The 72,089-nt window shown below is 37.4% G+C and overlaps 3 protein-coding genes across 4 annotated transcripts; all 3 read left to right on the forward strand.

Annotated features, from left to right (window-relative positions):
* The first annotated feature begins 33,269 nt into the window (after positions 1-33,269).
* LOC110803163 (probable inactive shikimate kinase like 1, chloroplastic) lies at positions 33,270-42,287 on the forward strand. 2 transcript variants are annotated; one of them, XM_022008642.2, is made up of 10 exons: positions 33,270-33,529; positions 33,860-33,906; positions 39,477-39,528; positions 39,635-39,707; positions 39,811-39,898; positions 41,130-41,212; positions 41,332-41,458; positions 41,560-41,638; positions 41,726-41,790; positions 42,066-42,287. In XM_022008642.2, exons 1-10 carry the CDS (start codon positions 33,349-33,351, stop codon positions 42,132-42,134), a joined length of 864 nt encoding a protein of 287 aa, XP_021864334.1. In that variant the 5' UTR covers positions 33,270-33,348; the 3' UTR covers positions 42,135-42,287. The 2 variants fall into 2 exon arrangements, with proteins under 2 accessions (XP_021864334.1, XP_021864333.1); XM_022008641.2 differs by having other exon boundaries at positions 33,271-33,529; positions 39,474-39,528.
* A 150-nt stretch (positions 42,288-42,437) lies between these two features.
* Positions 42,438-45,244, forward strand: LOC110803169 (copper transporter 3-like). The gene is made up of 2 exons (XM_056840482.1): positions 42,438-43,116; positions 43,219-45,244. The coding sequence occupies exons 1-2, from the start codon at positions 42,921-42,923 to the stop codon at positions 43,428-43,430; spliced, it is 408 nt and encodes a 135-aa protein (XP_056696460.1). The 5' UTR covers positions 42,438-42,920; the 3' UTR covers positions 43,431-45,244.
* LOC110803167 (18.1 kDa class I heat shock protein-like) lies at positions 44,629-45,102 on the forward strand. The gene has a single exon (XM_022008647.2). The coding sequence runs from the start codon at positions 44,629-44,631 to the stop codon at positions 45,100-45,102; it is 474 nt and encodes a 157-aa protein (XP_021864339.2).
* Positions 45,245-72,089: the final 26,845 nt, after the last annotated feature.

Here is a 72,089-nt window from a genome sequence, read left to right on the forward strand (position 1 = left end):
CCCCTATGTTCTTTCTCCCCAAACTCAGGAACAGTCAAAAAAATTCGATTTCCTCTGCAACAAAATTGAACAAGGAATCAGGTATATATGTTCTCTGTAATTATCATCATAATTCGAGTCTGCTAGGGAAAATTTGGGTGGTTGTTGTAATTTTGTGGAGTTTAAATGTCGAAAAATTAGGATTTTTTCCTCCAATTTTGTAAATTCAATTGAATTGGATGTTGTTCATTAATTCTTGGCCAAACCAGGAGGGAGTACATGAGTACTTGATCTAGGTTTTGAAACGGTCAATAATCTTATAATCCCAATCAATCCAGTCTTCCTCCTTCGCCCAACTCATAAGAAGCAAAGAGTTTCCCAGAAGAAGCAACAAAATGATCGCAAGAGCTAACAAAAAAAGCTGCAAAACGATCTCAAGAACTCCACTTCTACCATCGGTGGCAACTCTCGGATCGCCGACATTGTCTTTGAGACTGCAAAACGATCCAAAAAGTTGGTTGATGAAGCCTCGAATCATATTTTGATGCTCGCTGATCAGATCAAGTTCATCTCTCTCCTTGATGCTTTGACTGCGCCCATTGATTCGTCCAACGACGGGGGAAAAACATGAATTTAAGTATTTGAAGCAGTGATGACTTATTGTGTTGATTGGGTGTTCAGTTCATCCTTCATGGATGGCGCTAGTAAGCTCAACAGTTTTGCAGATATTTTTTATTTATTTAAGGTTTTGGCAAACTATATACATGCATTTGGGGGGACATGGGATGAGTATAGCAAACTTAAGCACACGTGCACATCACGTGCAAGTCAATGCCGGAAACTACCTTTTTTTCCTTCGCGAAAAAAATTAACATTAAGGTGTGACTTCACACTTTTTTTATTTTTTTTATAAAAAAGGTCATTTCTCGCAAAATTTGGGTGAGCAACTCCAATGGTTAGAAAAGAGACATACTCACAAAAAATAAATAAACATGTGAGCATGTAGCCCATCATTGGTATAACAATGACATAAACAACTGTAAAACCTTGTAGCTATTTTGGGCAGGTAGCTCAAAAAAAATGTAACTCAAATAAATAAATTATGTAAGTTAAATATTATAGGGAACTACAAATTGCTGTAGGCATGTAGCCCACCAATGTGAAAAGTTGTAACTTAGGGGCCGCCTGGATTTAGTGAAATAGTTGAGGGGGTAATAATTAGGCAACAACAGTTAAGGGAGTATTAATCTTGGGGGAAACATATACTGGGCATAAAAATTCCATGGTTTGGAATGAGGGTAATAAATAATGGGCTTTAAAAAATACTGGGTTTGGTATGGGTGAAAAAGTTCCTGTGTACAACAATATTCTTGTATAACATAGTATTCTTGTGTATAACCAGCTGCAAAAATTGAAAAAATATTCCTCTGTATAACATTATGTTAACCAAACAAAATAATAAAAATAAAACTACATCACCAAATAAATTACTCAAATGTCAAAAAGGTCCAAGATGGCATAACTGTTAGGTTATGATACATATGACAATTCATAAATCATGCGGAAAAACCATAAAGCCAGGAAAGCATATTATTTACACATAATCATTTAGCATAGTTTAGATGCATACACTTTGTTGCGTGCCTTCCCTAGCTGCGCCCGAACCGAACAAGAACAAGTCTTTAGGACTCCAAGTGTCGTCCCTCCGTAGATAGTCCACAGAACGTCCGGATCCGCCTTAAGCTTGACCAACTAGGATCGCCCTTAAGGTACTTAGAATTTTAGGCACATATAGGCAATTGTATGACTGAATTTTTGCTCTCAAAAATCACTTTGAATACTTGAATACTCGATATAAATTATGAGCATTGATCACCTATTTATAGGGCATGGGTATCGGATATTAGAATCCTACTAGGAAACGATTTAGTGAATCTGAATTAATCTAAAGTTCAATCACTTAATTTATCTAGTAGACTTAGGAAATCAATCTTATACGAATCCTAACCGATCAAGGTTTCGTACGCAAGCACAAACACACACGCAGGCGCAGCAGCCCACGAGGGGCGTCATGCGCGCGCGCGCGCTGAGCCCAGGCCCAGCAAGTGCTCGCAGCCCATGAGGGGCGCGCGCCTGCTGGCCTTGCTCTCGCGTTTGGGCTTTGCTTGCTTTGGTCGCGCGCGGGCTTTGCTAGGCGTTGGGCCTAGCTTCGTGCTAGGCCTTGCGTCTAGCAAGCTCGTCCGATGTTTATTCGTACGATACGCTTCCGATTAAATTCCCGGTTCCGGAATTCATTTCCGATACGAACAATATTTAATATTTCCGATTCTGGAATCAATTTCCGTTTCGAACAAATATTTAATATTTCCGTTTCCGGAATTATTTTCCGATTCCGATAATATTTCCGATTCTGACAATATTTCCGTTTCCGGCAATATTTCCGATTCCGGCAATATTTCCATTTCCGATAATATTTTCTGATACGTACCATGTTTCCGTTTCCGGCAACATCTACGACTTGGATAATATTTATATTTCCGATACGATCCATATTTCCGTTTCCGGCAATATCATCGTTTCCGGAGTATTCATTTCTTGCCTGTGACGATCTCAGCTCCCACTGAAACCAAGATCCGTCGATTCCGAATATCCATAGATGGAGTATTTAATGCCATTAAATACTTGATCCGTTTACGTACTATTTGTGTGACCCTATGGGTTCAGTCAAGAGTAAGCTGTGGATTAATATAATTAATTCCACTTGAACTGAAGTGGCCTCTAGTCAGGCATTCAGCTCACTTGATCTCACTGAATTATTAACTTGTTAATTAATACTGAACCGCATTTATTAGACTTAACATTGAATGCATACTTGGACCAAGGGCATTATTTCCTTCAGTCTCCCACTTGTCGTTAGGGACAAGTGTGCATTTCCTAATTCCTTTGTCGCTTGATGCTTGCTCTTGAACATAAGGTAAGAGTTGTCATCCTTATTATGTCCAGAGTTGTTTCTCGGTTTCAGAGTTCAACTGATCAAATAAACAGATAATCATAGCCTATGATTCATCCGAGCACGGCCATGCATTTCACAGTTTCTAGCTCTCCGAGTGGCCTTGTACAACTTTTAAGCATCTCATCCCGATTTATGGGAGGACAATCCCAATCTTGCGATCTTGAGATTAGACTTCGTTTGATAGGTGATTACCTGAGCGTTGCCTTTATAGCCTCCTTTTACGGTGCGACGGTTGGTCAACGTCAAAGCAACCAGTTCTCAAATAAGTAATCTCAAATCACTCAGGTATTGAGGATTTAGTGTCTAATAATTTTAATGAAATTTACTTATGACAGATTTTCATCTCTTACAGTAAAGTTTCATAGATCTTGTCCGATACTAGTCTTCCCAAAGTAAGTATCTATGCAAATGATTATGACATTGCCATGTCCACATAGTTCAAGAAACAGAACTACTAGTCATCTTGCATTCTAGTCGTCTAACGTTTTCTATGCGTCCAATTTTATAGAAAACTCCGACCAGGGACCATTCTCAACTTTTGACATTCAAGTTCACTTGATAGACATTTCTTAGTCACAGGACTGGTCCTGACAGTCTATCTTGAATATTTCGTCAAATTGAAGGGACTCATCATTTAATACTAAACCAAGATTAAATGGAATATGAAAATACATTTCATATATGATAAATGTTCAACCCAATGTTTTACAACCATGGGCCTTAAACCCATCTTTTAAAACAATTCATGGAATTCAAAGCTATGCTTGATTTCCAGTGCTACAACGTGAGTGTTGCTTCTCACTTGTTGCATAGGTTTAGTTATCACGCTTTGCCAATCTTAACATCCTTTTCATCGAATGTTCTTCGAGATATGATGATAAGAACTTTTGAGTATGTTTATTTTGTGATCTAGTCTTTCTTGCTACATTAGTGGTTCTACGCATTTTGCAATGAAGAACCATTAAGTCAACAGACATGTGATCTTCCCAAGTTCAATGAAGAACTCATATAAACAACTCTATTTTATTGCTTCTTAGGCAATAATTACTTTTACTTCAACTGTATAGGTTGCTAGTGATGCTTTGTTTGGATCTACTTATCCAAGCAGTTCACAGATATGTGGAAGACTCTCCAACTATATCTTAGAACATAGAAATTATTATTTTAATTTCCCACGCAACAACTCATGGTCTCCAACCCATGTTGCCATTTTCAAAACACGATGCTCTATAGCTCGTCCTTATCAATGGTTAACTCCAAAGGGTCTTGCTTGATCCTTTGCCAGTGTTTATGCGTGTAGCATCAATATTTAGCATATCTTTATTTCCTTGAATCAAGAACTATTCCTATGTACCTTTTCAAGTACCATAAGTATTCTTGATCTCAATCTAGTTGATCTTTACTTAGATCAATAGAGACTGGTATATTTTCGTCATGCCTAAAGCCATACGACACTTTTTTGGCGATCCTCATATTATATCATACATGATAAATTATTTTGCAGAATAATTCCCAATTGAATTCTATTCATGTAACTTTAGCCTATCTAGTTTCAGTAGATACTAAATTCAGCTAAATTCTTTGACATATAATATAGGTTAAGAATCTCATTTAGACTCTTTGATGTTTAACTTAGTAAATGCTTATACATAGTTCAAACATCCTTTACTTAGATTTATTCACATGGGTCGAATATCTCCAATGGAGACTTTCGTGTTTGATTTAGTAAATGCCATTACTTAATCCAAAACAATATCATAAGATCTTTGTAAATAGATCTTAATACCCATTATGTACTAAGTTTCGCCATGGTCCATCATTGATGAATAATTTCAAATCTAAGTCATTAGCATTTGAATGTTATTTCACAATAGAGAGATATGTGTGTGATACACACATGACCAGTTAAGTTTTTATGTACTCCCACTAAACTTCTTATATATCTATAAGAATCATGTACATTTTATGAAACTAAAATACTTATTAGTTTCACTAAAATACAATTCCAATTCCAAATTGCTTGCTTAAATCTATACTTAGATTTCATAAGCTAACATTCATTTCAAGCATTATTTGGATCCACAAATCCTATGACATACCATGTACATAGTTTCTTCCAACATTTGACTGAGGAATACGTTTTGTCATCCAGTTATCATATGTACCAATATGCAATCATTGCTTGAATTATAGACTTGAGCATTACGATTATGCATGAGGTTTCAACACAATCCATGCCATGAATTTTCTTGTAACCTTTAGCAACTAATCTAGCTTTGTGTGTGAACTCAATTCAATGTTTGATGGTTTTTATCCTTTAAAACAAACTTGCAACTAATAGGTGTGAAACTATTCTTGCAAATCAACAAAATTTCAATTTTGTCATCAAAACATTGAGTATGTTTTATGGCCTCTAACCATTTAAAATATTTGAGTCTATATATGGCCTCTAACCATTTTAGGGAATCTGGGTTTCGTCATAGCTTTCTTACAGGTCACAAACTCATAAATAGTTTGACTGCAAGTTGCAGGTTTCTTTACTATCTAATAGAAGAATTGCATAGCTTCAGTGACCTGAACTCCATGTTTCTTCACTATCTAATAGAAGAATCTCATAGTTTCAGTGACTTGAACTCTATGCCTACTTGGGTATAGAACATCAAACAATAGAATATCAATAGCCACTTGAAAGTCCTTTGAATATGCTGTTCTCCTTGAAGCACTTGTAAAGTCTTCTAAGAGATGTGTATTCTTTAAAAGCCACTTGTAAAGTCCTTACAGAATAAGTTCGGATTTTCTGAAGCACTTCGAAAAGCCTCCGGAATGTCCGTTTATGTTTGTTGTTCGCCTCGAAGACTTTCGAGGTCTATTTTCTCCCACTTGTCATTTTGGAAACGAATCTCCAAAAGGACATTATTTCGAGCAAACAAACATTATGTTCTCAAAAATTCATGGTAGAAACAATACCCTTGTGTCTCATTTGAATAAATCACAATGAAACATATATCTATACTTGGGCCTTAGTTTATCGAATGACAAACACTAAGCTCCCACTGAGTTTTGCAACTCTCTAGATATATTTTATGAAAAGTTATTCTGAAATTACTTTTCAATAGCTTTGACGAATTTGGTTTAGTTTGGTGGTAGTTGAGCATTTTGTTTTAGAAATTATAGGAAAAGTCTTTATGATTCATCATTGATCGAATCAAGTACTAATTGACTTCGATCATTCCAACGTAGATATGCCATATCTTATGGAGCTAGATTGTGAAATTACAACACACAATCATTGATGATCATATTTGGTCTCAAGTAATCATCAACATGATCTAACCTAGATCTTTATGATTTCTTGCTAAGTGGATTTTATACTTCTGAATCTTTGAACTAGCCAAACAGATTCAACTTATATCACATTTGAGTAAATAAACCTATATTCACTCAAATCCATGTGAAATAATAAAGTCATAAAATCTTTCTTTAGCTTTGAACTCTATCGTCTAGGTGTTCTAACAATAGTTCATATCTTTTGTTACTTTCAACAAGTAAGACTAGCTTGTCTTGAATTGATCTAGAAATCAATCAACTTTCAAAAGTCCATTAAAATAGAGCTTATGAATGTTAACTTGTTGATATGGTCTAAGCAACAATGCCAAAGATTAGTGGAACTCAAATCAAGGGGTTGATTTGAACCTAGTAAAGTTCTTATTGTTAAAGAGTTGTTTGTTTTAATCAAGCATATTGACTCAACCCGTAATTGACCATTTCATTCAAATAAGCAAACAAACATTGTTTTTGTTTTTCTTGAATGTGAGTCTTTCTGTGTTTGTAAACAGAAATTTAGGTATACTGATTATGGAACAAAATAGCCATTAAGTTCCAGCCTTTGAAAGGACTTAAAACAAACTAGATGACCCTACAGCTAATGTAGCATTTCCATGCTTCATTTCCCACTTGTAGGCCATTAGTGTAGCCTAGCTTCCATTATTTGAGTTATTACCGAAGTAAGAACCTCAAGCGGTATATGATACCAAGGAAGTTAGATTCCTAGGTCAGTTCTCTTTAAACATAAACTTATAGGTAGAACCGGAATCGTAAATTCCTTTCATTTGTTCCTTTGTTTTCCTATTTCTTGTACCCTTTCTTATAGCCTTAAGAATTGAATTCTCTAGTGTTGACTTTTATACTTTGTTAGACATGTTCAATGTCATTTTATCAAAGTTCTTACCATTTATGTTGAATATTCTGTTTCAACTAGATGATCTTACCAGAAGCTTCTAAAGTTCTCTAAGCATCGATCTATTCGAATGTCTAGGAACTAGACTCATTCGAGAATTAAATGGAAAAAGGATTTTAGGTTGCTAACCATTGGTAAAGCTGAGCGTTTAAACTCAATGCTTTATGATTTCAAAACTACATTGTATTTTGAATTCACAAGCACCAATCGGTTTGCCATTCGACTTTGATACTCGAAAACAACCATAAAAGTCGATATAAGAAACGTACATTTTAAATTGCTCACTTTCTCTCATTTCCGTGAATCGTTCTTGGATTCACTACCAATCGAGACTGTTACCTTTCTAAAAGGATTTATTGCAGTGCAAGATATTTAATTATAAACAATAATTAAAACATACATTGAAGCATGCAAAGTCTAAACATTTATCATGAGTAATAACTTGAAAATTAAAGCAATCATGCAATTTCAACAAGTTATTAGCATTTTATTCGAATTTATTGTTCCGGCAGGTGTGAATAAAATGATTCCAAGATCCTAAAATCATTGAAGAATTAAGCACAGTTTGTCGACTTAGTCCTAAAACATCTTAGGTAAGCAAAAGCCTTTTGCTAATAGTCTAGAAACTATTCTTGGTTGATAGGTACGTCTAAGAACTTATTAGGTAAACCTATCGATTTTGCCACGACATAAAAGGACTCCTTACTTATATCGTTGAGTTTCACCAAAACTAACATGTACTCACAATTATTTGTGTACCTTGCCCCTTTAGGACCAATAAGTAACACCTCGCTGAGCGAAAACTATTACTAGATTGATGTAAAGGATATCCAAGCAAGTGTATATTTTGGCATGGCACCTTTTAACTCAATTTTTAAGTTTGGAACTTAAGGCTCTTACTATGTTGGTTAGATTTTAAGTGAACTAAAATCCTTAATCATGCAACATAATCAAGCTTTTGATCTCATGCATTTTAAGACATATTTAAAAGCAATAAATAACTTAAAACATGCATAAGATAAATGTGATCTAGTATGGCCCGACTTCATCTTGAAGCTTTAACTTCAAAGTCCGTCTTGAAAATCTCCGTGGGAGGCACCATTTTCTTCAAATAGAATAAGCTATAATTAAAACTAATTACAACTATTTGATGGTACGCATACCATATTTGAATTGAAAAACAACTTTGGTACTTTAGACCAATTACATTCAAATTAATGGTACGCAGACCATATTTTCTATCCTATTTGGGCCATACTAGTCACTTCATAACCTGCAAAACAGTACATATACAATATATACCATTCACCCATTCATTATCATGAATGACCCACATAGCTAGTTAGTAAAACACATTATGCATCACATAAACATTTGCATCAATTAATCAAGGGCACCAATAATCTACAAATTATTCAGTCCTTATTAATTCTAATCAAGTTGTTTTAACCTTAAGGATTTGTAGACCTAATCAAGAGTTTATGACTAAAAGGGGCTCTCACTTAAACCAATAAATTCATATGCTTTACTAGCTTTAAACATAAAAATGTATTTCTAGTCTAACCGGAAACATACAAATTTAATTAAAATTTAAAGCTCATATAAATTTATAATTGAATCCAAAAAGTTTAATTTAATTTCAGTCGTATTTAAATTAATTCATGATTTTAATTTTAGTAAAAAATAATTAGAATAAATAAAATTTATTATAATTACAATATTCAAAATTAAAATCCAAGAAAATAATTTAAATTATTAATTTTAAAATTAATTAAAATTACGTAAACTGAAAATTTCAAATTAAAATTTCAAAACGATCTAATCGCAACGCAACAATCCCACGCAACGCACGCCCATGGGCCACACGCACACAGCCATCGTTGGCCATGTACGCGCAGCTCATCCGCTGCGTCGCATCGCTGCTGCTCACCATCGCAAGGCATCACGCGAGCTGGTGCTCGCTGCGCGCGCCAGCGCTCGACGCACGAGCATGCTGCCGCAGCCCATCGCTGGGCGCAGCGCTCGTCGCACATCGCAACAAGCAAGCTGCTTGCCATCGCTGGGCGCAGCGCTCGTCGCACGTCGCAACAAGCACGCTGCACGCCATCGCTGGGCGCAGCGCTTGTCGCACGCACAATAGCGCTCGCTGCGCGCGAGCGATCGATGCTGGGGCGTAGCACTCGTGGCACGCGAGCTTGCGCTCGCTGCGCGCGAGGCTCCGCACGATTGCGCGAGGCAGTGCGCGCTGTGGCGCAGCTCGCTTGCTGCCCACACGCGACTGCTCGTGCCTTGCTCTCGCCCTCGCCCATTCGCCCATCGCACACAGCCCACGACACAAGGCAGGGCTGCTGCCTTGTGCTCGTGCACCATGGCCTTGCTCATTGCATTCGTACCGCATGGGCGACGAGCTCCCTTGCTCGTCGTCACATGCCCGCACTATACAACACCCCTTAAGGGTAACACGTAGCGTCCATGATTATTGCATCTTGTAGACGATCGTTGCACCTTTGTAAACGATTGTCGTGCCTTCGTAAATGATGTGTATTAATGTGAACATTGTTGGTTGAGGCGATCTTTATGGTCAATTCAAGTATTAAATTGTATGGGATAATGTATAAGTGGTGTTTCAAACCTAAAGTAGAGTATACTAATTGCAGGTCGCGTTCTAGAATGGCCAACAACAATGATCTAGCTGCTGCGATTCGCCTCTTAGCGGAAAAGCTAACCCAAGAGAGAACTGAGCGCCCCGATTCTGCAGGGGAAATGTTTGAAAGACTTTCTAAGGTTAAGCCACCGTATTTCAAGGGACAAGCAGACCCTACCTTCCTGGAAAACTGGATTAGGGAATTTGAGAAACTATTTGAGGCCGTGAGTTGCCCTGGGAGTATGAGAGTAAGTCAAGCTGTCCTATATCTAAAAGATGAAGCCGATTTGTGGTGGAAAGAAAATGGAAATAGACTAAGTGCTGTTGAGGGATTCAATTGGGATTCATTCATAGTTGCCTTGAGGGGGAAGTTTTATCCTCCTTTTATGAGAAAGCAGAAAGCGCAGGAGTTTATCAACCTTAGGATGGGGAATATGACTATTGCTGAATACTATAGCAAGTTTATAGCTTTGTCGAGGTTTGCACCTGAGGTGGTAGCTACTGAGGAACTAAAGGCTCAAAGGTTTGAGCAAGGGCTGACTGATGAAATTCAACTGGGATTAGGTGGAGAAACTTTTACATCCTTAGACATAGTGTACGGGAGAGCTGCTCATATTTATGGTCTGCAGTCTAGAAGGGAAAAGAAAACTGTGGTAATTGGGGAAAAGAGAAAAGATTTTAATGCTGGGGGTAACCAAGAAAACTTTAAAAGGAATAGAAACGGAAATGGGAATGGAAATGGAAACTTCCATGGAGGAAACAATCAGGGACACCACAACAACTCGAACCCGTCTGAGAGAGTGCATCATTGCAAGATGTGCAGTAACAATCACCCTGGTAAGAACTGCAAAGGAGAATTAGTGACCTGCAACTATTGTCAGAAAAGGGGACATAGGGAGTATGAGTGCTTCACTAAGCACAGAAAGGAACAAAATAGTAATGGAGGTGGAAACCAAGTGAGGTTTAACCAGTCTGGAGGTCAAAATTCAAAGCCTGGAGGGGCACAAAACAATCAAGAGAACTATAATAAGCCTGCAAATGATAACAACAACCCGAATAAGGCTCCAGGAAAGTTGTACATGATGAATCAGAATGAGGATGAACGATCTGCCGATATAGCATCTGGTACTTTTCTATTAACTCCGCGCAAGTTAAGCATTATTTAATTCGTGGTGACTTGTTCTTTTGTTTAGTCATCTGTTGTGAAAAGTCTAAAGTTAGTAGTTTTAATGAAATGGGAATTTTGAAAAGAGAATTCGTCGAAAGAGAATTTTGGTTAGCTATTCCCTGAGGTGAGTTACGAGGGCGTAACTCGTTTTCTTTAAGGGGGTAGAATGCGATAGAAATTCGCGCTTTTTACCTATTTTTATGGTATTTTTATGCATTTTATGCTTATTTTTAGCAACCTTTACAAGTTGATGCAAAGCAAATAGATTCTCCGCATAAGAAAAGGTGTTCATGAGTAACACAAACAGCTTTGAGTTGGCAAAATAGTGCACTTAGGTGGCACAAATACTTCTCTAGTAAGAATAAGTTAAAAGCTTTTGGGGAAAGTGTGGGAAATTTCTTGTCAAGTTTCGGGACGAAACTTCTTTTAAGAGGGGTAGATTGTAATCCCCCGTAATTTTATAAATTTTATTAATAAATTTTAAAATATAGTTAATTGTATTTGAATAGAATTTACGAATTTTGGAAATAAATAATATAATTAACGTATATTTATTTATTACATTTTAATATTTTCAACGATTTACGAAATTGAAAATGATTTTAGAATTTTAAGTTAAAACGAATTCGAATTACGAAATTCCGTTCGATTGAAATTAGGAAAAAATCCTAACCATTTTGGATTCAACAAACTAAATCTTAATCCTAGCCCAAGTAGTAAAGCCCAAGTTAAATAAACTACCAAGTAAGCCCATAACCCTCTCCTTGTTTTTACTTCACGTAAAACTCAAATCCCAAACCCTCCTTATTCCTCCTCCTTCACGTGAAACCAACCTCCTCCCTCTCCTCCTTGCAGCCCCCTCTCCGCCTGCGTCAACCACCATCAACAGCCGCCGCCGCGACCACCCTTCCACCTGCACGCCGCCGCCGGTAACTCTCCTCTCCCCTCTGTTTCTTCTTCGATCTCCCTTTCGTTCTCCTTTCTCTTCTCTCCCTTTGCTTCATTCTTTCCTGCTATTGAATTGCAGCAACCACCGCAACAACCGCCGCGATTTCACCGCCCAGCCACCGCGCCACCACTCTGCAACCTCCGTGCTCGCTGCCGTGCCTGCACCACCGCCGGCCAGCACTCTCCTTTCTCTCCTTTTTGGTTATTTCTTAAACCCTAAGCTATTTAAATATTTTGATTTAAGTTTATTGATTTTAATTTATGTTTCTTGAATTAAATTATTAATCTTTATAGTTAAATTATAATTTTCAGATTTGATATTGATATTGTAAATTAATTAATTTCAGTTTTGGTTGATTAATATGTGAGTTAGGGTTTTAAATTAGTTTAGTGATTTAATTCATGTTTATTGAATTTAAATTATAAGTTATTATGATTAAATTATATTTTCAGATTATATATTATGTTTAAATAATAAATTCAATTTTCAGATTATGCGATTACATTGAAATAATGATTTTTAATTATTAAAGCATGAATTTTTAAGGTTTTAATAGTTTTAAAATCATGGTATGATGTTTATGAGTTATTAAGGTTATTATTTTTATGATTTTAAGCATATTAATTATGGTTTGGCAAAGTTTTAAACTATTTTATATTGCTGGAATTTTGAAAAGGGATGCTTTATTGGAGTTTATGATAATTGATGATCATTAGTGTAGTAATCACTATTCTAGGAAGTTAATTAATTAAGTTTCGATATTGGGGAATGTTCTAAATATGTTTAGGATGTGTTTAGAGTACGTTAATGTTGCTGTAAATTATCAGGAATTGATTTGGGTACGTTTCTTGATTATTTTAGGCGGAGAATTCTTTGTGGGTGACTTTTGAATTCGTTAAAGTGGCCTATCAGTTTGTTTACACCAGGTACGTACATACCTGTGTGCTTGGATGTGTGTTGTATTGAGAATATGATGAATATATTTATGAACTTGCTTATGTTGGAATTTCATGTTCAATGTCGTTGAATTAATGCGTTGAGCATAGAACTTTATTTATAAGAATTGAATCATGTTAGCATGGAATATTGATGCAAGCATGTTGGTTTTGGGGAACTTTATATTATTTAATATTGGTTTAGATCTTTGTTGATCGTTGTTCCTCTTTAGATTTTCACTACTTTATAAGGGCCGAGGACCTTGTTTGGTAGTTGAACCTTATACCTAATAAAGGTTTTTAAATATGGATAAAGGAAGGATTAAAATAGTTGGAATTGGCTCTTGGTTGAACGTTGTGATCACTTGTCTAATTCAAAGATAAAAGAAGTTGTGTTTACTTGTTGAATATAATATTTATGTTTGATGAGTCATGACCAAGTATTAAAAGTTAAGTCATGTAAAGTGAAACTGAGTAGCAATAGCTTTAGACTGTGCACGTCTAAAGTGACGGACAATCAGGAGTTGGGGTCATGGGTCGCCTATGGCTTTTTCTGGGGCCGGATTGATCACCGGTTCTATTTTATTTAAAAGTCCCTCGATATCGCAGGTCATTGGGGTTTACGGAGTCGCGCCCGTACCTCGTCTTCCTTAGTGAAGAAGAAGAAGTTTCTAGTAGACAGCTCAGTCCATTGCCTATTTCAATTAAAATAATACTCTTGTTATAAAAGTCTAGTCCAGTCTAGCTTAGTCTAGTCAAGTGTGGTATTCAAATTAATATGTGTCGTTTGCCCTTACTTATGTTTCATTAGCATCATGTTAGGATTGTTCGTTTAATAGAATTATGTTAGGATTATTATTGTTTTAGTATGTAGTACTCAGCTTTGCTGATTACGTGCTTTTGCTTGTGCATGTTGATCATGGCTATGCCTTATTGATCCTGTGATGACCCAATCTTTGGTGAGCAGTCTCTAAGGATCAATAAGCATTGTCCATCTGCAGGTTTGAAGATGTTGCATCATTGGGATCGGGAATAGAGAGCTTGTATTTAGTTTTGATTTGCTAAGTTGACTTGGGTTTGTTAATTGGGACTTTAAACTTGTCGTACTATTTATATTTCCTTATTTTCGTTGGTTGATTTTTGGGGATTAAACCTGTAATCGATTATTTATAAACCTAAAGTTAGTTTTATGTTTTCCGCTGCAAGATTCTGAATAAGCCGTTACGTTTTCACACGGGCGATAATGCCTTGATAATTCTCTACGTTTTATATTAAAATGTTGTTTTAGAAAAGAGAGAATTGTCGGGGAGTACAAAGTGGTATCTAGAAGCTAAGGTTTTATTTTAATAAATTTCTAGGCGCCTAACCATCTAGTTATTCAAAATAAATTTCTTAAAAATCGAGTTTCTACGGATTATAGTGTTCAAAAATTGGTACTTTTTTTGGGGGGCCGATTTCCTTTTATCCTGTTTGAAAGTATATAATATTTCTTATTTAAGTTCGAAATCAAATTATTATTAAAGTTAAAGTGATACTTTCGACATTTTTATTTTTCTTATTATTTATTATTCAAAAAAAAAAAAACAAAAAAAAATGAGTACATTTTTTTTTAGTTGTTTCAAGAGTTAGAATTCTTTATTAGAAAATATAAATCTTTTTCGAATTAATAACTTTATTTTCTAATTTATTCGCTACGCATTTCCTTAATTTATTTTACTTTATTTATTTATGTTATTATTCTATGTTATAATTTTATTATATTATCGTCATTTTACCTTGTTATTTAAATTATTCCAATGCTTTAGTTTATGAGAGATGGGTAGTATAAGAAGGGCATATAAGATAGAATTATATGTGCATTAGTAGCTAGTCAACGCTAGCATTAGAAATTGATTGTTATGTACGTGCGTGTGCTAATTGTTTAAGTGTTACATTTACATGTGCATAAAGAATTGTTTGATTCCACCAAACTTATTGATCATTGAACCTTGTTTATGTTTTGGCTGGAAAATCGTTAGTGAGACCTTGAATTGTTTATTTCAGGAATAAAATGTTTCTTTCCAAGTATACCAACATAGGATCCTTCGAGAAACTTGATATAGAAACCCCTGATATTTACGTGAAGAAAATTGTGTTTGGATGTGAATATTATGCTAAAGTTCATGGGCAACCTATCTTAATGAGAAAGGATATCATAGCAGCCACTATCATTAATTGCTTACCTAACAAATTTCCATACCTAGAACTCAAGGAAAAGTTTAAAGACATGCATTCTGATAATGGAACTCCAAACTTGACTAAGTATGGGACTTGGGATGGTAGATGGAAATATGATTCAGAAATTCTGACCACCATTATTGAAGCGGCAGAAAGTGGGTTTAGAGACGGTAAAATCGTAGGGAGTCATGTTGGGGATTCAGTTACAGAAGAACCTATGGGAATAAGTGTAAATAATGACCTAGAGGAAAATGATGTAGTTGTGGAGAATGAAAATGTAGGTGTTGAGGCAGAGAATCCTAACCTAGTGGCCCATGAGCCAACCATTGAAATTTCTAGTGATTCAGATGCAGAACTCGAAAGTGAACAGGCGGCAAATGAGCCTAATCAAGATGAAGATATGGATGAAGATGAAGACCCTGAGGAAGAATTTGATGATCTTGAGATCTAAATTTCACTCCGCAAGTTTCAGGAGCAATGGATAGGCAAGAGGCCACAAATATTTTGAAGTCATAAATAGTTAATTAGCTCTTTTATGTTTTAAAGAATAAGTAGCAAAGCTACAACTGTTTAAGGTTTAAGTTTATTGAAGTTTGAAATGTTTTTATTATTTTCAAGGATGTAATAAACCTTTATGGAGTTAGCAATAAAAGTTAAAGTTTTTAAGGAATTGTTCTTTATTCTATTTTGAGGATTCCATAATACTCCAACCTCTAGGTAGTACGTCGTGGATTAATTGTTTGCATACTCAATGTGAATTGTGGATCAATTTAATTGCCACAATAATGTTAAATGATTTGAGTACATAAAGGAAGTGAGGGCCAATCTAGACCCTCATGACCAATATAATTCAAAATGTTATGCCTTATGTGCAGTGTGTGAATGTCTTTCGCGAACTATTGAGGATGATCATTTTTTTATGATTATTGCATCTTGTAGACGATCGTTGCACCTTTGTAAACGATTGTCTGCCTTCGTAAATGATGTGTATTAATGTGAACATTGTTGGTTGAGGCGATCTTTATGGTCAATTCAAGTATTAAATTGTATGGGATAATGTATAAGTGGTGTTTCAAACCTAAAGTAGAGTATACTAATTGCAGGTCGCGTTCTAGAATGGCCAACAACAATGATCTAGCTGCTGCGATTCGCCTCTTAGCGGAAAAGCTAACCCAAGAGAGAACTGAGCGCCCCGATTCTGCAGGGGAAATGTTTGAAAGACTTTCTAAGGTTAAGCCCCCGTATTTCAAGGGACAAGCAGACCCTACCTTCCTGGAAAACTGGATTAGGGAATTTGAGAAACTATTTGAGGCCGTGAGTTGCCCTGGGAGTATGAGAGTAAGTCAAGCTGTCCTATATCTAAAAGATGAAGCCGATTTGTGGTGGAAAGAAAATGGAAATAGACTAAGTGCTGTTGAGGGATTCAATTGGGATTCATTCATAGTTGCCTTGAGGGGGAAGTTTTATCCTCCTTTTATGAGAAAGCAGAAAGCGCAGGAGTTTATCAACCTTAGGATGGGGAATATGACTATTGCTGAATACTATAGCAAGTTTATAGCTTTGTCGAGGTTTGCACCTGAGGTGGTAGCTACTGAGGAACTAAAGGCTCAAAGGTTTGAGCAAGGGCTGACTGATGAAATTCAACTGGGATTAGGTGGAGAAACTTTTACATCCTTAGACATAGTGTACGGGAGAGCTGCTCATATTTATGGTCTGCAGTCTAGAAGGGAAAAGAAAACTGTGGTAATTGGGGAAAAGAGAAAAGATTTTAATGCTGGGGGTAACCAAGAAAACTTTAAAAGGAATAGAAACGGAAATGGGAATGGAAATGGAAACTTCCATGGAGGAAACAATCAGGGACACCACAACAACTCGAACCCGTCTGAGAGAGTGCATCATTGCAAGATGTGCAGTAACAATCACCCTGGTAAGAACTGCAAAGGAGAATTAGTGACCTGCAACTATTGTCAGAAAAGGGGACATAGGGAGTATGAGTGCTTCACTAAGCACAGAAAGGAACAAAATAGTAATGGAGGTGGAAACCAAGTGAGGTTTAACCAGTCTGGAGGTCAAAATTCAAAGCCTGGAGGGGCACAAAACAATCAAGAGAACTATAATAAGCCTGCAAATGATAACAACAACCCGAATAAGGCTCCAGGAAAGTTGTACATGATGAATCAGAATGAGGATGAACGATCTGCCGATATAGCATCTGGTACTTTTCTATTAACTCCGCGCAAGTTAAGCATTATTTAATTCGTGGTGACTTGTTCTTTTGTTTAGTCATCTGTTGTGAAAAGTCTAAAGTTAGTAGTTTTAATGAAATGGGAATTTTGAAAAGAGAATTCGTCGAAAGAGAATTTTGGTTAGCTATTCCCTGAGGTGAGTTACGAGGGCGTAACTCGTTTTCTTTAAGGGGGTAGAATGCGATAGAAATTCGCGCTTTTTACCTATTTTTATGGTATTTTTATGCATTTTATGCTTATTTTTAGCAACCTTTACAAGTTGATGCAAAGCAAATAGATTCTCCGCATAAGAAAAGGTGTTCATGAGTAACACAAACAGCTTTGAGTTGGCAAAATAGTGCACTTAGGTGGCACAAATACTTCTCTAGTAAGAATAAGTTAAAAGCTTTTGGGGAAAGTGTGGGAAATTTCTTGTCAAGTTTCGGGACGAAACTTCTTTTAAGAGGGGTAGATTGTAATCCCCCGTAATTTTATAAATTTTATTAATAAATTTTAAAATATAGTTAATTGTATTTGAATAGAATTTACGAATTTTGGAAATAAATAATATAATTAACGTATATTTATTTATTACATTTTAATATTTTCAACGATTTACGAAATTGAAAATGATTTTAGAATTTTAAGTTAAAACGAATTCGAATTACGAAATTCCGTTCGATTGAAATTAGGAAGCAATCCTAACCATTTTGGATTCAACAAACTAAATCTTAATCCTAGCCCAAGTAGTAAAGCCCAAGTTAAATAAACTACCAAGTAAACCCATAACCCTCTCCTTGTTTTTACTTCACGTAAAACTCAAATCCCAAACCCTCCTTATTCCTCCTCCTTCACGTGAAACCAACCTCCTCCCTCTCCTCCTTGCAGCCCCCTCTCCGCCTGCGTCAACCACCATCAACAGCCGCCGCCGCGACCACCCTTCCACCTGCACGCCGCCGCCGGTAACTCTCCTCTCCCCTCTGTTTCTTCTTCGATCTCCCTTTCGTTCTCCTTTCTCTTCTCTCCCTTTGCTTCATTCTTTCCTGCTATTGAATTGCAGCAACCACCGCAACAACCGCCGCGATTTCACCGCCCAGCCACCGCACCACCACTCTGCAACCTCCGTGCTCGCTGCCGTGCCTGCACCACCGCCGGCCAGCACTCTCCTTTCTCTCCTTTTTGGTTATTTCTTAAACCCTAAGCTATTTAAATATTTTGATTTAAGTTTATTGATTTTAATTTATGTTTCTTGAATTAAATTATTAATCTTTATAGTTAAATTATAATTTTCAGATTTGATATTGATATTGTAAATTAATTAATTTCAGTTTTGGTTGATTAATATGTGAGTTAGGGTTTTAAATTAGTTTAGTGATTTAATTCATGTTTATTGAATTTAAATTATAAGTTATTATGATTAAATTATATTTTCAGATTATATATTATGTTTAAATAATAAATTCAATTTTCAGATTATGCGATTACATTGAAATAATGATTTTTAATTATTAAAGCATGAATTTTTAAGGTTTTAATAGTTTTAAAATCATGGTATGATGTTTATGAGTTATTAAGGTTATTATTTTTATGATTTTAAGCATATTAATTATGGTTTGGCAAAGTTTTAAACTATTTTATATTGCTGGAATTTTGAAAAGGGATGCTTTATTGGAGTTTATGATAATTGATGATCATTAGTGTAGTAATCACTATTCTAGGAAGTTAATTAATTAAGTTTCGATATTGGGGAATGTTCTAAATATGTTTAGGATGTGTTTAGAGTACGTTAATGTTGCTGTAAATTATCAGGAATTGATTTGGGTACGTTTCTTGATTATTTTAGGCGGAGAATTCTTTGTGGGTGACTTTTGAATTCGTTAAAGTGGCCTATCAGTTTGTTTACACCAGGTACGTACATACCTGTGTGCTTGGATGTGTGTTGTATTGAGAATATGATGAATATATTTATGAACTTGCTTATGTTGGAATTTCATGTTCAATGTCGTTGAATTAATGCGTTGAGCATAGAACTTTATTTATAAGAATTGAATCATGTTAGCATGGAATATTGATGCAAGCATGTTGGTTTTGGGGAACTTTATATTATTTAATATTGGTTTAGATCTTTGTTGATCGTTGTTCCTCTTTAGATTTTCACTACTTTATAAGGGCCGAGGACCTTGTTTGGTAGTTGAACCTTATACCTAATAAAGGTTTTTAAATATGGATAAAGGAAGGATTAAAATAGTTGGAATTGGCTCTTGGTTGAACGTTGTGATCACTTGTCTAATTCAAAGATAAAAGAAGTTGTGTTTACTTGTTGAATATAATATTTATGTTTGATGAGTCATGACCAAGTATTAAAAGTTAAGTCATGTAAAGTGAAACTGAGTAGCAATAGCTTTAGACTGTGCACGTCTAAAGTGACGGACAATCAGGAGTTGGGGTCATGGGTCGCCTATGGCTTTTTCTGGGGCCGGATTGATCACCGGTTCTATTTTATTTAAAAGTCCCTCGATATCGCAGGTCATTGGGGTTTACGGAGTCGCGCCCGTACCTCGTCTTCCTTAGTGAAGAAGAAGAAGTTTCTAGTAGACAGCTCAGTCCATTGCCTATTTCAATTAAAATAATACTCTTGTTATAAAAGTCTAGTCCAGTCTAGCTTAGTCTAGTCAAGTGTGGTATTCAAATTAATATGTGTCGTTTGCCCTTACTTATGTTTCATTAGCATCATGTTAGGATTGTTCGTTTAATAGAATTATGTTAGGATTATTATTGTTTTAGTATGTAGTACTCAGCTTTGCTGATTACGTGCTTTTGCTTGTGCATGTTGATCATGGCTATGCCTTATTGATCCTGTGATGACCCAATCTTTGGTGAGCAGTCTCTAAGGATCAATAAGCATTGTCCATCTGCAGGTTTGAAGATGTTGCATCATTGGGATCGGGAATAGAGAGCTTGTATTTAGTTTTGATTTGCTAAGTTGACTTGGGTTTGTTAATTGGGACTTTAAACTTGTCGTACTATTTATATTTCCTTATTTTCGTTGGTTGATTTTTGGGGATTAAACCTGTAATCGATTATTTATAAACCTAAAGTTAGTTTTATGTTTTCCGCTGCAAGATTCTGAATAAGCCGTTACGTTTTCACACGGGCGATAATGCCTTGATAATTCTCTACGTTTTATATTAAAATGTTGTTTTAGAAAAGAGAGAATTGTCGGGGAGTACAAAGTGGTATCTAGAAGCTAAGGTTTTATTTTAATAAATTTCTAGGCGCCTAACCATCTAGTTATTCAAAATAAATTTCTTAAAAATCGAGTTTCTACGGATTATAGTGTTCAAAAATTGGTACTTTTTTTTGGGGGGCCGATTTCCTTTTATCCTGTTTGAAAGTATATAATATTTCTTATTTAAGTTCAAAATCAAATTATTATTAAAGTTAAAGTGATACTTTCGACATTTTTATTTTTCTTATTATTTATTATTCAAAAAAAAAACAAAAAAAAATGAGTACATTTTTTTTTAGTTGTTTCAAGAGTTAGAATTCGTTATTAGAAAATATAAATCTTTTTCGAATTAATAACTTTATTTTCTAATTTATTCGCTACGCATTTCCTTAATTTATTTTACTTTATTTATTTATGTTATTATTCTATGTTATAATTTTATTATATTATCGTCATTTTACCTTGTTATTTAAATTATTCCAATGCTTTAGTTTATGAGAGATGGGTAGTATAAGAAGGGCATATAAGATAGAATTATATGTGCATTAGTAGCTAGTCAACGCTAGCATTAGAAATTGATTGTTATGTACGTGCGTGTGCTAATTGTTTAAGTGTTACATTTACATGTGCATAAAGAATTGTTTGATTCCACCAAACTTATTGATCATTGAACCTTGTTTATGTTTTGGCTGGAAAATCGTTAGTGAGACCTTGAATTGTTTATTTCAGGAATAAAATGTTTCTTTCCAAGTATACCAACATAGGATCCTTCGAGAAACTTGATATAGAAACCCCTGATATTTACGTGAAGAAAATTGTGTTTGGATGTGAATATTATGCTAAAGTTCATGGGCAACCTATCTTAATGAGAAAGGATATCATAGCAGCCACTATCATTAATTGCTTACCTAACAAATTTCCATACCTAGAACTCAAGGAAAAGTTTAAAGACATGCATTCTGATAATGGAACTCCAAACTTGACTAAGTATGGGACTTGGGATGGTAGATGGAAATATGATTCAGAAATTCTGACCACCATTATTGAAGCGGCAGAAAGTGGGTTTAGAGACGGTAAAATCGTAGGGAGTCATGTTGGGGATTCAGTTACAGAAGAACCTATAGGAATAAGTGTAAATAATGACCTAGAGGAAAATGATGTAGTTGTGGAGAATGAAAATGTAGGTGTTGAGGCAGAGAATCCTAACCTAGTGGCCCATGAGCCAACCAATGAAATTCCTAGTGATTCAGATGCAGAACTCGAAAGTGAACAGGCGGCAAATGAGCCTAATCAAGATGAAGATATGGATGAAGATGAAGACCCTGAGGAAGAATTTGATGATCTTGAGATCTAAATTTCACTCCGCAAGTTTCAGGAGCAATGGATAGGCAAGAGGCCACAAATATTTTGAAGTCATAAATAGTTAATTAGCTCTTTTATGTTTTAAAGAATAAGTAGCAAAGCTACAACTGTTTAAGGTTTAAGTTTATTGAAGTTTGAAATGTTTTTATTATTTTCAAGGATGTAATAAACCTTTATGGAGTTAGCAATAAAAGTTAAAGTTTTTAAGGAATTGTTCTTTATTCTATTTTGAGGATTCCATAATACTCCAACCTCTAGGTAGTACGTCGTGGATTAATTGTTTGCATACTCAATGTGAATTGTGGATCAATTTAATTGCCACAATAATGTTAAATGATTTGAGTACATAAAGGAAGTGAGGGCCAATCTAGACCCTCATGACCAATATAATTCAAAATGTTATGCCTTATGTGCAGTGTGTGAATGTCTTTCGCGAACTATTGAGGATGATCATTTTTTTATGATTATTGCATCTTGTAGACGATCGTTGCACCTTTGTAAACGATTGTCGTGCCTTCGTAAATGATGTGTATTAATGTGAACATTGTTGGTTGAGGCGATCTTTATGGTCAATTCAAGTATTAAATTGTATGGGATAATGTATAAGTGGTGTTTCAAACCTAAAGTAGAGTATACTAATTGCAGGTCGCGTTCTAGAATGGCCAACAACAATGATCTAGCTGCTGCGATTCGCCTCTTAGCGGAAAAGCTAACCCAAGAGAGAACTGAGCGCCCCGATTCTGCAGGGGAAATGTTTGAAAGACTTTCTAAGGTTAAGCCCCCGTATTTCAAGGGACAAGCAGACCCTACCTTCCTGGAAAACTGGATTAGGGAATTTGAGAAACTATTTGAGGCCGTGAGTTGCCCTGGGAGTATGAGAGTAAGTCAAGCTGTCCTATATCTAAAAGATGAAGCCGATTTGTGGTGGAAAGAAAATGGAAATAGACTAAGTGCTGTTGAGGGATTCAATTGGGATTCATTCATAGTTGCCTTGAGGGGGAAGTTTTATCCTCCTTTTATGAGAAAGCAGAAAGCGCAGGAGTTTATCAACCTTAGGATGGGGAATATGACTATTGCTGAATACTATAGCAAGTTTATAGCTTTGTCGAGGTTTGCACCTGAGGTGGTAGCTACTGAGGAACTAAAGGCTCAAAGGTTTGAGCAAGGGCTGACTGATGAAATTCAACTGGGATTAGGTGGAGAAACTTTTACATCCTTAGACATAGTGTACGGGAGAGCTGCTCATATTTATGGTCTGCAGTCTAGAAGGGAAAAGAAAACTGTGGTAATTGGGGAAAAGAGAAAAGATTTTAATGCTGGGGGTAACCAAGAAAACTTTAAAAGGAATAGAAACGGAAATGGGAATGGAAATGGAAACTTCCATGGAGGAAACAATCAGGGACACCACAACAACTCGAACCCGTCTGAGAGAGTGCATCATTGCAAGATGTGCAGTAACAATCACCCTGGTAAGAACTGCAAAGGAGAATTAGTGACCTGCAACTATTGTCAGAAAAGGGGACATAGGGAGTATGAGTGCTTCACTAAGCACAGAAAGGAACAAAATAGTAATGGAGGTGGAAACCAAGTGAGGTTTAACCAGTCTGGAGGTCAAAATTCAAAGCCTGGAGGGGCACAAAACAATCAAGAGAACTATAATAAGCCTGCAAATGATAACAACAACCCGAATAAGGCTCCAGGAAAGTTGTACATGATGAATCAGAATGAGGATGAACGATCTGCCGATATAGCATCTGGTACTTTTCTATTAACTCCGCGCAAGTTAAGCATTATTTAATTCGTGGTGACTTGTTCTTTTGTTTAGTCATCTGTTGTGAAAAGTCTAAAGTTAGTAGTTTTAATGAAATGGGAATTTTGAAAAGAGAATTCGTCGAAAGAGAATTTTGGTTAGCTATTCCCTGAGGTGAGTTACGAGGGCGTAACTCGTTTTCTTTAAGGGGGTAGAATGCGATAGAAATTCGCGCTTTTTACCTATTTTTATGGTATTTTTATGCATTTTATGCTTATTTTTAGCAACCTTTACAAGTTGATGCAAAGCAAATAGATTCTCCGCATAAGAAAAGGTGTTCATGAGTAACACAAACAGCTTTGAGTTGGCAAAATAGTGCACTTAGGTGGCACAAATACTTCTCTAGTAAGAATAAGTTAAAAGCTTTTGGGGAAAGTGTGGGAAATTTCTTGTCAAGTTTCGGGACGAAACTTCTTTTAAGAGGGGTAGATTGTAATCCCCCGTAATTTTATAAATTTTATTAATAAATTTTAAAATATAGTTAATTGTATTTGAATAGAATTTACGAATTTTGGAAATAAATAATATAATTAACGTATATTTATTTATTACATTTTAATATTTTCAACGATTTACGAAATTGAAAATGATTTTAGAATTTTAAGTTAAAACGAATTCGAATTACGAAATTCCGTTCGATTGAAATTAGGAAGCAATCCTAACCATTTTGGATTCAACAAACTAAATCTTAATCCTAGCCCAAGTAGTAAAGCCCAAGTTAAATAAACTACCAAGTAAACCCATAACCCTCTCCTTGTTTTTACTTCACGTAAAACTCAAATCCCAAACCCTCCTTATTCCTCCTCCTTCACGTGAAACCAACCTCCTCCCTCTCCTCCTTGCAGCCCCCTCTCCGCCTGCGTCAACCACCATCAACAGCCGCCGCCGCGACCACCCTTCCACCTGCACGCCGCCGCCGGTAACTCTCCTCTCCCCTCTGTTTCTTCTTCGATCTCCCTTTCGTTCTCCTTTCTCTTCTCTCCCTTTGCTTCATTCTTTCCTGCTATTGAATTGCAGCAACCACCGCAACAACCGCCGCGATTTCACCGCCCAGCCACCGCGCCACCACTCTGCAACCTCCGTGCTCGCTGCCGTGCCTGCACCACCGCCGGCCAGCACTCTCTTTTCTCTCCTTTTTGGTTATTTCTTAAACCCTAAGCTATTTAAATATTTTGATTTAAGTTTATTGATTTTAATTTATGTTTCTTGAATTAAATTATTAATCTTTATAGTTAAATTATAATTTTCAGATTTGATATTGATATTGTAAATTAATTAATTTCAGTTTTGGTTGATTAATATGTGAGTTAGGGTTTTAAATTAGTTTAGTGATTTAATTCATGTTTATTGAATTTAAATTATAAGTTATTATGATTAAATTATATTTTCAGATTATATATTATGTTTAAATAATAAATTCAATTTTCAGATTATGCGATTACATTGAAATAATGATTTTTAATTATTAAAGCATGAATTTTTAAGGTTTTAATAGTTTTAAAATCATGGTATGATGTTTATGAGTTATTAAGGTTATTATTTTTATGATTTTAAGCATATTAATTATGGTTTGGCAAAGTTTTAAACTATTTTATATTGCTGGAATTTTGAAAAGGGATGCTTTATTGGAGTTTATGATAATTGATGATCATTAGTGTAGTAATCACTATTCTAGGAAGTTAATTAATTAAGTTTCGATATTGGGGAATGTTCTAAATATGTTTAGGATGTGTTTAGAGTACGTTAATGTTGCTGTAAATTATCAGGAATTGATTTGGGTACGTTTCTTGATTATTTTAGGCGGAGAATTCTTTGTGGGTGACTTTTGAATTCGTTAAAGTGGCCTATCAGTTTGTTTACACCAGGTACGTACATACCTGTGTGCTTGGATGTGTGTTGTATTGAGAATATGATGAATATATTTATGAACTTGCTTATGTTGGAATTTCATGTTCAATGTCGTTGAATTAATGCGTTGAGCATAGAACTTTATTTATAAGAATTGAATCATGTTAGCATGGAATATTGATGCAAGCATGTTGGTTTTGGGGAACTTTATATTATTTAATATTGGTTTAGATCTTTGTTGATCGTTGTTCCTCTTTAGATTTTCACTACTTCATAAGGGCCGAGGACCTTGTTTGGTAGTTGAACCTTATACCTAATAAAGGTTTTTAAATGTGGATAAAGGAAGGATTAAAATAGTTGGAATTGGCTCTTGGTTGAACGTTGTGATCACTTGTCTAATTCAAAGATAAAAGAAGTTGTGTTTACTTGTTGAATATAATATTTATGTTTGATGAGTCATGACCAAGTATTAAAAGTTAAGTCATGTAAAGTGAAACTGAGTAGCAATAGCTTTAGACTGTGCACGTCTAAAGTGACGGACAATCAGGAGTTGGGGTCATGGGTCGCCTATGGCTTTTTCTGGGGCCGGATTGATCACCGGTTCTATTTTATTTAAAAGTCCCTCGATATCGCAGGTCATTGGGGTTTACGGAGTCGCGCCCGTACCTCGTCTTCCTTAGTGAAGAAGAAGAAGTTTCTAGTAGACAGCTCAGTCCATTGCCTATTTCAATTAAAATAATACTCTTGTTATAAAAGTCTAGTCCAGTCTAGCTTAGTCTAGTCAAGTGTGGTATTCAAATTAATATGTGTCGTTTGCCCTTACTTATGTTTCATTAGCATCATGTTAGGATTGTTCGTTTAATAGAATTATGTTAGGATTATTATTGTTTTAGTATGTAGTACTCAGCTTTGCTGATTACGTGCTTTTGCTTGTGCATGTTGATCATGGCTATGCCTTATTGATCCTGTGATGACCCAATCTTTGGTGAGCAGTCTCTAAGGATCAATAAGCATTGTCCATCTGCAGGTTTGAAGATGTTGCATCATTGGGATCGGGAATAGAGAGCTTGTATTTAGTTTTGATTTGCTAAGTTGACTTGGGTTTGTTAATTGGGACTTTAAACTTGTCGTACTATTTATATTTCCTTATTTTCGTTGGTTGATTTTTGGGGATTAAACCTGTAATCGATTATTTATAAACCTAAAGTTAGTTTTATGTTTTCCGCTGCAAGATTCTGAATAAGCCGTTACGTTTTCACACGGGCGATAATGCCTTGATAATTCTCTACGTTTTATATTAAAATGTTGTTTTAGAAAAGAGAGAATTGTCGGGGTGTTACACATATAGGCAATTGTATGACTGAATTTTTGCTCTCAAAAATCACTTTGAATACTTGAATACTCGATATAAATTGTGAGCATTGATCACCTATTTATAGGGCATGGGTATCGGATATTAGAATCCTACTAGGAAACGATTTAGTGAATCTGAATTAATCTAAAATTCAATCACTTAATTTATCTAGTAGACTTAGGAAATCAATCTTATACGAATCCTAACCGATCAAGGTTTCGTACGCAAGCACAAACACACACGCAGGCGCAGCAGCCCACGAGGGGCGCCATGCGTGTGCGCGCGCTGAGCCCAGGCCCAGCAAGTGCTCGCAGCCCACGAGGGGCGCGTGCCTGCTGGCCTTGCTCTCGCGTTTGGGCTTTGCTTGCTTTGGTCGCGCGCGGGCTTTGCTAGGCGTTGGGCCTAGCTTCGTGCTAGGCCTTGCGTCTAGCAAGCTCGTCCGATGTTTATTCGTACGATACGCTTCCGATTAAATTCCCGGTTCCGGAATTCATTTCCGATACGAACAATATTTAATATTTCCGATTCCGGAATCAATTTCCGTTTCGAACAAATATTTAATATTTCCGTTTCCGGAATTATTTTCCGATTCCGATAATATTTCCGATTCTGACAATATTTCCGTTTCCGGCAATATTTCCGATTCCGGCAATATTTCCATTTCCGATAATATTTTCCGATACGTACCATGTTTCCGTTTCCGGCAACATCTACGACTTGGATAAGATTTATATTTTCGATACGATCCATATTTCCGTTTCCGGCAATATCATCGTTTCCGGAGTATTCATTTCTTGCCTGTGACGATCTCAGCTCCCACTGAAACCAAGATCCGTCGATTCCGAATATCCATAGATGGAGTATTTAATGTCATTAAATACTTGATCCGTTTACGTACTATTTGTGTGACCCTACGGGTTCAGTCAAGAGTAAGCTGTGGATTAATATAATTAATTCCACTTGAACTGAAGCGGCCTCTAGTCAGGCATTCAGCTCACTTGATCTCACTGAATTATTAACTTGTTAATTAATACTGAACCGCATTTATTAGACTTAACATTGAATGCATACTTGGACCAAGGGCATTATTTCCTTCAATAACGTCAAAGTCAAATTAATTACAAACCGAAAGTCTAAGATCAAAATTATCTGCCATAAAACCTCTAAGATTTTTCTAAAATCATTGATAGAAAATCATATTTCTCATCATCATCATCCAAGTCCCGGAAAATCACAATCTCATCTTCAGTCATCTTAACACACAAAGAAAGAGCATTGGCCCTTGAAATGCCGGGAACTTTCCCTAACTCTTCACGTAAACCAATCTTAACATTTTTGGGGTCTTCAAGAACACTTACCAACTTGTCAATCTGAGTATTGCTATTCTCCAGCATCTTTCCCATCATTAATTCAAGATTTTTTTGAACATTTTGAATCTCTTTGTTGGTCGTTCGCAATTTCTTCCTAGTTGGTTGCTTAGATGAGCCCTCGTCTATACTCCTTTTACTAGTTCCAGACACTTCAGTAGATACTTCATTAGACACCTCAGTAGACAAATCGACTTCATTTGGCTTTATAGATGTAGCTTCTTGGGGGGTTTCTTGAACACTCTCTTGATCATCTCTATCAAATGGCAATGAAGACTTCAATCCAATTGCTATGTCCTTTGTACAAAGACTTCTTCAAGATTGTCAAACAAAGGAAATGGTTTCCGATACAAGCCTTTTTCTTCTTTGTGACTCTGTAATAAAAACATAGATTAACAACCAACAAACACTGTGAAAGACATATGAAATCATTTTAGTCAGATCATAAATCGAACATAAACAGATGATATTGGATCAACTGAAGTTAGACAAATATGAAGCAATATATAGCAGGAACGAAAGTGAACGGACAAGCGGCAGTATAGTCACCAACAAATGAAGTTGTTAAGAGTACTGAGATGGGGCTGGGAACAATCAGTTTTTGAAATATAAAAGTCGCAGTGAAGACACAAACAGGTTTAAGTTGTCTGGAGTTATCAGTCATATAAGATCTTTCATTAATGCTTTCCAATTGTTTAGTGGAATTTCATAACTTCATCTTAAACACCAATTAGCAAAAATGAATGCCATGAAAATAAAAATCAGTTAACATGGTTCTCTTATATAAAATTTCATTATTCTAAATACATGCCTCATAAGTCAGTTATGTTATTCATAATTCTAAATGCATGCCTCATAAATCAGTTATTTTATTCATAATTCTAAATGCATGCCTCATAAATCAGTTATGTTATTCATAATTCTAAATACATGCCTCATAAACCAGATACTAGATTGTTGTTTAAGTATTCAGTTCTATTGCTAGAGTAGTTTTGACATGATGCATGCCTCATAATTCTAAATACATGTCTCATATATTATATGTGGCCTTGTCAGGAAGAAAGGGCAGATACACCAGGGGCCATATACTCACAAAATTCTTAACAACCATCATAAAGTTATCCAACAACAAAATACCCAACAATATAATCATAAGAAAATACCCAACAAAGATCATAAATATACAGATTCATATAAACCAATACCGAACAAAAATCAGTGTGCAACACCATCCAGCTGAAAGCATAAAAATAATTACCTTAGCCCAATCATCAAACAAACTACGATCACCGGTCACCATCTTCAAATTATCATCCCATCCGAAACCACTACCTTTGTGCTTGATTTCCAGTAATGCATTAAACCGTTTCTTCAAATAACTCAACCTTGAATCAATATTCGTAGCTCTTAATCTTGATTCAGGCATCTTTTCATCAAATAGTTTCTCCAAATGAGTCAAATAACCACTTTTAAACCCACCTTCAGCTTTCCATCTCCCGTTTGTATTCACTTCAACCAGAAATTGGACCAACAAATCATCTTCCTCCCCAATCCATCTCCTTGGAGCATTCTTCTCACTTCCATTCATTTTTAAATTGCTACAAATTCCAAGAGAAAAATAATTAAACTCTTATAATACAGTTACAACCACATAGTAATGTCCATTAGACTCAATAGTACATAGAAATCAAAAGCAGAGAGATATATAAAGATATAAATTCAGAATCTATAATTGTATATCTAGTACTCTCACTTGAAAGAATCTGAAGGTTTTCTCAACCAATTGACACAATAACTATTGCAACCAGACCGGGGAAAATTAATATTGTGTACAAGTGAACAAATAACATGAGGGACATTCCACAAAATAATTATATGAATATTACCATCCACACCAAAGGATTCAGTTAACAAATACCATAAATAAAGCAAGCAAAATACTTGCAGCCTCGTTTTGCAGTGTCATTTTATGCAGAAATAAGACAAGAGAAGGCAACATTCTTAATCTCTAATTTTCTATTTATTTCTTGCTAAAGTTTTATTAATTATCCAACTATAGCTTACTGATACAGAAAATGGAACAAAACAAGAACCAAAAAAACAAAGGTCTACATTAGCAATTAAAAGAGCATAAAACGACACTACTTCAACCTTCAGAAAAGATATCCGAAGTGTTATGACCTTACTGATCTACCTGTTTTTAATATTTGACTGTCATTTAATGTTGTATTTCATGTTTTCTTTGACGGTAGAATTAGTTAATAAAACTGCATTAGTAATTTCTAGTGACAAACAGAGCATACACACATAAAAACAGGCACAATAAACATACAAAATAATAATGAATAGAGAGGAAGTACCATACATTATACCCTATGAAGCTGCCTATGAAGCTGCCAATTAATTGTCAAACATTTGGCGAGCAAGGTTATCTCTCCAAATGGTCCACGTATTAGACGTTTCAAGAATATTGATGTAATCATCATCATCATCATCATCCATGAATTGTCTTCCAAAATCAGTATCCAATAAAGGTTCAAATGGATCAAATGTCATTTATCTACGAATAAGATTATGGAGAAGACAACACGCACTTATAATATCCGCATGCGTTTCGATGCCATAAAAGCTACAATTTCTAAGTATCGCCCACCGCATCTTAAGCAACCCAAAACACCTCTTAATTACGTTTCTAGCACCCGAGTGTTTCATGTTAAAATACTCCTCTGGAGTAGCTGGTTGGTAGCCCTCCCTCCATTCCTTAAGATGATATCTTTGACCCCTATATGGGGCAAGAAAGCCTTCCCCATTCGTATACCCAACATCAACCAAATAATAATTTCCTATAAATATTTTCAAACATTTAATAAAAATCAATTATTTTAAATGGAGCTTAAAGTCAAACTACAAATATAATATCTCACCACGAGGAACTTTAATTTGATGTCCTCTACTAATAGCATCCCGAAGAATTCTACAATCCGCGGCAGAACCTTCCCACCCAGGTAAAAAGCAAGTAAATTTCATATCAATGGAACAAGCGACTAAAACATTTGTTGCTATATCCCCTTTTCTTGTTCGATATCTAGGTTTGTCAATGTCTGGAACCCTCAATTTGATGTATGTTCCATCTAAAGCCCATATGCAGTTCTACAAGCAATCCGAAAAATAAAACCAAAATTAGCTAATGGTATAAAAATATTACCTAAATAGAAACCTAACTAAAAATATTTATCTACCTTAAACCACTTCCATCTCTCATCCGTGCAATCATCTTGAATAGGCTCTGGAGTCTTTATTAAGATTTTGTGCAATCTCAAAACACATCTCAACAATTTACGAAAGTTTCTGGTAATAGTTTCTTTTGACCTTCTTAAACGTCTTACGATCAACCTTTGTTTGAAATCATGACCCAACATATTCAAAAAAATTGCAACTCTCTCTTCCACAAACATGTTTTTTGATTCTTTTAAGCCCCCATGGTCGCGAAGCATCTGACATAATGTGTGAAATGTATGGCTGTCCATTCTAAGTTGGTCAAAACAACTAAGTTCATCTCGAAGAAACTCCTTTACATTCTTTAATCCTTGAACAAGGGTTCTTTTAGCAGAATGCACATTTTTTTATGTGGTATTTTCATTGATTCAAGTATAGACATAACATTTAAAAAAAAGACCGTCATCATCATATCCCTCAACCTAATAAAGTGAATAAGTAAAACAATCGCATTTTGACGTTTTGATAGTGGCATTCGAGCCATGGCTGCATATAAGAAGAATAATATACCAAAAAAAAATCAGTTGCACAATTTCACAAAATACTAGCAAAACAAAATCAGAGTAACACCAAGTCAAGCAATATGAAAAAAGAAATTAGCAATAACTGTCATTTCACATAAAACATGATTGTAACTTCCTGCCGTAGAATCTCTAGAACCTACTGTAACTTCCTCTTCTCAGTTAAGTCTCGTATGATTTTGCACATAGTTCTTAGCTCCCTAATTTTTCTACCACCTTCTTGCATTGTAATATTCCAGTAGTAACCCCTCACCATATGTAAATGCATTTATATTACTCTTATATTACTACACAAATGGAAACACAAGCAAAAAATATGCCAACAAGCGTACAAAAGAGACCACCGATTGGTAAAATCACCTTCATTTCCACTTGATCAACAACACTAAACAAAATTATCATCAATCAATCAAACAAAAGAAACCCCACAAGGATTGAATCAAGTCAATTGCAAACAATTATCAATGCCATATAAATTTATTAAAACTTCCATAAATGAATCGGACTAACAGCAGTAGCAAAATACAAATAATACGCAATCAATATGCTATGAACGTCTGTCTTAAACATCGTAAATTGATTAAAACTTGCAGGAAAGGTGAATTAAATTGCAAAAAATTGATTTGTGAAAAAGAAATTACTTGTAAAGCTACACGAATTGGATCTAGATAGAAATCGTAGATCAAAAAGATCAAATTTGGGCTAAATCTGCAATATAAGATTCATACAAAGTTACCAAATTAATTTTGAGAGATGATTTCGAAGGAAGAGACAAATAGGAAGAAAGAGAGAGAAAACCTTGTTAATTAAACTCCATGGATCTGCAGATCTGCAATGTCGAGAGAGGAGAGTGATGAAATGTTGAGAGAGGAGAAGAGTGAACGGCTGAGCGGAAAACCTAATTTTGAAATGGCTAAATATTATCCTGGAAATAGTTACTCTAGGGGGGGGCTAGGGTAACGATTACACTCTTTTGGGGGGAATAATTTTAGGCCTAAACTATTAACCTCATTCCAAACTTGATTTTTAGCCCATAAAATATACTTTTGGAGTTTTGGAATTATTTCGGCCCATTCCTCCAAATCCACGCGGGCCCTTAAATTAATTGTAGCTAAAATGTACTCATATGGCAAATTTAGCCACAACCAAATATTATCCTCCTTTTAAGAAAAACCAATTGAGCGTAGTTTAAACAAACTCCCTAATCCCTGTACATGGCAATGGAGATAACCATACGCCCAGGAATTCAGTGCATATGCAGATGCAACGCTGCCATCCCCAAATTGTTGTCTCAATTCTCTCTTCCTTCTAAACCCACTTCTCCGAGTTCTTTCCAACAATGGCGGAAGCAACTCTCTACCACTCGCTCACTCGCCCACGAAGCTACTGTCGCAGGTTTCGTATACACTTCAATCTCTATTTCATTGGTTACCGTGTTTGTACTTCGTAATTGGCGCAATCTTTTTAGGTTTTTGAATTTCTAGAGATTTCTTTCAATTGCATGTTCAGTGTTTGTTGAATTACCAGTACGGAGTACTCCGTATTGTTTATCTCCTCTATTTTACTTTTCCGTTTTAGTTAATTAGTATTTGAAGTTGATAAATTGTGCTTATTTTAGCTGATCGATGGTGTTTGCATATTATTAAAGTTGTTCTAAAAGCTGAATTTCCTCTTTCTTGAGATTTTGAAGCAAATAATGTAATGAATATTTAATTTGTTTTTCAGTAAATTTGGCCACTGAACGTAATGCTGATGCATCCCTTGTCTTAAAGGTGCTCTCTCTTTCTCCATAATTGTTCTTAATTATCTATTCGTTTCTGCCGTCTTCCCCCCCCCCCCCCCCCCCCCCCCCCAATAAACAGTATTTTTATAGGATATCCCTTGCGATTTGCTATATTAACAAGATACTCTGCATCTAATCTTGTGCGTGTATACCCGGAACTTTAAAATTGTGCATAAAACCTTCAAAAAGTTAATATGTTGCTAATTCTATCAAATCATTTTGAAGTGGAAAATAATAGTTCAACCATTCAACCAACAGTATTTGTTTCGTACATGTACCCTTAATCTTAAAGTTAAACACTTACAGCTGGTGTTGTTCTTCGTTTTTCTACACGATGTACTTCTATTTTAAAGTTTTAAAGTATATGAATGCACAATATCAGATATATGGAGGTTAATAGGGTTCCTATGAATTTTGCAACAACATTAGGGTATCGAGTGAAAGTTCCTTAGAAGAGAAAAGAGTAAACATCATGCCTTTTATTGGTTAGTGTTGTGGATCGTGATAAGACATCATTCCCAGGACATGAGAGTTTGGATGTGTGTTTGGCTGAGAAAGTTAGTATGCAAAATTGGAAATTCCTGATTAGATGAAACACTGAGGAACTCTTACAAAGCGCATGGCTTTGGTGGCTTCTTTGACTCCGGGTCCTCTGGCCAGGCCTGAATGCCTAGGAGTGCATCTAGAGTGATCTAGGCACTCTCTATGGAAGTTATGTACTTTACCCTTTGGGTTAGGAACTTAAGACTGCACTTTTGGCGGCTAAGCCACTTCTTATTAGGCTACGGTTTCAATAAGTTTGAGCTACTAGTTGACAAATGGATCAATTTAGAAGCGGCAAAGTGACAAATGATGGTCATTTTGGGATGAGGCCACAACTCACCAAATCACCGTACATTTCTGTAGGAAGTACAAGTACAACATAGAAATCATACAACTAGAAGCCTAGATTTGCATCAAACCTACTTCTATGACTCTGTCCTTTCTACCTGATTTATACTCGACTTTTGATTATGAGCATAACACAAACATCCCATCACCCATATTGCACTTAAATCAGGTTCCTTTCCAAATAAACATTCATATGGAGTTTTAAGATCAAACACACTATAAGGTGTATGATTAATAAAATAACATGCCGCCATCACACATTCTCCCCAAAATTTCGTTTGCAAGTGTGCCTGAAAACATAAAGCATGTGCAACACTTAAGATTTGTTTATGTTTACACTCAACCCAACCATTTTTTTGCGGCGTACCCACACAATACGTCTCAAAAATCACGTCATTCTTCACAAAATAATTATTCAAGCACTAAACCCAGTTCCATTATTCCATGAACACTGCGAACTCGTTTTATTTGTTGATCAAATTGTCGTTCTACCAAGGCCACACAATTCATAAAAGAAAATTCATCTTCTAATTTATTAAACAACAAATAAACCCATAATGCTCTTGAATAGTGATCAACAATAGTCAAAAAATAATACGCTCCACAAGATAAACGAGTTCAAAAATTTTGTTAGCTTTATTACTACTAATTGGAAAACTCTTTCGAGGTTGCTTTCCACGATAACATACATCACAACCATCTTTATTAAAGCCACTAGATAACATTAGGAACCTTCCTAAGTACTTTCTTCAATGGATATCCTAAACGCTTGTGCCACAACTCCATTGATCTCCCACCACAAAGAGCTAGATCCCGAGCTTGAGGACCTTGAGGTACACCATGGAAAAGGAAAAGTCCATCTTTGCATTCACGCACTCTATTAAACCGCCTCGTCGCTCGGTACTGTATAACACACCATTTATTACTCTCTTCGTCCATATTAGTTTTTACACTTTCCATTTTCACCAATCCCAGGTTTGTGTTTACACTTTTATTTTGGAAAAGACCCCACAATTATTTTAATACATCTTTCTTTCCACTACTAAAAAGTTAGGGTTCCACACTCTCACATTCAGTTAAAAACTATTCCACTATCTTCAATCACATTTACTTTTCAATTAAATAATACCTTATTATCTCCTTTCAACTCTACTTTTCAATAAAATAATACTCCCTCTGGCCCACATTACTTGTTACACTTTCCTTTTTTGTCCGTCCCAGATTACTTGTTACACTTCTAAATTAGGAATGACCCACAATTATTATACTGTCTCTCTCTTTCTACTAAAAAAAGTTTGGTCCTCACACCATCTCTCATTCAATTAAAAAAATACTCCACTAACTCCTATCATATCTACTTTTTCAATAAAATAACATTTGATAACCAAACAACCACTTATTACCTAAAACTTTGTGCAAAGGTAAGTGTAACGAGTAATGTGGGACGGAGGGCGTATTTGATAACCAAACAACAACTTATCTCCAAAAACTATGTGTCATGAATCATGATAAGTGTCAAAACTAATCTGTGACGGAGGGAGTAGTAATTTGAACGATATAATTTTTCTCATCTAGCAACTTTGTGACACAAAGTAGATTATAATCCAACTTTGGAACAAAAAGCACATTGTTAATTTTTGTGTTCCAACTTCATGTATGGCTAGGGGTGGAAATGGATCGGAGGTGGATCGGGTGAAGCTTCATCCGCCTCCATCCGTCAATTTTTCATCCATCATCCAACCCATCTATCACCCGTTTTACCATAATCCATATCCGACCCATCCATCATCCGCGGATGAATCGGGTGGATCGGGTGATTAACGGATGTAATTAAAAGCATCGTCAACTTTATTTATAATATCAATATAAAGTAATATGTGTTAATATAGTTGACAATGAAATTTAAATTTGATACATCTACATTATAAAATAGCCTAAAATGCTAATAATAAAAAATTATTAGGTAATACATATAAGATTCTATTAATAATTAAGTAATTTTAGTAAAAAAATTAGTAATTTTAACGGATGGATGGATGGAGAGGATGATGGATCGGGTGACGGGTTGGATGAACCTCCACCCTAATCCGACCCGACCCATCACCCGATCCACCCGCCACCCGTTTAACATCCATGTTTTATCGGATTTTCATCCATATATTCGGTTCGGGTGATTCGGATATCCGTCGGACTCGGATGAAATTGCCACCCCTATGTATGGCTTGTGAACCCAAAAAACTTACCAGACATTCGCTAATTTGCCTCACATCGATCATTCAATTTCTAGTGTTCCAGCTGTATCTATAATCCACAAACACTCTATAATCCACAAACACTCACCAGAAAGTCGATCATTATGTTTCGGCAGGTTGATCAGATCAAGAATGTGTTGCCACTGTTCTGGGGTTACATTAGACAATCTAGCTTGCTCCGCGGTGCAAAACTGGTGCCCCTGAGTCTTTTGTTGTTGTCACGCCCTCTCCCTGCCATGACACCACCACGGGCCCCTCTGCCTCCACAACCAGGCCCACGACCACCATGAGGTCGATCGCCCCACCAATCCGTAAAACTGTGAATTTGAAAACACGATCTTCCATCATGTCCTTCACAAGTGCAATGAGCACACAATTATCATTATATTTTGATTATATTTTGATTTACCTCGTGTGTCAGATTGGATCTTAAACGCCAATTGTCTCTCGATCTTCCTTAAGACCACCACACAATCTTTCTTCTTGAGGAGTAATATTCTGGTATGCACAGCCTAAAAAATCTTGGTTCAAAAACTGAGACTGCACCGATGCATACGCACCTCTAATCCAACAAGAAACCATTAAAGATGGTCTTCCTGCAAAAGGAGTCTGGTATTGAGTTGCTAGACTACATCGACAACCACTACAAGTGCACCCATGACACGTACACTTGGCCAACACTACATACATCGACAACTCGTCAAAAATCTTACTCAATCGCCCAAAATACGAAACCACAGACTCCATCTTGCATTGCTTACATTCGGCCAACGATGTCTTCAATTGGTAGATGCGTGTGCTATTAACCACACATAATATCCTCTTCAAAGCCACCCATAATTCACGTGCATCTTCATAGAACAAGAGAGTGGAACGAATTGAAGGCTCAATCATATTCATAAGCCAAGCCATGAGCATTGAATGAATGGTGTACCAATCATCCATCTTTGCATCATTCTTATCAGGTTTTAGTTTTTTGTATGCTGCCATCCAAAAACCCAATTTTTCTCTTTGCTCGTAAGGTAATACGAATTCTTCTAGCCCATTCATCATAGTATTCTCCCTTCAACTGAATAGGTGTGATGAGATTACTCGGGTTACCATTACACCCTAGGTAAAAAACATCGATCTTCTTCGTCTACCATATCTTTAAACCGGAGACGAAAAAATGTGTTTTGTGTTTTACACTCTCCACCGACCTTTCAAATGTAAAAAAAAAAATGTGTTTCCTAGGATTGAACCTAAGCTCTGATACCATGACAAGAAATTCACTCCTCAATTTATGTGTTCTTATTCATGAGAATTACATTACTTATATATACAAAATGATAATAATGTCTCAATTGTCTCCTATAGCAAAGTAAATGACTCTCACAATAACTCCTAAAATACATCTCCTAATTGTGGTAAAATTTATCTCCTAAAATACATATCCTAATTACGGTAAACTATGTCTCCTACTAGAAACACAACCTGGTTTTTCCAATCACTATTCTCCTCTCGGCTTTTTCGAATCCATATTCCACATTGCATTCCCAAAATCATGGTCCAAGTATCCACCGCCTCCATGTAGTTGCCTTACAAAAATTTATCATGCACATATCACACACGGTAACTCATTTTATTATATAAAAAATCAATGAATTAAATCTGTGCATTACATATGTGTAAGTGCAATTTCTTGACAAAAGGTCTTGCGTGCACAAGGTGTACAATAAATTTATTGTACACCAAGATAACTATAACCCATTTTTTTTGTAACTTTAACCTAGTTTTGATTAACTTTTATATTAGTAAAAAAAAGTTGATGGATAAACATTTTAAAGGATTAAATGATTAATTTTATACATTATTAGTGATTTTGAAGAAATAAGTTTTATTAAAATGAAAAAATTTATCACTAAAAAATAGATAACTTTTACATGTGTAAGCATAACTTTTAAGCATTTTGAGTTAACTTTTACTCCAGTGTACAATAATTATTGTACAACCTTTGTAAATAAGAATTTGTGATTTCTTGAACATAATTTTGCAGCGACATAAATATTGCTTTGAACGGCCAATCGTATATTTTTTTGGAAATCTTTTTTGGAAATCATAATATAGTAGATTTTCTATGATTGTGGATCTATTAGGCTTTAGTGGGGGATTTGCATTTGCCAAACAAAGAAAAGGATGGTTGAGTGGTTGACTAACTGCATGCTTCTACATGATGTTTGTAGTTATGTGAAATAATTTCTTGATGTAAGTTGCTCTTTTCTGCTGGGAAGTTGATCCTTTAGTAGTTATGTGCAAAATTACCAATTTCCTCCGTTTTGTGCTCTTAATCATCTTGCAATTTTAAATATAATCGAGTAATATTTTAGCTTGTGATTTCCAGTGCTTATTGTTAACTGTTTCAGTTTTCATTTAGAAGAAGGCAACAGATATATGCGCAGATCTGAAAGGAACGTCAATATTCCTCTTAGGTAGACCTCATTGCATTTGAAAAATTAAGCACTTTAATGTTGTATCCTCAATCAGGATTCTAATATTGGTCTTCATGTCTTGTGTTATAAACACTTGTATGCAAAGGTATGAACAGTACAATGAAAACCAGTGTGGGCAAACTTATTGCAGACGAGTTAAGATATTATTACTTTGATAGGTATGACGATCTCTTTTTCCTCACTAACCTATATGTCATTTGCAAATTGAAGGTAAATTCCCACTTTAATGCTTCCTATCCGGTTTTGTGGTTGCTCTTTCAGTGATAATCTAGTTGAGGAGGCTGCTGGTGAGGATTCTTCTGGCAAATCTTTCAGAGAGAGGGATGAAGATGGTTTTCGTAAATCAGAGGTAGCTATTCTGCAGAAGCCTGTGGATACTTATGCGGTAGTTCAGAGTAGGGTTTTCAATGTGTTGTTATGTGCCTACGTTTGGCTTAAAATTTATTCGACAGTTCTTAGCGGTAGAAGTGTGAACTTTTGGTCCCATGTTAAAAAGCCTTCATATAACGTGAAGAGTCAGCTTTAAATTCGAAAAACTTGAAGAGACCCCTTGCCTAGTATACCAATCCCTCTGAAATAATAAAACAATCTCTTTTGTTGAGCTCATTAATAGTTGTCAAGATACTTCTTCTAAGTACACATCACATGAGATGCTTGATATCTAACAACACCTAGTGCGAAGCATGGAGGAATTTCCTCTATTTTGGTCCAATTAACCCAACTAGACCCCTGAACTATAATATGAACCTTTCTGTTTAATAATGGAAGGGGGGAAATATGAAAGAGGGGAATCTGATACTAGCATTTCATGTAGATGCAAAGCATATAATCACAGCTTGTTTGAAGCTTAAATTCATCTTACACTGGGATAACCCAAGTAAGTCCCCCCAATTCAAACCTGATTGACCTTTGTTGAGAACAGAAAGAACCTTGACTCCTTTCATCTCCAAGTCTTTTTTCTATCATTGTTTGTATTCCTTCAATCATCTTAGGATATACTACGTAATAGTTTAACCAGAAGAAAAAACCCAAGACTCACTTCACTCCTATTGAGCAAAGAAAAGTCAGAACGTGGTAAGAACCTTTTTCAGACAAGACGAGCTACCCTTTCCAGCTAACTTGAGTACTTGAGGAAAAGTAGTTATATTACCAATAATTGTTGTTTTCTCTTCTGGGAAAATTTGAAGGGGAAGAGCCCTCTTAGTGTCCATTTCAAGTTCCTCATTTGATTTGGAACTTTGAACTATAATCTGGTACCATCACATCGTGAAATCCCCCGATAAAGGGTTTGTTAAGAAATGAGCCTTAGCCTTAGGATACAAAGGGAGATGTTGCTGACGTTGCTACGAGAACTTTAAAGCAGAACAGGGGGATACTTGGAAATATCCAATCAGTTTTAGGGCAATGTTTGTGGACGTGAATGTTTTTTAGTCTTTCTCATTGCGCAAGCCTTGTGCCAAGTTGATGTACTGAATGCTTAGTCCATCTGTTCCATCTAGCAGTAGATGTGTTTATCACATTTTCAACCTTATTCGGTTAAAATTCTGAATTTGCTATAATATTGGGCATCTTTTTCGCAGACTGAGGTGTTGAAGCAGTTATCATCATTGGGTCGACTGGTAGTCAACGCTGGAAATGGTGCAGTTCAGGGTGTGACCAATTTGTAAGGATATTTGCTGTGTTCCTCTTTATAAAATTCCTTTGTGTATTCAGTGACACATTCATGACTTTCCCTACTGATACGTTTTTTTTTTAAAATTGTTCTTGTGGCTAAATGTGAAGAGCACTTCTACGACATGGAATTTCAATATGGATAGATGTCCCTTTAGACATTATAGCAAAGGAATTCGTAAGAGATGATGAACAATCTTTGATCTCCAACATATCTACTCCAGAACCCTTCTCTGAGGTCCGAGCCTTCCATCTTTTGATTCTTAGGAGTTAGGCATATGTCAGGTTTCTAAGAACAAATTTGCAGTGCAATATCATTCATACTTAAATGGTTTGTAGGCATTGGATCAGTTAACTCTGCTTTATGAAGAGAACAGAAGTCGATATGCTACAGCAGATGCAACTATCTCACTCCAAAGTATTCCTCTGTTCTTATGTTGTACAGAAAATTTTAGGCTTGTACTTTTTTCTGATTCCCTCTCTAAATGGCTTTTCAACTTAACAGAGGTGGCTACCAAACTTGCTTATGATGAATTTGAACAAGTTACTGCTGATGACATGGCTCTGGAGGTAGAGAACGCTCCCCCACTCCCATTTCTCACTTTTATGTGCTTGTTTATCAATAATTGTATTCTGGTTTCTGTGAGTAGTTTCTCACTTGTTGGATTCACTAAGATTTATTGTCCTTTCCTATAACAGAAGCATATTGCTACCCTATAAACTATTTTTCCTGAGTTAAATATTTTCTGAAAAGCTGACCTATTATTTTCCAGCGATATAAAATAAACTTGAAAGAGTAATGCGTAGTGTTGTTTTTAACCTCTTCAAGATGTGATATGTGACAGGTTCTGACACAGATAGAAAAGCTTACAAGAGTGAAGAAGCTGATGGAAGAAGCTGGAAGACCTTTTTAGTTTTTGTTAGATCCTCCAACTTATAATTGTTAAATGCTGTAATTGTGAGCATGATGTGAACAAAGCATTATATACGCGTACAAGTATGAACTTACTGTTACAAGACTATCATTTCTTATCTTAATAAATATAAAGGAACATAGATTGCTTGCAGACTAGAGAAAGCATAATTTCCTTTTCCTAATTTACTTTTCTAGTTCCAGATTTGTGGCAGCTCATTCCTCCTGAAAAAGCACATCCTACAGTCCCACATCCTGGTGTCAAGCGTAAGATAGTATTCTTCTCTGCTGAAAAGCTACTCGGTGTCTGGTACATTTTAGATTCTGTCTTTCATTTTAAGCTTTCGCCCTTTGCTTCTTTATACGTACTAAGTATGTTAATTGGAAAATGGGAAAGACGTACATAAAAGGAAAATAAGGAAGCTCTCAAAAATATGCTTTTTTTACGTGATAATTTAAGATTAATCATTATTTGTGATTGTGTTTAGGATTTATCATTAATATTTTGTTAGGTAATAGTTATTAGTATTGATCAGTCGGTTTATGATGCTAGGAAAAGATATTTTGCTGAATTAGCAAATTAAGAACCAGTTATTTTCTGTATAACCTTTTTCTTTTTGGGAAACCCTTTTCTTTTAACATGAGTACTACGTATATAAAAACCGTTCATTATAAGTAAAACTATATTCTATAAAAGGAAAACAAAATTGTACATAGAAGCCCTCTGGTGTCATGTATAAAACCCTAACTGTATCAGCATAGGTAGTACTGCTAGAGCTAAAGTATAATGCAGTATCCCTTCATAACCATTAGTCACCATCACAATCTCACTGTACTACCTCCACTATCCCTATCACCATCACCTTCGCCTTCACCTTCACCTTCAACTGCTGCTGGGACCCGCAAAATGGTGTTCCACACAGCATTCTACTGGGGCAAAGCACATCAGATTCTGTTTCCTGGGTGGCCCGGTTCAAGCACTGGTATGTATGTGGTGGCTGTGTTGTTTGTCTTTTCCTTGGCCATTTTGGTGGAATGCCTCTCATATTGCCATTTTATTAAACCCGGCCCAAACCGTGTTGCAGCCTGTTTTTTTAGAACCGGAATGCGAGCCGTCCGAGCTGGGATGGCTTACATGGTCATATTGGCGGTTACGTCTTACAATGGTGGTATTTTCTTAGCTGCCGTTGTTGGACATACTACTGGGTATTTGATTTTTGGAAGTGGCCTTTGTTTAAAGTCTGATAGGCGTTCGTCCTTGGATTTTGGAATTGGGCATTCTAAAATGTACGAGTAATGCATTTTTGCTCTTTTCATTTGTGTTCATTGCAATGTTCCGGGGCTTTTCTCAGCTCTGTCTGTGGATTATTTACTTATTTTGTGAATTAGTGATCATAAAACACCAAAACTGTGAATAATTGGGATTAATCTGGAGGTAAAATTGGCACTGTAACTCTCGAGGGATAATGAAATCACGTTGATACAAATCGCGGTGCTAAATCATCAGAATCATTCATACAGGTTTACCCTCAACCCCGATCTTAATTATAGAAATGCATCACATCGTATGACATAACAGTACACTAATCATAGTAGGATATCTCATATCTGTAATAGCACAGTATCAAATCAGAGTTATCCTTCAAAGCATAATCAGATTACCCCATTCAATGAATATGAATATGAATATGAATATGAATATATGATGGGTACCTGTCCCAGATTGCCCACTTCTTCTTGGATTATATTTTCTCAATAAACAACGTAGAGAATCCGATACTTTTTCTTCAAATGAAATATTTAAATGTATTGGCTGAAATTCTTTATTCCTTATGTTTGTTCCCATGGATTTCTCATGATAGATAAATAAAGTAGAAACACTGTGCTTTGGTCGAACAATTGAAGAAGAAGGGTTTCTTCTAACCCACAGGGAACCCTCGGCCAAACCACTAACACTCGATCATGACTTCATGAGTTTAATAGAAAAGTAGATAAGATGGGAGATAGTGGAGGAAGCTTTTTATTGAATTGTTTCTTTTTGGTGTTAGCACCCGGTTCACCCTTAGGACTAATCCGGATTCGGGGCGAGTTCTTGATTGTGGAAAGAGAGATGTAATAAAATATTAGTGGGCCCATTACATAAAAGGAGGCATTACAATTAAATGGAACGGACATAATAGAAAGTATGACGATTAAATAGAGACAGATGGAATAGACTTAAATAGCCACATTTCATGTACCTTTAGCATAAACCCTAAAAGCAAATTCCTTACAAGGTGCTGGTAGCTTCAACGCCAAGAACCTTGACGATTTATCTCAACTACCTCAGTAGTTACTACCTACAAAACTTGTTCTTAAGAAGTAAAAACATCAATTTTCATTGTTCTCCCTTATATATATATACCTCTGTAAACCTACTTGTCATCAGTAAGCCAACTTACATGCTCAATCCGATTCATTTTCGAGATCGATCTCGAAGGAGAATGCAATCTATGATGCCATATCATCATGGCTTCTTTGGGCGACCTGTTGAAATGTTCGACCCATTCTCCCTCTACTTTCCGAATGATTTTCCCTTCGATTTCCCAGCCTTTCGACCACCACCACCGCCTTTTATGGTCCCACCACGGCCACTTCTACCAGATATGAGGAGACTGATGCCTAGGACCAACATCGAGTATAAGGAGACTGCGGAAGCTCATCACTTCAAGGCCGAGCTTCCGGGTGTCAGAGAAGAGGATGTGACGGTGAACATAGATGAGGGTGGGAAGATGATCCACATACGTGCCAAATCAAAGCATGGCAGGGAGGAAAACAAAGAGAGATATCATCATGTTGAGCATGGTTGTGGGGAGTTTGCGAGTTCGTTCACGCTACCGCCCGATGCAAATCCTGAGCATATGAGGTGCTGTGTTGATAATGGTGTGCTTACCATCGCCATTCCTAAGCACCAGTCCTACTACCAGTAACCTGCCTTTGCTTGTACTATCTTGTTGCATGAAGTATTATGCTTGAATAGTTGAATGCTTATCAACTTGTCAAGTATTTCTGTTAGTACAATGATAGCCCCATTATATGATAAGTTAATAATATTAAGCGCATATCACACCAGGTTTTGCCTCAACATATATACTTTTTCCGTTCTTATTTAGTTGATACATTTCTTTAGTAACGTTTGTCAATGCACATTTTTTTTATCATTAATATCTTTAGTAACGTTTGCAAGAACTAATGCTTCTAGAATAATAATTCTCAAGTAAGATCCATCACGTTCCTCGATTAGAGCCTCTTCAGCACTTGAAAGCAATCACAGTCTATCTCTATAGCACTAGCATGCCATTGCAACGCCAATTTCAGCACACAAGCACGATAGCTTATATTTTGGAATTAACATGAACTATTGTTATAGACGGAGGACCGTGAATTATGTACACCAAGCCTGTTAAAATACTGAGAATAATATTGATGGATGATAATACTCCGTATAACTTAATGGCTTCATCATAACTAGGTTGCATAATTGGTTTATATACGAAAGCATAACATAACTCTATTAGGTTTAGGACTCTATTAGATTCCTAAACTAACACAACTCTAGTTTCCTAAACATACTAGAACCCTAAATATACCATAACTCCAACACTCCCCCACAATCGTAACGGCAGTAACACGAACGGTATGTTTGAAGTGTAAAATCATGACGACAAAAACAATCAATTTGATGTCGAGACAACAAGTACACTCCTGTTCCTTTGTTGTGGTACACTCCGCAATAACTGGTGAAGAGTTTGGCGATGCTTGGACACATTGAGCACCAACACAAACGCAGGTACACTCCTGCTTTGGATTCCGCGCAAAACCAACGAACAGGTACACTCCTTGTCCGATTGAAACTTGTGCACTACGTACATCAACAATTACTCACACTAGCGCAGGTACACTCCTACACACGCGATTGCAAGTACACTCTTGCACGCGCAAAAAAAAACCAACTCTAACAGCAGCAACACCAATCTAGTTTCCTCTCCACTTTATATTTAATGTCAACCAAAACATCAAAAGTTACCCTCAAAGCACAGGTACGTCAATGAGCAAAGCAAACACCATCAACAAAAACTAACCGATCACCCCTTTATTAGGTTCTAAATCACGCTTAATTAATAAAGGAAAAAAAATATTAGAGAGTTAACAAATCCAGCCGGTGGGTTTTAAGCTCATACTCACCGGCCAGAGAATTTTTGCGGAAGCGTAGGATCAATCCAAAATTATGGATAGCTCTGATACCATGTTAAAATACTGAGAATAATATTGATTGACGATAATATAACTGAATAGCTTAATCATACTTTGGTTACATCATCGGTTTATATAGGAAACCATAACATAACTATAATAGGTTTAGGATTCTATTAGATTCCTAAACTAACACAACTCCGGTTTCCTAAACATACTAGAACCCTAGATATACCATAACTCTAACACTCTCCCGCAATCGTAACGGCAGTAACACGAACGCTACGATTGAAGTGTAAAATCATGACGACCGAAACTATCATCTGATGTCGAGACAAACATGTGCACTCCTGTTCCTTTGCTGCGGTACACTCCGCAATAACTGGTGAAGAGTTTGGCGATGCTAGGACACTTTGAGCACCAACACAAACACAGGTACACTCCTGCTTTTGGATTCCGCGCAAAACGAACGAACAGGTACACTCCTTGTCCGATTGAAACTTGCGCACCACATCAACGATCAGGCACACTAGAGCAGGTACACTCCTGCACACACGATTGCAAGTACACTCTTGCACGCGCAAAAAAAAACCAACTCTAACAGTAGCAACACCAATCTAGTTACACCATCAACAAAAACTAACCGATCGCCTCATTAGGTTCTAGATCATGCTTAATAATATAGGAAAAAAAATATTAGAGAGTTAACAAATCTAGCCGGTGGGTTTTTAACTCATACCCACCGCCGTAGACTATTTGCGTAAGCGTAGGATCAATCCAAAATTATGGATAGCTCCGATACCATGATAAAATATAGAGGAATAATAATATTGATGATATTATAACTGAATGGCTTAATCATAACTTGGTTACATCATTGGTTTATATAGGAAAGCATAACATAACTCCATTAGGTTTAGGACTCTATTAGATTCCTAAACTAACACAACTCTAGTTTCCTAAACATACTAGAACCCTAGATATACCATAACTCCAACAAAGCCAGTTCTGCAAAGTCACGTACAATTTGTGTCGAGCGTTACTACTCGTTCGTAGTACTTTCTCCATTTTTTAATGTTATTCCTGTTTCAAATCATGCAATTTTTTTAGAATTTAAGAAAATCTACTAATTATTCCAATATGCAAGAAAAAAAACATAATCAAGTGTAATCTTGTTAATTTGATTCGTACTAATGAATGCTTAAAAAATGTCAAATTTTATAACTTTTACTAATACTCCCTCCGTCCCTTAATACTTTCTCCGTTTTGACCGGCATAGAGTTTTAGGCAATTTAATTGACTTACTCCCTCTGTATTTATTTAAGGGATACACTTGCCTTTTCCGGTCGTATTTATTTAAGAGATACACTTACCATTTTTAGTAACTTATCAACCCCACCATCTAACTAAATAATCTATTTACACCCCACTCCCACCCCCACCCCCTAAAATGACATGGTCCCCACTTATTTTACTTATTAAAATATCTAACTAACCCCACTTATTTTATTACTTTAATTCATTCACTTCTTCTTCTTAATACCCGTGCCCGATCAAATGTATCTTTTAAATAAATACGGAGGGAGTATTAATTTATTAGGTGGTAGTTGATATTCTCTTCTTTCCCCACTCCACCTAACCATCAGTAGTCAACTCTACCTCAGTTTCATCACACCAGACCCTAGTTGTCAACCCTACCCCAGTTGTAACGCACCTGATCAAAAGCATGTCCAACACTACTTACCTGACCAGCGACCCACATCCACATGCACCTCCCTTAACCACCACCACTATGCCATCTCACCTAAGCACACCATCATTTTCTCTCCCCTCTCTTTGACCCCCAATATCACAACCATTGAATGACTCACTTAGGCCTCTTTAGTTCACCTTATTTCAAGAACTTGTTAATTATTCAGATTTAATCAGATCAGATCAGAAAAATAATTTCAGATCAGATCAGATTTATTGTTATTGTTATTGTTATTGTTATTGTTATTGTTATTGTTATTGTTATTGTTTTGTTATTGTTATTATTATTATTATTATTATTATTATTATTATTATTATTATTATTATTATTATTATTACAAATCATGTCCAGATCTGTGCATATCATGTTCAAATCTGAACCAATTCGTACATATCATATCTAGATCAATAACTGATGTATACATATCATCTCTAATTACACGTTCAGAACCGATATGTCCATATCAAAATAGATCCATCTAGATCAGAATGGATATGTCAAGAAGATCATAACTGATATGTACAAATCATGTCAAGATAAAAACCGATTTACACAGATTATGTCAAAAAAAAGGATCTATCAAGATCAAAACATGTATGATCAGATCATGTCCAAGTCTGTGCAAATAATGTATAGGTTAGAACTAATATATATACAGATAATGTCCAGATCAGAATCGGTATGATCATATAATGTCCATATCAGAACCGATATGTCCAAATCATAACCGATATATACAGATCATTTCCAGCTCTGAACTGATATGTCCAGATCATAACTTATATAATCAGATCATGTCCACATCAATACCAATCTGTACAAATTATGTCCAGATCAAAACCGACCTATACATATCACGTCCATATCAAAACCAATTTGTACAGATCATGTCCAGATCAAAATCGGTATGTGCAGATCATGTCAAGATTAGAATCATTATGTCCAGATCAAAACCATCATGTCCAAATTAGAATCATTATGTCCATATCAGATCTGGTATGTGCAGATCATGTACAGATCAAAATCGATCTGACAACTCATGTCCAGATCAGAATCGATCTGTACAGATCATGTCAAGATCAGAATTGACCTATACAGATCATGTCTAGATCTGAACCAATATGTAAAGATCAGAATCCATACGTCCAGATCTGAACCACTATGTCCAAATAATGTCCAAGTCATAACCATTATGTCCATATCATAACCGGTATGTCCAAATTATTTCCATGTCAGAACTGATCTGTCTAGATCATGTCCAAATCAGAACCGATCTATCCAGATCATGTCCAAATCTATCTAATATATGGAATAGCTAAATAATGACTAAAGTCAAATAAATAGTGTGTAATTTATAATAACAATATTTTAAATTTGAATAAAATTTATTTTATCCGTAAATTATTTAATATTTATAATTGTTGTTTTATTTAAATATTAATTATTAAAAATCAAATCAGATCAGATTAGAAAAAATTAAGTTCATATCAGATTAGATCAGAAAAAATCAGTTGGATCAGATCAGATAAGGAGAAATAAGATGAACTAAACGGGACATTACCCATATGCCAAATTTCGTCTAGGGGCGACACTTGGCTTGGGTCGACACTAACTAAGTAATGAATGCGAAAAGAAAATAAAAAGAGACACGACACACAGAGATGTTGACGTGGAAAATCCAGGGATAAGGTAAAAAACCGCGGATAGCTATGAGGCTATCAATCCACTAAGTATCCTAAGTTGTCTATGGAATTGTTTATGCTCTGTAGAAATAATGAAACTAATACAATGATTGCTTTTGAGTACAAAACATATTGATCGCTTGAATACTTGAGAGCTTGGTTCACTTGTCCACTCTGACGTTGATATTCTTGTGCTTTTATACGTAAAGTCTAACGGCACTACTGGTTGGAAGAATCCCTAGGAGATAGGGATCTTCTACTGGTCGTTGTCCCATGATTTTCTCCAGTCTTCAACCACTCCCGTAATCTGGGGCACTAGTTTGGACTTGTTCTGCTTGTATGACGGCGCAGCATGTCTTGGGCCTAGGGTTTAGTTCTTGACCTATCTTTACTTATCCGTCCGTCTGTCGTCGCTGGTTCTCTGTCGCCCTTGCCTTGTCGCTAGCCTTCTGTCGTCCATGCCTTGTCGCCTGACGCTATACTCGACTTGTCCACTCGACGCGACATCACCTGTGACACAACAGTACCTGGTCGACACGACATGATCAAACGTCAAAGCAGTTACGTCGTTAGTCCAAAAAAGTGGGATAACAATTTTCCCCCAGTTGTGATTTTGCGGGGTCTTGCGGAGCAAAAGAAACAATTTAAATTCAAAAAACACAACTGTCTACAATCGCCTCGATCGTGGGGAACCGCTGCGGATTCTAAAAGACAATAAATAGGAATCAAAAGCATTCAATAAATTTTCCATACAGAAAACTGCGAAAACTGCGAAAACTTTCTAGATCTAAACACAAGAGAGAGAAAGGAAGATGTACACAATAGAATGGCAGGTGCCGTTTGATTTGGCTGATCTGATGTACACCTACGACTTGACGCTGAAGGAGTGTTGTCGCTACACTTTGGTCACGAAGAAAGGAAGGAAAAACTTAGGTGTTAGGTTAGCGTAAATGATAGAGGGTGGCAAAGTCGTTTTGTCTATGTTAACAAGGACTCTTTGGGAGAGACGGGAAACTTTTTGGTTGAAGGGTGGACGTCGGAAGGTAATTTTGGTTTTCACTTTTGGTTCTTGCTATTTTACTGAACGTCGCCTTACTTGGCTTTGTTTTGTAGTTGTCAAGACGTCGTTGGCTGAGTTGAACTCGGACTCTCACGACAAGTACCAGAAATTTTCGGGCTATTCCATCGAGGAGAGGTCGTTAAGTCGTGACGGTGGTCGCTTGGAAGTTCAGGAGGGAGATCAGTCAGGCGACGTCGACGAAGAGGAAGTGGAGGAGGAGTTGGGTGGTTTAACTCGTCGACGCAAGAGGTTGGATTTGCTCGAGGAGGTAGTAGCAAACTCGTCATCTACCGAAGGGGAGGAAGGTGAAATGGCTGACACTTCAGGTATTTTTTTTTTTTTTTGCTTGTTTTTGGTATTTTTGATTTGGTTGTGTTTGAGCTTGAAATAGGGTTTTTTTTATTTTGTATTTTTGGTGAAGAGCACACTCTGTCGTCCAGACCTGTGTCGAGGATGTCGCAGAGTGAGATACAAGAACGTGCGAGGAAGCGGCTGAGGTCGTCGTCGTCCTCTAATGTTCGAACCTTGACCGTCGTTCCTCGGTACTCTGCGATAGGTGCGCCGTCTGAGACGCCTGTCATTATTGGGGTCGAAGGTCATCACCCTATTGCGTCGTCGTCGCCTCCGAAGCCGTTCAAGGTGTCGTCGACTTCTGTCGCTCAACACAAAGCTCCTGCGTCGTCGGCCAAGAAGTGCCCTGCTGAGAAGGCTGCTGTTGAGAATACCACTATTTCATTGCCCCCAAACTTCTTGGGTAACGACGAGACTGCCGTTGTTTGGCCATATGCCGATCGCTTGATCTTGTCGTCGACGTATCAACGTTACCGTGAGACGGCACCGATGTCTGTCGCTTCCGACGCTGCTGAACTTAGCTTGCGGGTAAGTGTTAGTTCTTTTTATTTTTATTCTTGTATTTTCGTTTGTTGTGTATTTCACGCGTGTTGCATATGTACATCATTTGATCTGTCGTGACATCTATATGTACAGGCGTTCCAAGCCTCGATGGCTGCTCGTAAGTATTGTGCGCAGTTGTGCGACGAGTTGGATGACTCTGGTAAGTTGGTTGCGGCGACGAAGAAGGCGTCGTCTTCTTGGGAGGCAAAGTGCAAGGTTGCGGAGAAGAAGGTAACCGACCTTGTGTCTGCCGTGAAGGCGAAGGATGGGCTGTTGAGGGCTAAAGACGAACAGATCGCCAAGGCAACGAAGTAGGTTGAGGAGGTGCGAGAAGAGTTGGCTTCGAAGGTGGTGCAGATGGAGGGGCTGCAGAGTTTGTATGACGCCTTGCAGGAAGAGATTAAGGATTGCGAGGCGTTGGCTATATGGAGGGCGAGGGCTCAGATGATGTACTCGCACTTGATTGGGGAGACTAGCATCTGGCCATGCCAAAAGGAGGTGGATGATTTTTTGGCTAATGGTGGTACCATGGCAGAGTTTTCGGTGCCAGTGGTGGACGTGGATGAGTTGGCAAAGACGGCTGATACTGCCAGCACTGGTGCTATCGTGGCAAGCGTCGCTCCACTGGTCGAGGATGTATCTGCTGCACAGCAGGAAGAGGGTGCCCCCATCATGCAGCAAGAGGGAGATGTCCCCGTCGTTGCCCCTCAAGAGGAGACGTTGGAGAAGGATTCAACTGAGATGATGGACGTGGTTGGCGTCGTCGTGCCCTCGGAGCAAGAGGAAGAGATCCCGGCCTCTACCCAAGAAGAAATATAATATTAGGTAGTTTGAACATTTAGTGTGTTTATGGTTTTTGTGAATGTTTTTACTCGTCGTCGATGGCGGCGACGAGGTATTTGGATAATTCGTGTGCGTTTGTGATGAATCGTGTTTAAAAGTCGCGGCGCTGGAGGTCGTGCATTTTGCTTTATGTATGATAAGTGCGTTTGTTTTTAACCGTGTTTCGTTTACGGACTTGTGATATTCTGTTGTGTTTTGAACTTTTCGTTGTGCATAGTATATTAGATGTCACAAAGAATAGGTACTCGAATGATGAAATTGTGCGTATATAAAGTAGTACCTGTGTTGTATGTATTCGTCGTGTTTCGGATGCGGCTCGTCGTTGTTTAGGATACAATTTGCTTAAGTTTCATCGCTTTTGGGGAGTGTCGTCGTCTATCGTTACTCCACGTCGTTGCTTGTTTCCATGTGTGGCTGTGCCTGTCTGTCGTACTTCCTGCGAAATGAACATGTGTCGCTAGCTAGGAGAATAGGCCCTTGGTGGTGCCAACGGCCCTCCTATGCCTAAGTCAGTAATGGTTTAGATAAAAAAGAAAGCGGTAAAAATAAAGAAAAAATGAGACGACGATGTGACGACTGATGAAAGTCGCGACGATAATTGTTCAAAAATGATAAAGCTTAAGGTGGGTGGCGTTCCAGCTTCGGGGTAACGACTTGCCGTCTTTGGTGACGAGTCTATATGCCCCCTTTTCGATGATCTTATCTATCAAGTACGGTCCTTCCCAAGCTGGTGCCAATTTACCTGCGTTTAGCTCTTTCGTGTTTTGGAATACTTTGCGTAGCACCCAGTCGCCTTCCTTGAACATTTTCGCCTTGACGTTTTTGTTGAAACACTTTGCGACGATCTGCTGTTGTGATGCCATCCTTATCAACGCTGCTTCCCTTAGATCTTTCGTGTTGTCTAGGTTCTCACTTAGTTCTACGCCGTTCTATTCTGGTGTCATAAGTCCATATCGTGCACTGGGCAGTTTTACTTCTGGGGGCAGTACCACTTCGCACCCATAGACGAGTGAGAAAGGGGTATGTCTTGTCGCCGTCTTAGGCGTCGTCCTGTTGGCCCATAGGATGGAGGACAACTCTTCTGCCCAGTGCCCCTTTTTGTCGTCCAAGCGCTTATTTAGTGATCCGATTATCGTCTTGTTGCTGGATTCTGCTTGGCCATTTGCTTGGGGGTATCTTGGCGTCGACGTCTTCAGTTCGATGTTCCACGTCTTGCAGAAAGCCCTTGTCTTGTCACTTATGAACTGCGATCCGTTGTCGCATATGATTTCTGAGGGTACGCCAAACCTGCATATTACGTTAGTCCAGATAAACGAGCATACTTCTTTGTCCCTCACTTGTTGGAACGCGCCTGCTTCTATCCACTTAGAAAAATAATCCGTTAGGGCTAACATAAAGACCTTTTGTCCTGGGTCGACGGGTAATTTACCGACGATGTCCATTCCCCATTTCATGAAAGGCCACGGTGTTAAAGTTGGATGTAAGAATTCTGACGGCTTATGTGTCATACCTGCGTGTCTTTGGCATTTGTCGCACTTGGCAACGTACCTCATGGCATCTTTGAACATCGTCGGCCAATAATATCCGTTCCTTTTGATCCTCATAGACAAGCTTCGTCCACCCTCGTGTCCTCCGCATTCTCCTTCGTGGTATTGCTGGAGTAGTCCTTCCCATTCTGTCCTTTCTGCGCATCGCATCATCATTCCGTTGGCCGATTTTTTAAATAGCACATCCTGCAAAATAACATATCGTGAAGCTTTGAAGAGTATTTTTCTGGCTTCGTGCTTGTCGACGGGAAGGGTTTCGTGTGTTAGGTAGTCGAGGATGGGTTTGGTCCAGTTGTCTGTGTTTGTGGTTGATAGGACGAGGCTGGCGTTTTGTGGGATGTCTTTTTCTATAGCGAGTGACAACAGGTGTACTAAGGGTATGGTCAAGAATGGTGACTTTCTGAGTGCGGATCCTAAGTTGGCGAGTGCGTCGGCTTGTGTGTTTAGGTCACGTGGTATTTGTTTAATGGAGAAGGGTTTGAACTTTGTGGTTAATTTCTTGTCTTTTTCGAGGTACAAGGTCATTTTTAGGTCTTTAGCTTTGTAGTCGCCGTTGATTTGGTTGACGATTAGTTGTGAATCACTGAAAATGTCGAGTCCACTTGCTCCTAATTCTCCTGCTAACGTCATTCCGGCGATCAGTGCCTCGTACTCTGCTTCGTTATTTGTTGCTTTGAAGTCGCAGCATATGGCCTGTGCTATCATGTCCCCTTGTGGCGACTTTAGCATGATGCCTAAACCTGCACCACGAAAGTTAGAAGAGCCGTCGACGAAGAGTATCCACGTTTCACCTATGTTGTTGATGTTTGACTTCGTCGTCTGCTATTTTCTCCAAGTCGGGGCTGAAGTCTGCCACAAAGTCTGCTAAGGCCTGCGACTTTACAGCCGTCCTTGGTCGGTATTTGATGTCGAACCCTTCTAGTGCCATTGTCCATTTTTCCATTCGACCTATTAACTCTGGCCTACGCATCACAGACTTAATTGGGTAGTTAGTCATCACCACTATTTGGTGGGTTTCGAAATAATGCCTTAGCTTTTTGGCTGCAGTGACGAGTGCTAAAATGCGTTTTTCGAGGGAGGAATACCTGGTCTCTGCTTCTAGTAAGGATTTGCTGATGTAGTAGATAGGTAGCTGTTGCGTTTCATCTTCTCGGGCTAACACCGCGCTGACTGCTGCTGGGCTGACGGCAAGGTAAAGTTGTAAGATTTCACGTTCCTTAGGCTTGGACAGGAGGGGTGGCGACATTAGGTATTTTTTAAGATTTTGCAGAGCTGTTTCGTGGTCGTCGGACCAATTGAAACCTTTGTTTTTGCACAAGACTTCATAGAATAGACGACATTTGTCCGACGACCGAGATATGAAACGATTCAATGCCGTCACTCTTCCTGTTAAACGATGTACCTCTTTTATATTTCTGGGGGATTGGATGTTGATGATCGCACGTATCAGGTCGAGGCTGGCCTCGATTCCTCGTTGAGTGACGATGTAGCCCGAGAATTTTCCTGCGGATACTCCAAAAGAATATTTAGTTGGGTTAAGTTTCATACCATATTTCCTCAGTATTTCGAATGAATGTCGCAACTGTTCTACGTGGTCATCCGCTTTCTTTGATTTCACCAGCATATCGTCGATGTAGACCTCCATCGTGTCCCCGAGTTGATCCTTGAACATCTTATTGACCAGTCGCTGGTATGTCGCACCTGCATTTTTAAGACCAAAAGGCATGACTTTATAACAATAAATTCCTCTATCTGTTACAAAAGATGTTTTCTCTTGATCCTCTGGGTGCATGAGGATTTGGTTGTATCCTGAATAGGCGTCCATGAAGGTGAGTAACTCGTGACCGGCGGTGGCATCGACCATGGCGTCTATGTGTGGCAGAGGGAATGGATCCTTAGGGCACGCTTTGTTGATGTCGGTGAAGTCGATGCAAACTCTCCATTTCCCATTCTTTTTACCGACGACGACGACATTTGCTAGCTAGTTCGGGTACTTGACTTCTGTGATTTTCCCTGAATCTATTAGTTTCTGAACTTCTTCATCTATGATTTTATTCCTCTCAGGTGCGAACTTCCGTCGTTTCTGTTTTACTGGTTTAAAGTTGGGGTCGACGTTGAGCTTGTGGGTGATGACGTCCGGGCTGATTCCTGTCATGTCCTCATGCAACCAGGCGAAGCAGTCTAAGTTTTCTCTTAGGAACGCTACTATCTGACTTCTGATGTTGTCAGGTAGTGACGCTCCAATCCTTACGACTTGGTCTGGCTTTGTCGGGTCTAATGCTATCTCATCGATCTGTTGGTCGTCCGGTTCATCCGCAGTCGACCCTGGTTGTAATTGCTAGATGGATGATTTTGACGGTTTCAGTGCAGTTTCATAACATTTCTTTGCGTCTCTTTGCTGTCCTTTGATCTCCTTGACTCCCCATTTGGTCGGGAATTTGATTGATTGGTGGTATGTCGATGGCACCGCTTTCATTTTGTGGATCCACGGTCGTCCTAAGATGACGTTGTACGCTGACAGGCAGTCGACGACGTTGAACTTAGTCATGATGTTGACACCTTCTGCATATGTGGCAATGATATCTCTCCGACCGTTCGCAACGAGTCTCCACTGAACCCTGCCAAGACCATTGATCTTCTGACGATGTTCTTTTCCTCGAGCCCTATTTCTTTTAAGGCCTCCAAGAACATCACGTTTGCCGAGCTTCCATTGTCAATCAGTATCCTCTTGATCAGAGCATTGCCTATTGGGAGTGATATCACCAATCCATCGTGATGCTCCTGCTACGCGTCCACTGAATCTGAGTCGTTGAAGGTGATAGACATTGCTGCTAAGGACTTGTCGAGTGCGATCTCATCCTCGGTGTGCCCCTCTTTAACGGCTCCAGATTCTCCCCTGTTAATCTTCTTAGATGTAGAAGAGGTTAGTCCACAAATATCTGAGCCACCAAAAATAACGTTTACCACTTTGTTAAATGTAGGCGGTGACGATCGATCGCAGCTCGCCGTTGGGTCGGGTTAAGCAATTTTCTCCTTGTTGTATGTCTCCTTCCCTTTGTCACTCAGCATCTCCTTTAAGTGCCCCGCTTCAGAAGAAATGCGACCTCCTTTTTGAGGGAGATGCATTCCTCGGTTTTGTGGTCGTTGTCGCGGTGGAAGTCGCACCATTTGCTCATGTCTTTCATGGAATCTGGTATGTCGCTCTTCCGGGGCCATCTGAGTGTTCCACCTACATTTTGAAGGGCGTTCACGACGCCTCCGATGTCGACATTGAAGCCATATTCGGAGATGTCGGGATGATCGACCCGTTCATTCCTGTAAACATTGTTAGTATCATCATACTGATTGACATTTTGTACCTGGTTTTGGCGATTGTATGGCTGGTGTCGCCAGTTATTGTTCCTCGGGGTGTACGATCGCATGTCGCTGCTGCCCCCTGTTGATCGCTGTGTTGCCGACCGCGTGATCTCGTCGTCTTCGATCCGCATCTGGGCAGTGGCTCTCGATCTGACCTCCTCGAAGGTTGCGCAGGATATTTGGTAATCTCCCGGTACAACTCCGAGTTGGGGATGAGACCTTTTTTGAATGCTTCGATAGCTGTCCTGACATCACCGTTTTTTATACTAATTTTTTCACAATTAAAACGGTTAAAGTAATCGCGTACCGACTCGGTTGGTCCTTGGGCCAACCGATAGAGATCACTCGTCTGTTTCTCCAACTGGCGACTGCTGGCGAACTGCTAATAGAAGGCGTAGATGAGACCAGAAAGGCAGGATATGGATCCAGGGGTGATGTTCATGATCCATTCCAGAGCTGCTCCGTCGAGGGTTCCTTCGAACGATTTGCACATGACAGGTTCAACCAGGTCGTACGGGATGCCGATCTGCCACATTCGCTGCTTGTAGATGTTGAAATGCCTGTAAGGGTCGGACGTTCCGTCATAGAGGGTGGTCCAGACAGGGAGTCGAAGCTGATGCGGGACTGTTACCCTGGCGATCGCCTCACAAAATGGTGATGCTGCGTATCCGTCGGTTGGTTCCGTCTCCACTGGGGTAGGTGCTCCTGGCAGCTTGGTCATCAGTTTCAACATCAACGAATACTGCTTCTTCATGTGGGTTTCCATCTTGTTCAGGCGCTTGGTCACAAGGTCAGGCGTTGCTCCATCTTCTTCCTCGTGGGGCTCTTCATCGTCGGACAGGTCCTCGAACTCGTCGGGCATCTCGAATACCAGCTTTTTCGGCTTTGCGCCGGGTTTATACCGCGACTGGTACCTGGTGCTTTTCACGGACTCGAGCTCTTTCTGGAGGTTCTCAACAGATGCTTTTTCTTGGGCCAGCTCTGCTTGGGCCTGGTCGTAGGCTGCCTTCATCTCTGCGAGTGTCATATCTTCAGAAGCCATTGCAGGAGAGGTATTTTTGCGAGGGAATTTTTGTGCGAAACCTAGTTAATGTCCCCACAGACGGCGCCAAACTGTTTATGTTAAATTTTGTCTAGGGGCGACACTTGGCTTGGGTCAACACTAACTAAGTAATGAATGCGAAAAGCAAATAAAAAGAGACACGACACAGGGAGATGTTGACGCGGAAAACCTAGGAATAAGGTAAAAAACCGCGGATAGCTATGAGGCTATCAATCCACTAAGTATCCTAAGTTGTCTATGGAATTGTTTATGCTCTGTAGAAATAAAGAAACTAATACAATGATTGCTTTTGAGTACAAAATATATTGATCGCTTGAATACTTGAGAGCTTGGGTTCACTTGTCCCCTCTGATGTTGATATTCTTGTGCTTTTATACGTAAAGTCTAACGGCACTGTTGGTTGGAAGAATCCCTAGGAGATAGGGATCTTCTACTGGTCGTTGTCCCATGATTTTCTCCAGTCTTCAACCACTCCCGTAATCGGGGGCACTACTTTGGACTTGTTCTTCTTGTATGACGGCGCAGCATGTCTTGGGCCTAGGGTTTAGTTCTTGACCTATCTTTACTTATTCGTCCGTCCTTCGTCGCTGGTTCTCTGTCGCCCTTGCCTTGTCGCTAGCCTTCTGTCGTCCATGCCTTGTCGCCTGACGTTATACTCGACATGTCCACTCGACGCGACGTCACCTGTGACACGACAGTACCTGGTCGACACGACATGATCAAACGTCAAAGCAGTTATGTCGTTAGTCCAAAAAAGTGGGATAACAGCGCCAACACTAAAACTCACCGATAAATCTTATAGGACACTGGAAACAACCATCAGATTTTTATTAATTAGAAAGAGAATGGGAATTATTAGGGCGTTTACGCCTAGGCGGAGGCGCCATTTATGGACGCCTCCGCTTGGACATATGTACCACACATAGGTGGACGCGTCATTCACGGATGCCCTTGTCTAGGCGTGCCCCCCTTGACAGGCATCCCTATGCCTTTTGATTTTCGATGTGTTTACGGTTGTTGGGGCTTAATTTCATACGTTTTTCAAAGTTTTCGAAAATGTGATTTTAATGCCTTGAACAGGTTGTGTTATTCCCCACCAAATCAGGCCAGTTGGACATGGAAGGCCATTAATGTTATGAAAGACAAGATTGCTTCCGGTTTCAATGGCAACACTTGGACTAGTTCCTCAAATGATAAGTAAACTATCAGTTCTGGTTACAACTTACAAGTGGTTGATGAGTGACTCTCCTTCTATTGGTCAAAAAAATTGGGTTTGGAACAAGTTGAATATGTCTATACACGGTATCATTTGTTGGTTTCTCATGCTTGGGAGGTTAAGGACTAAAGTGTTCTTAACTAACATCCGGGTATGTGATGGTTGCTGCACTATTTAATCATCTCTTCTTTTCTTGCCCCTTCAGTACCACTATTTTGCATGATGTCCACTTTTGGATGTGGCTTATCATTAAAGTTCTAGATTATGAAAGCTTGTTTAAATGGGTTTCTACAAGGAGAGCTACAAAGTTTAGAAAGCAAGTTTTTCTTAGTTGTATTGCTGCTTGTATTTACAAGATTTGGCTTGCAAGAAATGACGTCTTTTGAAATCAAAAGATTCCTACAACTGAAGTTACGTTTAAGGCCATTAAGGCTGATATTGTTACTAGAATTAGGAATATTATTCCTAGAAAATTTCCGCTGGTGATAGAAGTTGGTTTGACACCTTGTAATTTTGATAATTTTTCTCTTTTCCCTTGTGTTGTTTGCATTCTTTTCAGGCTTGTTTGGATGAGGAAGCCCTTCCTAGAAGGTATGTCATCCCTTTCTTTCTTTGTGTGAGGGTATGCCCTCGTAGTCCCTTGTTTCTTAATTATTAATGGTTGCATAGGTATGCACACATTTCTACATGCATATATACCACATGAAACAACGACGTTTCTTAATACTCCGTAAAAGAAACCCGCTCAATCTATATTCCCTTCCTAGATTTTCACCATTTTCTCTCTCCTCTAACCTTATTTCCTTCAGAAGAAACTGCGGATGACTTCGTCATTGTAGAAATCGCGTATTGGAATTAAAATTTCAGGAGTTATGAAATTGTTGATGTCGTTTTCTTTGATAATATACATTGAGAATTTTGTGTAAGGCAGTGGACGATTGTAATGATTTTTTTGGAGTGTTTTGTCGTAGGATGAATATGCCACTAAAAAAGTGATTTCCCGTTCAGTTTATAATTTATCATGTTCTACCAAATTCAACCTATAAAACTATGATATGTTCAACACTTTTTTCGATGTTCGGTTTCTCAAGTCTTATGTTCAATTTAAACAAAATTATGTTCAACTAAATTTAACTTATAAAATTAATATATGTTCAATACTTTTGTTTGATGTTCAGTTTCTCAAGTCTCGTATTCAATTTATAAAGAATTATGTACAGAATCATGTTCAACTAAAAGGTAAGCAGGAACAGTAATAAGCAGATGTTCATTATTCTTTACTAAAATATCAAAAGTGGCGCTATCTAAATATGGTCATGTTCAGTTTATAATTTATCATGTTCAACTTATAAAATATGATGTTCAATCTATAAAAGATGATGTTCAGAAATAAGAACACTTTTGTGTGAAGTTCAATGTCTCAAAATTCATGTTCGGCTTATAAAGAATCATGGTCAACTAATTTAAATTCAACTTATTCAACTATTATATGTTCGTAAATAAGAATACTTTGTGTGATGTCCGGTTTCTCAAGTCTTATGTTCAACTTATACAGAATAATGTTCTACTAAAAACATTATGATTTTCCTGCCGCAAGAAAAAGGTTAATTTTAAGAATGCGACAACAAAAGAAAAAAGATGATTTAGAAATGGAAGATATGGTATTAAGAGAGGCTGCAAGAATTGAAGAAGAACTTAAGACATAAGCAACAAGAAAAGAATATGTAAATAAGGAAGAAGATAAAAAGAGAAGAGAGACCGTTATAGCGAAAAAAGTGGAAGCCAAAAGAAAGGAAGCAGAAAAATTAGAAACATATAGAAAGAGAAATGAGGCAGCAACAACTAAAATAGAGGAAGCAGATAGAAAATAAATGACATGTTCATTTTCTAAACATGAATGTTCAATAAATTACTTTAAATGTCCATTTGTGTGTTCGTTATGTGTGCTTGCAGCTTACTCGATCAAGTAATGAGATACTTTTTTTTTTGTAAAACAAGCGTGATCAAAAAGTTTTAAAAAATTAAAAGTTAAAAAAAAAAAAAAAATAGAATAATGCATTAAAAAAGGAAGGCTGAAACTGTTAAAACGAAACAGTTGTAGACTTGTAGCTCATATGCATGCACACTTATGCAGCCAAAAATTTGGGCCTTGTTTCCCTAAAAAAAAATGGGCCTTGTTTCTGTCTTTAGTTTTCAATGAATTTTTTATTATTTATAAAATTAAATAAATAAATAAAAGTTGTGTTTACAACAAACTAAATATATTGCACAAAATCCAACCAAATGTAAGAAGCCATACGTGCATAAAATGACTTAATTTTTGCAATCCAACCGACAAACGAGAGCCATTTTGAGTTTATGGTTGATCACACTTTAATTTTGGACAGTTTTGAATACTTAGATAAATACAAGTTTCCTACGGCTTTGTAAAATTGAATTTTTAAAAGAGTCAGTGTAGGAACATATAGATGCATAAAGCGGAATTTCAGGAAACAATTTCCTAACATCTATCACAGGATCTCATGCATAACAATAGTACAGATCAGATTAAGTCGAAAGAATAATCACCTTTGAAGCGTGTTCTCCCGTTCGTATGCAAGCTTCGAAGATCTTAGAGCCCCACTTGTTGCTCCTCTACTCAGTCCACAAGCACGAATTGAATCCCACGTATGCTAGTACGGAAGAGAACGATCACAATCTGTCTCTTGCTTTGTTTGGGATGTACGGCGTTTAGAGAATGAGAGTTAGGGTTTTTTGTGTTTGCTTTTGTGTCAGATATTCAATGAACGTTGTTACTGAATCCCTGACATTATAACTATTATAATGTTTAGGGCTTTTAAGTTAACACAAAGCCCAACCTTATTTCTCTTAGCAGGCCGGTTGCCATAGGACCTTTTGGGCCCATTCCAATTAGTGCTTATATGTGTGACATTATAGGATTAATATATTTTAGTTGTAGGTCCAATCAATATTGTCCTACTAATCACATTTATTCTCTAGCAAGCAAATATGATTACTAAAATAATTAATTTATTATCTTCATAATTAATTCCTATTTATATTTAGTAATTGCCGGAAATGTCTAAGGACATAATTCCTTCAATCTCCCACTTGTCCGAAGACAAGAACGCAATGCTAAATTCCTTAAGTCTCTTAATGCCAAAATTTGATAACACACTGTTATTCTCAAATTCTAGTTTCTTGATCGCCGAGTTCGAACTGTTCAAATAAAGATTAACTTTTAATCCCATTCCGCATGGCCATGCAATTTTCAGTTCTCGCTCATCAAGAGGCCCAGACACCATTCCTATCAAATAGGAGGACTTATTCACTCTTGTATGACCATAACTCCCACTCAATTCTTAGCCCACCTGATCACTGCCTTTATAACCTCCTTTTACGGCGCGGCGTTTAACAGCGTCAAAGTTAAACTAATTGTCTCGTGGTTATTAAGACATACTCATGTCTAAGGAATCCACTAAATATAGAAGTTTGATTCTACTTTTAGAATCTAGTTAGGTCAAGTCTCAATGCATCAAGTATACATCCATATAATCAATTAGACATCCCTATGTCTCCATACCCCATGGAACTGCACTATCAATTAATTACATGCTAGTCTTCACATAAATCACTTATGTCCAATTTAGTGATTTAGACTAGGGACTTAATAAGTTGTGATTTCAGTTCACTTTATAGGGTTCCATTATCAAAACGTTTTCGATAATCCTATTTGAAAACACAAGTTATTTGGACATTTTATTTAATACTAAACCAAACAATTAAATAAGAATGAATTTTTATTGATAAACATTCAAAGCATAATAAATGTCTTTACAATTGTAAACATAAAGTAAACAAACTAAAGCCATTCTCCCATATGCCTAAGCCCCATAGACCTAGTATGACTCTCATGCTTAGGTTGAGCAAGCGGTTTAGTCAGAGGATCAGCCACGTTATCCTCAGTATGAACCTTGCTTACTTTCACATCCCCTCTTTCAACGATCTCTCGAATAAGATGGAATCTCCTGAGCACATGTTTGGATTTTTGGTGCGATCTGGGTTCCTTGGACTGGGAAATGGCACCATTGTTGTCACAATACAACTCAATGCCATTTTCAATGCTAGGAACTACACCAAGTTCACTAATGAACTTTTTGATCCAAACAGCTTCTTTTGCTGCATCACTTGCTGCAATATACTCAGCCTCTGTTGTAGAATCTGCGATGGTACTCTGCTTAGAACTCTTCCAGCTCACAGCCCCTCCATTGAGACAAAATATGAAACCAGATTGTGATCGGAAATCATCTTTGTCACTTTGGAAGCTTGCATCGGTGTATCCAGTGGCAACCAACTCATTATCTCCACCATAGACCAAGAAATCATCCTTAGTCCTTCTTAAGTACTTAAGGATATTCTTTGCTGCCATCCAGTGCGCCTCTCCTGGGTTTGACTGGTATTTGCTGCACATACTCAAAGCATATGCAACATCCGGTCGAGTGCATACCATGGCATACATAATGGACCCTACTGCAGAGGCATAAGGAACATTACTCATGCGCTTGACCTCATCAGGTGTCGAAGGACACTGAGTCTTGCCAAGTGAAATGCCATGTTGCATGGGAATGAAACCTCTTTTGGAGTTTTCCAGCTTGAACCTTGCAAGAACCTTATCAATATAAGTCTCTTGGCTAAGTCCAATCAGCCTTTTGGATCTATCTCTATGGATCCTTATTCCCAAGATGTATTCAGCTTCTCCTAGGTCTTTCATGGAAAAACAACTTTTAAGCCATTCCTTGACTGACTCAAGCATGGTCTTGTTGTTTCCTATGAGAAGTATGTCATCCACATACAAGACTAGGAAAGAAATACTACTCCCACTCAACTTCTTGTATATACAAGATTCCTCTTCATTTCTAAGGAAGCCAAAAGATTTGACTGCCTCATCAAATCTGAGGTTCCAACTCCGGGATGCTTGCTTAAGCCCATAAATGGACTTCTTAAGCTTGCAAACTTTTCTTGGACTGTTTCGATCTTCAAAACCTTGTGGTTGTGTCATGTACACATCCTCTTTCAAGAACCCATTCAAGAAAGCGGTTTTGACGTTCATCTGCCAGATCTCATAGTCATGAAAGGCAGCAATCGCAAGAATTATCCTAATGGATTTCAGCATGGCTACTGGTGAGAAGGTTTCATCATAGTCAATACCATGAATTTGTCTAAAACCTTTTGCCACTAGTCTTGCCTTAAAGACATCAATGTTTCCATCTTTGTCCTTTTTCAGTTTGAAAATCCATTTGCAACCTATGGGTTTAACCCCATCAGGCAAAGCAACCAAGTCCCATACTTGATTTTCAAACATCGAATCCATTTCGGATCTCATGGCTTCAAGCCATTTCTCGGAGTCTTGACTCGTCAAAGCATTTGTGTAGCTAGTAGGTTCCTCATGTTCTAAAATCTCTATTTCAGAACTTTCAGTCAAAAGGAAATCAATATATCTCTTTGACGGAATGACAGTCCTACTAGACCTACGTTGGGGAACAACAAGAGAAGTTTCCACCTCATTAGGTTGAGGGACTTCGCATGGATTATCTCCAAGTGGGACGGTAGAAGGCGCATGAATGGAATGCACCGCCTCCTGAGCATTTTCATGCTGGGTCGTCTCTGACGAGGTGTGAACCTCATCCATTTGTTGCTCATCTCGAATTTCTTCGAGATATACATTACTCCCACTTGTTTTTCTGGAAATAAACTCCTTTTCCTGAAAGACACCATCGCGAGCAACAAACACTTTGTTTTCGCTTTGGTTGTAGAAGTAGTATCCCTTAGTCTGTTTTTGGTAACCCAAAAAAAGACACTTATCGGACTTGGGTGAAAGCTTATCAGAAAGTAAACGTTTTACATAAACTTCACAACCCCATGTCCTTAGAAAAGACAATTTCGGAACTTTTCCAGTCCACATCTCATATGGTGTCTTTTCTACTACTTTGGACGGAGCTCTGTTGAGTGTGAATGCCGCTGTTTCAAGCGCAAATCCCCAAAATGAGGCAGGAAGGTTAGCAAGACTCATCATGGACCGAACCATATCTAATAGAGTTCGGTTCCTTCTTTCGGAAACCCCATTCAATTGTGGTGTCCCTGGTGGAGTCAATTGCGAAAGTATTCCACAATCTTTCAAATGATCACCAAACTCTTGAGATAAATATTCACCACCACGATCGGATCGCAATGCTTTAATTTTCTTTCCAAGTTGGTTTTGTACTTCATTTTGGAATTCCTTGAACTTTTCAAAGGATTCCGACTTATGCCGCATGAGGTAAACGTATCCAAATCTGCTCACATCATCAGTAAAAGTAATGAAATACCCGTACCCTCCCCTAGCCAAAGTACTCATAGGTCCGCACACATCAGTATGTATGAGGGCTAAAAGATCATTGGCCCTTTCACTTGAGCCTGTGAAAGGAGACTTTGTCATTTTCCCCATTAAGCAAAACTCACATACTTCAAATGATTCAAAATCAAATGATTTGAGAATTCCATCCTTATGAAGTTTCTCTATGCGCTTTGAGCTTATGTGGCCTAATCGACAATGCCATAGGTAAGTAGGGTTCAAATCATTTGGTTTGTGTTTCTTGTTTTCTATGTGATAGATATGGTTTTGTAAGTCTAGTACATACAAACCATTTGATAATTTAGCAGAGACATAGAACATACCATTCAAATATGCTGAACAACAATTATTCATAATTTGAAATGAAAAACCTTCCGAATCCAAAATCGGAATAGAAATTATGTTCTTGGTAATAACTGGAACGTAATAACAATTATAAAGTTCTAATATTAAACCAGAAGGCAAGCGTAAACTATAATCTCCTACAGCTAAAGCAGCAACTCTTGCTCCATTGCCTACTCGGAGATCCACTTCGCCTTTGCTCAAGCTCCTACTTCTTTTTAGTCCCTGCACATTACCAATAATGTGAGATCCACAAGCGGTATCAAATACCCAAGAAGCAGGTGTAGCTAAATTAACTTCTATGACATAGATACCTGAAATTGAAGCACCAGCCTTCTTTTCCTCCAGATACTTGGGGCAGTTCCTCTTCCAATGACCAATCTTGTGGCAGTGGTAGCACTCATGTTGAGCAGCTACCTTAGTCTTTGGAGTGGCCTTTGGCTTGGTTGAAGAGTTCTCATTGGCAACTACCTTGCCCCTGTTCTTCTTCATGGGAGCCCCTTTCTTCTTGAACTGCTTACCTTTACTAACCATTAGAACATCCTTATGTTTAGGTTTACTTGGTAAGTTTCTCTCAGCCTGAATTAGTGAACCATGCAACTCTTGCAGGGTAGCCTCCCCTCCTTGCATGTAGAAGTTCAACTTAAAGTTATGAAAATCTTCAGGCAAGGATCTGATGACTATGTCAGTTGCCAGGTCCTTAGGATAAGGGAAGCCCAATTTCTCCATGGTCTGAAAATGTCCAATCAAATCGAACACATGCGGACCAACGGGCTTCCCCTCTTCCAACTTGGAATCCAGAAGTTTGCAGTTTGCTTCAAATCTCTCCAATCTAGCATTTTTCTGAAACAAAGTTTTCAGTTGCTGGATTATGCTGTAGGCATCCAGACCATCAAAACGTTTTTGATACTCTGGTTCCATGCAAGCAAGCATCAAGCATGTTACTTGCAAGGAGTTATCCTCTAGAGTTTGTCTAGCTCGCCTTTGAGCTGCAGTAGCATTTTCTGGCAGGGGTTCAGGGAGAGGATTGTCAAGAACACTTTCTTTTCCTTCCGCTCTGAGAACAATTCCCACAGCCATTTGCCATTGTAGGAAGTTGGTAGCATTCAGTTTGTCTTTTTCAATTAGAGGGCGCAAGTTAAAAGTAGAGTTGTTTGCACCAAACATGATAACTACAATAAAAAGTAAAGCAAGATTCAATATAATGTTTATCAAAAGTAGCAATTAAACAAATTCAATTCACTACTACCCTTTATTCAAAATTAGAAGTCCCCATTGAATAAAGAATTAACCAAGATCCCCTCCCACTACAATCAAACGGGCTTTGGCCCTGCTACTTTAATTTATAGTATTCGAGGTAAGTAAACATTTTACTAATTATAACTAATTATAACTCTTGGTAGACAGGTTAACAACTCTTTGTATTTTCCTATCTCTTAGCTTCAAAACCCAAAACTTTGTCTTTTGATAGTTTTGTTGAGTAAAACCAAACATTAACATGTAAGTTTCAAAAACCTACCCTATTATCCCCGGAATTATAAGCAACACCCTGCTTTGGCAGAACCTATTACTCATGATCTAAGGCTTTATAGGTGTTGTATGGAAAAGCACTTAAACTCAATATTATTTTGGGACCTAAGTTTACTATGTTGGTTAATTAAAAGTGAACACATTGCTTTAAATAACCACATACATAAACTCAATAAGCATTTTAAGGCAATATAAAATGCATAAAAATAAATGTGATCCTAGTATGGCCCCTAAAAAATAAGCTCAAATCTTCTTGGGTTCCTGTTCATCTTTCTTGGATCTCCATCCTTGAATTTCGGATTGAACCTTCTTACTCCATCGAGCTCATAATACGAACTTTATAATCTAATTTAAACTTTTAAATTAAATTACAATAATACAGAACGATGCGCAGATCGTATTTCAAAATTTACAAGAATACAAAACGATACGCAGATCGTATTTTCTATCCTGTTTTGGGCCATACTAGTCACTTGCCTGTAACAAAATATCATATATATTCCATACACGCATATAATATCAAACTATATTAAACACAAATTATTTACTTATTAACTGTTAATAAGCAAATAGCATTTCCAAAATAATTATAAAAACTTAAACAATTTAAGTTTAACATTAATTATGAAACTTTATTATTTTAATTCAATTACTATTTAAATATGGCTAGAATAATCGTATTAATCAAGAATTTGCATTTAAAGAAACATATTAATTTATGCTCAACTTAGAAAATCATATTTTCCAAAAAAAATATTTCCAAAATTACCAAAACTGATTTTTGGGAAATTTATTCAATTTATAAAGGTTGATTTGGGTAACTTTTCCAATTTGGACCTTGATTAGGAAAATCAGATTTTCCTTTTAATGCACTGTGAAAATGATTTTCAAAATTCCCTTTTCTTTTCTTTTTTTTTTTTTCTTTTTTTTTTTTTTTTTTTTTTTTAAATGAAGAACAAAGCAGGAACAGTAACATTTCAAAACAGCTTCATCGCCGGCCAACAGCCACCAGGGCCGCCGACCAGCTTCCACGGGAATGACCCAGCCACGCCGCCCGACCCATCTACCAGCAACTGTCGGCAGCAAGACCGGCGTCGGCGTCGTGGCCAGCACAGCAGCAACCGAACAGCAGCGATGTTGGCTGCTCTTCCGCCGCGACGATAACCGACTGCCGCCCTGATAATCGCCGGAACACGGCCCTAATTCACCCCCCACCGTGGCTCCATCATCGGAGGTGGGCCACCCAGCCATGGTGGGCAATTTTTCATTAAATTGTGCAACATATTACCAATTTAAATTAATCTTTATCCAACCTTTGTTTAAAGATTAAGAAATTTAATAGGTGTGATAATTCGAAAATTATGGCAGAAAATTTGAGTAATTTAACAAAATTAAAACTGAAATTTTAGATTTGTTAAAAGTTAGATTTCAATTAGAATCTTTATTCAAATTAAATCTAACAAGAATTTAAAATTTAGGGCATAATTATCTCATTTTATTCAAATAATTCAGAATAATAACAATTATAATCCAAAAATTCGAATTAAATTACCAGGCCGATCTATTGAATTTTCTTAACAAATAAAATCAAGAATTTTAATTGTTATCCTTAAATTTTATGATTAATCGAATTAAACATAAAAATTAACTAAATTCAATAATTAATATACAAAAATTCCGAAAAATAGTTAAAAAAATTTCAAAAAATTTCGGTTATTGTATAATAAATAGGTGATGATCATTAGATTTATTTAACAAATTAAAATCAAATCTTTAATTTGTTAACAAATTATTTCCATGATTAATATTATTAACCAACAAATAATTTAAAGTCTAACGAAATTAATTTTAAAAAATCCGAAATTTTTTTTGTGAAATTAACTGTTAATTTCGGCCCTAAGATAAAAATTTCGGAATTTTATAAATTTATTTTAAACATAAATTAAATAAATCACGATTTTGAATCAATTAATATCATATATTAATTTAGCAAATTCAAGCCATAAATAAATCTTCCCTTAATTGAATCAAAATAATAATGTTGCATACAATCATGATCATAAAAAATTATGCAAGAGGCTAAAACTGATACCACTGTAGGAACATATAGATGCATAAAGCGGAATTTCAGGAAACAATTTCCTAACATCTATCACAGGATCTCATGCATAACAATAGTACAGATCAGATTAAGTCGAAAGAATAATCACCTTTGAAGCGTGTTCTCCCGTTCGTATGCAAGCTTCGAAGATCTTAGAGCCACACTTGTTGCTCCTCTACTCAGTCCACAAGCACGAATTGAATCCCACGTATGCTAGTACGGAAGAGAACGATCACAATCTGTCTCTTGCTTTGTTTGGGATGTACGGCGTTTAGAGAATGAGAGTTAGGGTTTTTTGCGTTTGCTTTTGTGTCAGATATTCAATGAACGTTGTTACTGAATCCCTGACATTATAACTATTATAATGTTTAGGGCTTTTAAGTTAACACAAAGCCCAACCTTATTTCTCTTAGCAGGCCGGTTGCCATAGGACCTTTTGGGCCCATTCCAATTAGTGCTTATATGTGTGACATTATAAGATTAATATATTTTAGTTGTAGGTCCAATCAATATTGTCCTACTAATCACATTTATTCTCTAGCAAGCAAATATGATTACTAAAATAATTAATTTATTATCTTCATAATTAATTCCTATTTATATTTAGTAATTGCCGGAAATGTCTAAGGACATAATTCCTTCAATCTCCCACTTGTCCGAAGACAAGAACGCAATGCTAAATTCCTTAAGTCTCTTAATGCCAAAATTTGATAACACACTGTTATTCTCAAATTCTAGTTTCTTGATCGCCGAGTTCGAACTGTTCAAATAAAGATTAACTTTTAATCCCATTCCGCATGGCCATGCAATTTTCAGTTCTCGCTCATCAAGAGGCCCAGACACCATTCCTATCAAATAGGAGGACTTATTCACTCTTGTATGACCATAACTCCCACTCAATTCTTAGCCCACCTGATCACTGCCTTTATAACCTCCTTTTACGGCGCGGCGTTTAACAGCGTCAAAGTTAAACTAATTGTCTCGTGGTTATTAAGACATACTCATGTCTAAGGAATCCACTAAATATAGAAGTTTGATTCTACTTTTAGAATCTAGTTAGGTCAAGTCTCAATGCATCAAGTATACATCCATATAATCAATTAGACATCCCTATGTCTCCATACCCCATGGAACTGCACTATCAATTAATTACATGCTAGTCTTCACATAAATCACTTATGTCCAATTTAGTGATTTAGACTAGGGACTTAATAAGTTGTGATTTCAGTTCACTTTATAGGGTTCCATTATCAAAACGTTTTCGATAATCCTATTTGAAAACACAAGTTATTTGGACATTTTATTTAATACTAAACCAAACAATTAAATAAGAATGAATTTTTATTGATAAACATTCAAAGCATAATAAATGTCTTTACAATTGTAAACATAAAGTAAACAAACTAAAGCCATTCTCCCATATGCCTAAGCCCCATAGACCTAGTATGACTCTCATGCTTAGGTTGAGCAAGCGGTTTAGTCAGAGGATCAGCCACGTTATCCTCAGTATGAACCTTGCTTACTTTCACATCCCCTCTTTCAACGATCTCTCGAATAAGATGGAATCTCCTGAGCACATGTTTGGATTTTTGGTGCGATCTGGGTTCCTTGGACTGGGAAATGGCACCATTGTTGTCACAATACAACTCAATGCCATTTTCAATGCTAGGAACTACACCAAGTTCACTAATGAACTTTTTGATCCAAACAGCTTCTTTTGCTGCATCACTTGCTGCAATATACTCAGCCTCTGTTGTAGAATCTGCGATGGTACTCTGCTTAGAACTCTTCCAGCTCACAGCCCCTCCATTGAGACAAAATATGAAACCAGATTGTGATCGGAAATCATCTTTGTCACTTTGGAAGCTTGCATCGGTGTATCCAGTGGCAACCAACTCATTATCTCCACCATAGACCAAGAAATCATCCTTAGTCCTTCTTAAG

This window comes from Spinacia oleracea, chromosome 3 (genome assembly GCF_020520425.1).
Source record: "Spinacia oleracea cultivar Varoflay chromosome 3, BTI_SOV_V1, whole genome shotgun sequence".
Classification (NCBI taxonomy): Eukaryota; Viridiplantae; Streptophyta; class Magnoliopsida; order Caryophyllales; family Amaranthaceae; genus Spinacia; species Spinacia oleracea.

Bases quoted from the DNA above. Each gene is read 5' to 3' on its own strand.
- LOC110803163 (XM_022008641.2), top strand. From the start codon at position 33,349: ATGGCAATGGAGATAACCATACGCCCAGGAATTCAGTGCATATGCAGA. The intron at 41,213-41,331 runs GTAAGGATATTT...CTAAATGTGAAG, and splicing joins GTTCAGGGTGTGACCAATTT to AGCACTTCTACGACATGGAA. The intron at 41,791-42,065 runs GTAGAGAACGCT...GATATGTGACAG, and splicing joins CTGATGACATGGCTCTGGAG to GTTCTGACACAGATAGAAAA.
- LOC110803169 (XM_056840482.1), top strand. From the start codon at position 42,921: ATGCAGTATCCCTTCATAACCATTAGTCACCATCACAATCTCACTGTA. The intron at 43,117-43,218 runs GTATGTATGTGG...ACCGTGTTGCAG, and splicing joins GTGGCCCGGTTCAAGCACTG to CCTGTTTTTTTAGAACCGGA.
- LOC110803167 (XM_022008647.2), top strand. From the start codon at position 44,629: ATGCCATATCATCATGGCTTCTTTGGGCGACCTGTTGAAATGTTCGAC.